Below are 72,089 nucleotides of genomic sequence, written 5' to 3' on the forward strand. Positions count from 1 at the left end.
CGCCACCGACCTATGCTTGTGGTGGGAGTGGACCTACTCCACCACCGCCTGTGGGATATCCACCACCACCGGCGGCAGGTTATCCACCGCAATCTGTGGGATATCCACCACAACCAGCAGCGGGAGGATATGGATATGGATATGGATATCCACCGGCGACTGTATATCCTCCACCACCCCAATATGGATATCCACCGCAGCAAGGTGGACATGGATATGGGTATCCACCGGTGCAACGACCGGCGAAGAAGAACAATAATTTGGGGTTAGGATTAGGGGCGGGTTTACTTGGTGGAGCACTTGGTGGAATGATTATCGGTGATGCAATCTCAGATGCTGGAGGTTATGATGGTGGATTTGGTGATGTTGGTGGATTTGATTTCTAATTCTTTTTTGATTTTGTTTTAATTAATTCAAGTATTGTTGTTTTATGAGTAGAAATTAGTTCATGTGAAAATTGTAGTATTATGAATTTTGATGACATAAATCAAGCAACGTTTTAACGTAATATTCAAGTTAGTTATTTTGGCTTTTCAAATTAAGTGTTTCATTGTGATACAATATTAATACGTGGAAGAAATTAAATTCTAAACTTATGAACAAGAAATAAAAGAGAGAAAAAAGACACCAATAAGATATTAATTAACAATAATAATTGTAAAAATTTAAATTATTCACATTTTAATTATGAATCCAGAATAGACATCAATTTTGTAAAGCTATACGCCTATACCAAGGGAATTCATCAAACATAAAGTGATTAAAGTCCATCCCTAAGATGAATGGAATCCTCGTGCAAACAATCTCATCAATATTGCTTACGATCAAGAGTTTCACTCTTTTCATTCATAACTAGACCTCAATATTTATTTTATTTTTTGAAAGGATTATACAAATTTTATAGTGTTAAGAGTTAATTATATTTTATCGCTATTTTTTTTTAAAATACAAAAAAAAATTAAATTTGATAGAATCTGGATAGTGATGTATGTATACGAAAATAGGAGAGAGTAGGAGTTTTTGTAATTTTTTCAAATGATATAAAATTTTAAAGAATATGGTAAAATAAGTTTGTATTTAAATAATTTTTTCTTATTTTTTAATCTCAATTTATGAGATACAAATAGAATTTGGAAAGTTAATAGATATTTGAAGTTGTTAATTATTGTGATTTATAACTTTTTAATTACATAATTTTCAATAATATATGTTACTCCTTTTGTTTCAATCAAATCTTTTATATGATTTTTAAATATTTCAAGTTGTTAATTATTATAATTTCTAGTATCTTTTTCGTAATTTTTAAATTATATATATTACTCCCTTTGTCTTAACTATGTGACAATAATAGAATTTCGAGAATCATTTATATTTTTATATGCCTTTAAATTTTAGTTATTAATTATTATTTTTTACAACATTTTTTTTTACATCATTTTAAATAATATAGGTTATTCTATTTGTACTAATTTATGTGGCACTAATACAACTTGGAGAATCAATCAATTTATATATATATATATATATATATATATATATATATAAAATTCGGATTTTTCCACAGCAATGCGGTGGCTCTTGAGATACCAGCCACGAACATTTAGCAAACATTAATACATTAATTTCATAAATAAAATGACTAAACAATCCTCAACTTAAATTTTATTGACAAATGGCTAACATGTTTGTACCATTTCCTAATCCCACTCTTCTAATATGGTAGAAATATATAACATCTAAATCTAAATAAGTTATTCTCAACTATTTATAATAGCTTATAAGTTAGTCATTACAAAATATATTTTTTAACGAAACAAGAATTTTTTTTAAACATGAGTATTTGAAGAATAGCTTCTTTGCATACATAAATCTCTCTCTTTCAAGTAAAGCCTTGTATTTTCACTTAATCACGTTTTTAATAAAATTCGATTTGCATTATTCTCTCTTTCTTGAAAGGAAATCATCCTTAAACCCAAACTTTATAAAATCATAGGAAAGACAAACCACAACAAAACCTCATAGCATGAGAATTAGTACAAGAGTTAAAAAATTCACCAATATATTAAGAATGCACAAACTTGTGATACAACGAAATATCAATTTGGAGAAAACCTGCTTGGCGGGTAAGTGGGTATCGACTCTCCGAAGACTCATTCTTTCCTCAGGGATGACTTCTTGCTATCAACTATTCTGGTGAATAATACATTCTCACATGTAGCACAAAATACTTGGCTATTCTTAAAGTCATAAAATAAGATCATAAAAGAACCAATGATTTGAAAATATGAAGTAGGGACAACAGGGTCGTCTCAATAGGTCTGGAGCCTAAAGCCAAATTTCATAAAGATGCCTTAGTTTTTTTAGCTAACATATATAAATTGAATAATTATAACATATTCAATGTAATCCTACAAATGAGGTCTGGAGAGGTAGGATATACGTGGACATTATGAAGTAACAATATAAACACTGTAAATTTTCAATGAAAAAAATATAATATAAAGTTAAAATAAATAAAACTTAACTCAAAAATTTGAAAAGTTTATATAATGATATCGAAAGAATGTTGCGCTGAATTTAATAAGTTGATATAATGATATTAAAATAGTGTTGATTAGTTTTAGTACTTGAAATTTGAAGAAGATACCAAAAAATAAATTTTATCTCTTTATAAACACATTAGTGATATATTTTGCATAATATAGAATGTTTGACCTTTTGAGAGACTCTTTCAATAATGAAAGAATAAAAATAATGAAAGAGGAAAAAAAATTAAATATAAGAATAATAATATTGCTTCATGATAATCATCATAATATAAATGAGGCAACAAAATAGATAGCTACATAAGAAACAATGCTGCAATTAGCTAACATTATTCAATTATGAATTATTACAGCAGTCCTTATATTGAATGAGGTAAAAAATTATTATATTTTCTACCCAAAAAGTTCTTTTTAAATTTATCAATACATGAGATTTTTTTAATAATATATATGCATATACATACATCGTTGGAAGAAAATGAGGGCCCCGAAAAATTGAGGTCTCAAGCGATTGCTTTAGTGGCCTTATGATCGAGACGGCCCTGAAGGACAACCACATTAGTTTAAGTACATGATCCTCTATTTTAAGAACAATGCCATTTTCAAGATGGCATGGCATTAGAACTAGCTCCAATAGTTTCAAAATGTCGCGGGGTCAAAACGAGCCCAAAGCCACATATTTTGAAAAAAGAAAACATCCAAACACCCCATCAAATTCCCTTTCCGCATAAGATATGCCCTAACACAAATACGGGCATTATCATATGTAAATAGATAATAAAGGGAAAAGACTTACACATTCACCTATGAACTTGTCTCGAAAAGTTAGTTACACGCTTAAATTATCATGACAATCTATTACACATCTATATTACTTAAAAGTAAATTTATTTACCCTCTAAGACGTATAACGCCACTCTCACAATGGGAGGTGTATCACACTCGTGCCACATCAATGTCATCTCACTGCCACATAAGATGCTATGTCTAATTTCAAAAAAAAAATCTATGTCATTCAATTGCTTCTTCCTCAATGAACACCACCATGACCACCATACTAGTACCAAATTCATATATTTCACTATCAAAAATCAAAAAAGTCGCCACAAATTTCACCACCTACGGTTAAACTCACCATAGAAATCACACTATCATCATCGTCCCCACAAAAATTATAAAGAATCACCACAAAATTTCAACACCCAAAAACAAACTTATCACCATCAAAAAGTACAAATTCACCACCAAAATCACCACCACAATTATTAATATCATTTTTTTCTTTACTACCGCCTTCAATTAAGGTGTCAAATGGGCCGGGTGGCCCAACTTTTGGCCCATTAAGGGCCTGACACGGTTGGGATCGGACAGGGTACCGGCCCACCCCAACATAAATTGGGCCGTTTTGGTGTAATTTTTGGCATGGACCGGTTAGATCGGCCTGTTAAGGAACCAGTAGCCGGCCCACCGGTCCACTGGCCCGTATAATTAAAAAATATATATTTTATTTTATGAAATAGCCGTTGGGACACTTTTCAGAAAGTGGCCGTTGGACCCAATGGCTATCCCAACGGCCATTTTCTGAAAATTGGCAAAAATGGGATTTTAAAAAAAAATTATTACTCAATTTTTTTTTCTACAAATACCTACAACATTTAATCATTTTTATCCCGCCAAAGATCGTCTAATTCTCTCGATTCTCTCTCAATTTCATAATTCTCTCTTAAAGTGATATCAATCTTTTATTATTTTTTGCAATTAACAACATCAAGTGGAAGTTTTCAACTTTCAAGTGTTCAACATTTCATCAATTTTACGATTCTTTATTTGATCTCGATAATTTGGTATAATCGTTCCTTCTCTTGCTTTTATTTAGTAAATTAATTCCAATATATTTAAATATTTAATTTTTTTATTTATAATTTTTATTAGTTTAATTTAAATAATGGATAGATTAAAAAATATAGCTAAAAGTGTTAAGAATTTGTGTTCCGACGGAGGTAGTGGTAGTAAGAAAAAAGTATTTTCGGTAGATGTAGTGCAAGTAGAAATTATTCTCGTATGCCTGAAGCATCACTTAGTGAATTTGGAGAAATAGGTATAGGTGCACATGATATGAATGAAAATGAATATCAAGAAACTTACGGTATAGAAGAACCAAACGAATTTGAAGTAGAAATAGAACAAGATAATAATGATGATGTGGATGTTACATCAACTAGTCCTGATGTAGATATATGTAATGCTCAATCTAGAACTGTTAATCTTCCTCCACGACCTGTAAAAGAAAGAAAAAAAACTAGTTTAGTATGACATTATTTTGAACGCATAGACGGAATAGCTAAAGTTCAATGTAAAGAATGTCAAAATATTTCGAGCATAAGACTGAGGGTAATAAAGGTGAAACGGGTCAATTGACTAGACATCTAGACAATGAGCATCCTGATTGGAAAGAACGAATAGAGGGTGCTACTAGGCCAGTTCAAAATAGAATAAATGCACGAACCGGAAAATTAACAAGGACGTATAATAAAATGAGAGACCGTGAAGAGATAACAAAAATGATAGTTGTGGGTTGTCTACCTTTTTCATTTACTTCTTTTGATACTTTTATTCATTGTATACAATCAATTTACAATCTCATGTTTAACGGTATTCCTAAAAGTACTTGTAGATCAGATATTTTTAGACTTCATGGACAATATGCATACTATTTACGTAGGTTATTAACAAATCTTTCATGTAAAGTTTCACTTACTTCTGATCTTGGTCGTGCAATAAATAAAAATAATTATTTAACTGTTACTTGTCATTGGATAGATAGTGATTTTATTATGCAAAAACGTATTTTAGCATTTCAATATGATGAAGACCGAAAATATAATGCACAATTTATTTCTGATTTTATATTAATGGTTACAAAATATTATGGTCTTCAACACAAAGTTTTATGTATTTCTTTTGATAATGCATCTAACAATATCGCTGCTATTAATTCTTTGAAAACTGAGCTTTCTCCCCCTTTAGAATATATTTTTCATATTAGATGTGCTTGTCATAGATATAATTTAATTGTAAAAGATGAACTTTATTTTTTTGATTCAACAATTGAAAAAATTAGGCACGCAATTGGTTTTGTTCAAGGAAATAATAGAAAATCTAGACTTAAAGAATTTAAAAGAAAATGCGAGAAAAATAATCTTAGACCAAGATTAATGACCGAAGAAATTGAGACTAGGTAGAATTCGACTTATGATTTTTTAAAGATTTATAATATTTATAAAGCCCCTATAACTACAACTTTTAATCAATATGCATATAAATTTTCCGAAGTCATGTTGGAAGAATCTGATTGGACTAAAATTAATGATGTTGTTGTATTTTTAGAAAAATTTTATTTGGCTACGCTTGAATTTTTCGATGCTTATTATCCTACTGTTTCTAATATTTTAGCTTATTTAGCCGAAATTTCTGTATTGCTTATTGAATATAAAAATAAAGATGATTACAAAGAAGGTGTCGTTGAAATGATAGAAAATTTTTAAAAATATTTTTTTTCCATTCCTTCTATTTATTTAATTGGTGCTATATTAAATCCGTATATAAAATTTAAAATTATGTCTGAATGTGTACCCCTTATATATACTTTTATAGAAATTGAAAAAGATGAAGTTCCTAGTATTTTTAAGGCGATGAGTGCTACAAATGATCATATTCAAACATTATATAATTATTATATCGTTTTACTTGATAATGTTACCCCTAGTCATACTGTTCTTCTATCTCGTCCTTCTAACGAGCCATCATCTTCTAAAACACAGGCACGTGGTATGCCTGCCCATGGTTTTTTCTAACTCATCTATTTGAAATAGAATACAACCTACATCACAACAGAGCATAAATCGAGATGAGCTTAATTATTATTTGAGACAAGCTTTAGAGACCTATGATAAAAATAGTGTCACTATACTAGAATGGTGGAAGAACAATCAAAAATAATATCCAGTACTGTCAACCATGGCTAGAGATGTGCTAAATATTTCAATGTCAACTGTTGCATTAGAGAGTGCATTTAGTCAAGGAAGGTAGCAGATCGAAGACAATCGACACTCTTTGGGAAACAATGTCATAAATGTTTTAGTTTGCCTCAGAAATTAGATTAGATCAGAGCGTAAAAATAAAGGAAGAGTAGAAGATACGAAAGAAGAAGAAGAACTTGAAGAAATAATGTTAATTGAAGATTCTTTGGCACAAGCTAGTCCAAATTAAGGAGTAGTTGATTTTGAAAATTATGAGTCACTTGCTGTTAATGTTAATATAGATGAATTGGAAAAAATGATTCAAAATATGTAGAAATTATAATTTATTATATACAACTAATTGTAAGTTTGTAACTTGTATGTTTTGAATTTCTTAATTCTTTCCCATATAAATTTTGTATGATTCAATTAAATAATTTTTTTTTTACTTTACATAATCATATATTGAAAATTAAATTTGTAGTTACTATAAGATTTCAATATAATGTAAGTATGTTATTATAATAGATAGTATATTGTGAGTATATTAGATATAGATTGTAAATATATATATAAAATATAATTAAGTATATCACTATAATAGATAATATATTATCAGTATATTTGGTATACTTTGTAAGTATATATATAATATATAATTAATTATATCACTATAATATATAGTATAATGTTAGTATATTTGATAATTATAGTATGTATATATAGTATAATGTAAATATATAATTATAATAGATAGTAGATTGGGGAAACTTACATAAATATACTATATTAAAAAAATATTTATCATTTATAGCAATAATATATTTTTACTGGACACTTATAATACATTTATAATACAGTTTTAATACAATTTTAATATATATTAGCGAGAATAATTTATAAAACTCATATGATACAAGTTTTATTCATGGATAATAGATTTATCACATACTTTAATACACTTATAATACATTGTGTCAATTTCTTACCAAACAAGTATAATATATTTTAAAACACTTATAATACAATTATATTGCATGCATAATTCACTTTTAATACATGACAGATATATCATAATATTGCAATGTATTGCTATAGATGATAATAAATAAAAAGTATCGCTAAAATCAATAATTATTTATTAAAAAATATTTTCTCCAATAATTTTTTCTAGTAGATTGTGAGTATATCACTATAATAGATAACATATTATAAGTATATTAGATATACATTATAAGTATATATAATATCATAAAAGTATATTATTATAATAGATGGTATAATATCAGTATATTATTATAATAGATAACATATTGTGAGTATATTAAATATACATTGTAAGCATATATAATATGATATAAGTATATTATTATAATAGATGGTATATTGTGAGTATATTACTATAATAGATAGTATATTGTGACTATATTAGATATACATTGTAAGTATATATATATATATATTATAATATAAGTATATGTATACTAATAGATAGTATATTGTGAGTATATTAGATATAAATTGTAAGTATATATATAAAATATATATAATTAAGTATATCACTATAATAGATAATATATTGTCAGTATATTTGGTATACTTTGTAAGTATATATATAATATATAATTAATTATATCACTATAATATATAGTATAATGTTATATTTGATATACATAGTACGTATATATAGTATAATGTAAGTATATAATTATAATAGATAGTAGATTGTGAGTATATCACTATAATAGATAGCATATTTTTTTTTTTTTAAAGGAACAGACCCTACACGAGGCTCCCACCTCTCGTGCACAGTCAGGGGTTGAGCATCACCCCCAAGCCTTAACATAAATAAACAAAGTAAAAATACATGAAGGGGACATAAAACCTTACCTCCGATCCTATGGTGGTTCATAAGTCGGCTAACCTATTAAGGTCGGCTAACTCATCCTCGATACAAAAAAGAGACTAACTATAACTAGAAAGCAATAAACCTATGAGAGGACTCCTCCCGGTACAAATCGACTAAGAAAGCATAAATGAGGGAGACTCTCCCCTTCCATGAGAAAAATTGAAAGTAACCTACACTAGTCCTATTCAACTATGCTACGTACCAGACATAGCTACATTGAAGAAGACCAAGTATATGAAACTTCTATCTCGCATGGGATGGGAAAATTCTTTTCATCTTTACCCTTTTTAGTCTTGTCATACCAAGTAAGTCCCAATGGAGGGTGCATCCACTTCAGGATCGAGTATATATCAGCTAAGGAGGATGAAATGAGATGAAGTATATTGAGTTGTAGCAACCAGCATCCTTGGAGTTGTTGTTGTTGTTGAGGAAGGCCTTGAAGAGATTTGTTGCATGCTGCAACTTGAAAGTGCAGTAGTTTTGAGTGTGGCAACTGTTATGGAGTTGAACTGGTGCTGCCTTGAACATAAGAGGGATCCTGTGATGCTGTGGTTGTTCAGCCCATCCAGTAGAGGAGCTTCTTTTGTGCCTATATTCAAGGAAATAAACCAACAAGGGTCTCCAAAGAGTTTGTCTGAAGTATGGCTGCTGCAGTATGTGAGGAGTGTTGGATGGTGCTGATGTGGTCCTAGCCTGCCATGCTTTAGTTCCTCTTCGTTTACATCTATGGACAAGCTGTTTTTGGATAGATAGCATATTGTGAGTATATTAGCTATACATTATAAGTATATATAATATAATATAAGTATATTATTATAATAGATGGTATATTGTGAGTATATCACTATAATAGATAGTATATTGTGAGTATATTAGATATACATTGTAAGTAAATATATTATAATATAAGTATATATGTACTAATAGATAGTATATTGTGAGTATATTAGATATAGATTGTAAGTATATATATAAAATATATACAATTAAGTATATCACTCTAATAGATAGTATATTGTGAGTATATTAGATATAGATTGTAAGTATATATATAAAATATATACAATTAAGTATATCACTCTAATAGATAGTATATTGTGAGTATATTAGATATAATAAATAATTAAGTATATCACTATAATAGATAGTGTATTGTGAGTATATAAATTGTTATAATTACTTCTAAATTAAATAGATAACGATATACTATATTCATGATTGACTCAAATTTTCTAATACATAAATGCTGCAAAAAAAACATTCAAGCCCAATGGGCCCAACCCGGCCCGACCCATTAGGACTGGACACTATACCCTGAATGGGTCATGGGCCGAGCTGTTTAAGATTTTTTCACTGTTGGGCCCGGACCAATAAGGGTATAAATTGGCTTGGCCCAGCCCGGTATCCAGTGGGCCAAAATATTAGTGGGCCTGTCTGACCTGGCCCGACCTACTTAACATGTAAACCTTCAATTCCCTCTCTTTTCCACCCGCCCCCCCCCCCACCTATCACCAACAAATCCGCCATTGTATTTTATTTTTAAACTCAATCATTAATTTTATCAACCACCAACAAAATCAAAGAGAAAAATAGAGTATAATGAAGATGGTGAAATCAATAAAGAATTAAATTTAATATGATGGGTGGGAAGGGAGGAGGATTCTCGTGGGGGGTGGGGTGGGGTGTATAAAAATTGGATATGAAAGGTGATGAAAAATTAAAAAAATGAAGAAGAAGACGTAGGTGGGGTATGAAGAAGAAGAAGAGATGTGGGGTGGAGGTGGGTGTAGGGTGGTGGTGGAAAAAAGGGTTTTTATTTATTTTTACTTTATTTTTTTATCAAACGCGCTTTATTTTTTTATTTATTGTTTTGCCACATCAGTTTTAGTGGGTAAATAACTCCACTTTTGAATAGTAAATGTGTGTAATAGATTGTGAAAATAGTTTAAGCGTATGACTGATTTTTTGGGACAAGTTTAGAAGTGAATTTATGCATTTTCCTAGATAATAAAAAAAGACGTCACACAAAATAATTTTTTCCAAAGTGTTCTCATATATAAGATCTCTATTGGATTCAAGAACAACATCGAACACATTATCAAAAATTGACATACTTAAAGAAGAAGTAATTAAATAAAAACAAGCTTCACATTCTCTATCAACCTCTCATAGTGGATTATCATACAATTATAGCCATCAAGAAGAGTTACATCATCATCATTTTTAATACCAGAAGTGATCTCATAAGATGGACAAACAAAAAGGTTAAATGGTGTTTGTGACAACTCTCTAATCACTTCACTCTATACATTTTTTTCTTTTTCAACTCTAGAGTTTGCCTCCATTCAATCCTTTGCTTCTCTCTATTTTTTCCTCTCATATTCATGAAATTTAGAATAAGTGTCATTGATGAGGATTTTCTAGAAAAAGCAAGTGGAAAGAGAGGTTTTCTTCTTTTGTCCATACACATACTTGTGTCATTCTCACTCTTTTGAAATCCAATGCTCTTTAAATATATTAACTCTCAAATATAACTGAGAAAATTCATGAAAAGAACATCACACCAAACCTCTTCATGTATTCACCACGTGAAAATGATATCTTCATGTTTTTATTCATCTAATACCTTCACGCTTTTAGTATAAGAAAATTTGCCTTTTTTGAAATTTTGTGATGTCACTCCAAGTTGAGTGATATATTTTATTTTATCTTTTAAAGCCCACTGTTATTTGCATGCGATATGCAATTGTGACCATCCAAAAGGATGTGTTATAAAATCTAAGTTCTAAGTGTTCTTGAAGATCACAGTTACAGAACAAAGAAGAGAAGAAGAGAAAGAGATTAGAGAGTATAGGATAGGAGAGGAGAGTGAATCTTGTATCCTTGTTAATTTCACTTAATGAAAGTAGATACAAGAACTGATATATGTACTCATGTAGACTTGATCACATACAATCAATACTTTAAACAAAATAACTAACCATCAGAATACTAACTAACTTAACTAATTTTTTTTGACTAATTGACTTAATACACTTCTTGAGACACTTTGCCCTTTATTCCTTTTGTCCTTCAACATTCTCCCTCAAGCACGAGCGAAAATATTCAGAATACCTAGCTTGGAGAACATATATTCATGCTGAACATTAGTGAGGCCTTTAGTTAAGATGTCTACAGATTATTCTTGAGTAGGGATGTATTTGATAACTACCATGCCCTGCATAATCGTTTCTCATATAAAATGACAATTTATCTCAATATTTTTTTTTTGTGATATACAAACTTGAACGCAATCTGTATAACTGCCCATCGTGTATTTTCATAGGCTTGTTAATTTTCAATCCCAACTCTTTCAATCATCCTATTAGCCAATTGAGTAGTTTCCATATTTCTATATTCAGACTCTGCAAAATTTCTTGATCTAGTTTTTTGCTTCTTTGATTTTCAAGTAATGAGAGAATTACCAAGTTTAATGAAATAACCTTTTACTGGTTTTCTTGACATAGGACAGGATGTCCAGCCAACATCATAATAAGCTCACATTGTTAGATCATCTTTGCTTGATGGTAGTACTTTTTTTCCTGGTTGTTTCAAGTACCTTACAATTTTTAGTGATGCTTCCATATGTAATTTTTTAGGATCTTGTAGAAATTGACTTAAGATTTGCATACTGTAAGCTATCTCAGGTATAGTCATAGTGAGATATAGAAGTTTACCTATCAATCTTTGGTATGAGCCTTGATCTATAGAAGGATCCTAAGTATTACTGATTCTCAAATGTTCATCATACTGTCCAGATGTGTTAGATTAACATTAATATCCGCAGATATTACAGTAGGCTTATCAATAACTAAGCTTGTTTCTAAAATTAAGTTCAAGCACATCTTTTCTTTGATGCATCAAAAAACCTTCTTTTAATCCTGCAAATTCTAAGCCGAAAAAATACTTTAACTCTCCCATGTCTTTCATTTTTAAGGCTTGTTGTAGTATTCCTTTAGTCTCCTTTATCAACTCTAAGTTGCTAGCTATAATGAGCATGTCATCCACATATACCAAGACAATTGTCAACTCTTTCTTTGTTTTCTTAGTAAATAGAGAATAATCAAATCGGCTCTGTTGGAACTGAGCCTTTAATAATGCTTCTGTCATCTTAATATTCCATTGACTTGGTAATTGTTTAGACCATACAAAGATTTTCTTAGCCTACATACTTTATTCTCCCCATGTCTATGAAATCCTTATGGGAGTTCTATGTATATCTAATTATTTAGATCCCTTTATAAGAAGGCATTATACACATCTATTTGATGTACATGCCACTTATTTACAACTGACAAAGTTAATGTAGTCCTTATGATATTCATCTTGATAACAAGAGAAAAGGTTTCTTGATAGTCTTGGATAAACATTTCTACCTCTCCTGTTGCCTTGTACTTAATCTTGAATATCCATTTGCATCCTATGGGAGCTTTCCCTTCTAGTAGAGTAACTATCCCTAGGTATAATTATTATTATTGTTCAATGCATAAATTTCAGTTTACATTGTTTCAATACACTTGGGATCTTCACTAGCTTCTTTGTAAGATACTGGTTTTATTTCAGCAGAAAATGCAGACAAGTAAGATAAGTAAGATTGATACTTAGATGATACCTGATCATAGGATATGAACTTGAAGATAGCATATGGAGTTTCTTGATAGATGTTAAGGGGAAAAAAAATCCTTCATTCAAATAGGAGGGTTTTTTCCTCTAGTTGCTCTTCTTGTAGGTTCAAGAATAGTGGATTGTCCTGAAGAACATTTTGACTTTTCTAAGTATTTTTTGTAATATGTTGATCTATTTTAGGTTGAGGTTGACTCTGACCTAGTGTAGGCGGATTTACATTGTTGAATCCATTTGATGGTGATTAATATATGTAAGAATCAAAAGAAGTTGTATGAAAAATTAGACCATTCTTTTGAGACTCTTGATAACAGACTAGTTCTAATGCGTGCACTCGTTAAAAATAGATCAAAATGAAGATAATAACAACGCATGCTAATTCATTGTGTGAGAAACACTTATACTTTGCCTACTTTATTATTCTTTCATGGTTCCCACAATCCTAGTTGTGGAGTTTAGCTACTCACGAGCGCAAGAAAAATATCATGAATTTATGTAAAATTAATGTAACAAATACTTACGATAATTAAATAATTAATATCTGAACAATGTATGAACAACGAATCAAGAAGAAAGTAATAATTTTTATCACGTCCAAAACCTTGAAAAGTTGTTCACAAAACTCAATTTTGCCTTCAAAGTACGTAATTTTTTTTTGTCATGACCCAAATTCGAATGTGATGACACTTATTCTTTTTCACCAGACAAGTCAGCCTAAATCCCAAACAGTTACGAAAGGATAATGTAGAATAGATATATATAAGTGGAAGTTTTAGTCAACTACAATACCCCAAGGACTGGTTGTCATATTTACAAGCCTATAATACAACATAAATGAAAGATAAGTACAAGTTTCAATGTCTTTGTTTCTCAAATAGAACAAAACATAACAAAGAAAGACAAGAGAGATCGCCAGCATCGAACAACTACCTCTCAAGTCTTCTAAAAAAATCTTCGGATGAAGAAAGGAAAACTAAATCACTGTCCGGGCTTGAAACCTACACGACTATAGATAACAATTAGGGAGTACCAAACAACATGATACTCAAAAAGCAAATAACTAAACACATGTAAAGCTTAATAGAAATAAATGCTCCTGTCACACCGTCCGAACCTCCATAACTATAACCTACAAGTAAAACAGCCCAATCTAACAGTTTATAACTCAGGTAGCGCGTAAGTCAATGGTACATCTCAACAATTCAGGTAGACAAGATAAGTATCAACAGGATCGCATGTATGTCAGTCATAATTACACAACAGTATGGACAATTCCTCAGATAATCAAACAAATACAATGCAATGCAATAAATGCCCATTGAGATAAACATGTATGTCCATGCATCCATCATGGCGTATGGAACGACGCTCGCTATTATTTAGTAACAACCACAATGTGTGGCAATCCCTTGAATGTCATATAATATCAACCAAGGAGTGTGACACGTCCCTCAAATCCTCTTTGTTTTTTTCTTACATTTATACATTAGTCAGAACTATTTTCCATTAGCATAATCATCAATTAGACTTCAATGCTAAGATTCAAAACCAATGCATATGAACATGCTCACGCAATGGATGAGAAAATGATGAAGTCCAATACAATACACAGTTCATGTCAAGAGAATTATGGTGTATTTCCCACATTGAGTCCAACAATATCAATTATTTCAAACACATTATTTCATCCATCAAATTTCCTATTTTATTATCATTTTAGTCGACCTTAGTAGTGTTCATGATTTATAATTAACCCAAACTTGAATTCCCATTACTTCCAAATGCACGTAGAAGGAAGTACAAGGTTCTACAAAGCTTAACGAAGGTTTAGAGCTTCACTTGTCTTAATTCGAGCACCAACTACTCCGAAACGTGGGTCTTCCCCTTTAGTCGACTCTCCGAATCAATAATATCTAATCCAATAATGATTCACAATCAAAAACCAAGTCTAATGACCCAAAAATACAAAATTCAGGAAAAAAGATCAAAATAGCTCAAAAATTCAATTCAAAAATGAGGTTTAAATCTGGAAATTTTTGGTTAAAAAGGATCCTCAAAATATTTGGAATCTATAGGTGTAAAACAATCCAAAAACAAAGTTAAAACTATCTCGAAATCACCATTTTATCAAAGCCCAAGTTCTTGAACAAAACCTCAATTTTTAAGAATTCAGAACACTGATTTTGATATCAACATCAAGATATAATCAATAGGTTATGAAGATTCTAGTTCAAAATAACTTACCCAAAGGTTTTCATGCAAAATCTCTTGAAATCACCGTTCCCCAATCTCCCTAAGTCCAAAAATCGTGAAAAATGGCCTAATTCCCAATTTTTAGGAAAAACACTGCTTAGGTAAAAATTGCTCTTCGCAATCGCGACCCTTATCCACGCGATGACGATCAGTATTACGAAGTCAACTCATTAATTGACCTTTCCGATTGCGAATGCCCCTATGATCACGATCTGTAGAAAAATACTACTACGCGATCATGATGACCATCCACGCGATCTCGATACACAAAAGTATTCTCCTTTGAAATTGCGTGAGTTGGTCCAGCAATCATGATGAACAATACACTTGCACCAGATATCAGAAAAAATCACACAAGTCACAAAGTTCCCGAATTGATCTTCAGAATTCATTCGGAATCCTGTCCACACAACCCATATATTCTACCATTCTAATTTCGGCGTTTTGGACTCAATAAAACTGTCTAAATTTGAATTCAAGGTCTCCTTGATCCAAAACTCGATAAGTCACAATGAAACTAGCTTTAAGCCTCAAAATGCGAAATCAAGCTCAGGACTTCATAAAAATTCAACCAAGACCACTCCTAGGCCTAAAATTATCCCCCGAATCTAACGGAGTCTTTAGAATTCTATTTCGAGTATCAAAAAAAATGCAAAATTCAAGAAAAAGGGTCAAAACGACTCAAAAATTTAATTCAGCAAATGGGGTTTAAATCTGAAAAATTTTGGTTAAAAAGGATCCTCAAAATATTTGGAATCTACTGGTGTATAACAATTCAAAAATAGAGTTAAACCATCTGGAAATCACCATTTTATCAAAGGACAAGTTCTTAAACAAGACCTCAATTTTTAGGAATTTAAAACACTGATTTTGATATTTAAATTGAGGTATAATCAATGGGTTACGAAGATTCTAGTTCAAAATAACTTACCCAAAGGTTTTCATGCAAAAATCTCTTGAAATCGCCTTTCCCCGAGCTCTCAAAGTCTGAAAATGGTGGAAAATGGGCTAATTTCTGACTCTTAGGAAGAACACCACTCAGGTAAAAACTGCTCTTCGCAATCACGACCCTAAGTCACACAATCGCGATAAGTATTACAAATTCAACTTATTATTGACCTTTGAAATCGCGACCCACGCCATCGCGATCATCTGAAAACTACTACTATGTGATCGCGATAGTCATCCACGCGATCACGATACACAAAAGTATTCTCTTTGGCAATTGCGTGAGTTGGTCCCGTAATCGCGATGAATAATACAGTTGCACCAAATATCAGCAAATTTATACAAGTCACAAAGTTTCCGAATTGACCCTCGAGATTCATTCAGATTCCCGTGCACACAATCCATATACGCTACCATACTAATTTCAACATTTCAGACATAATAGAACTATCAAAATTTGAATTCAAGTTCTCCTTGACCCGTAACCTGATAAGTCTCAATGAAACTAACTTTAAGCCTCAAAATATCAAATCAAGCTCGGGACCTCTAAAAATTCAACCAAGACTACTCCTAGGCCTAAAATCATCCCTCGAAACCAATGAAGTTTTTGAAATTCTATTCCGAGCATCAAAACTTCTAATGTTGACCAAATTCAACCCTATGATAAAAATTTTAAAATTTCCAACTTAGAACCTAAAATCCATGATATAACCCCGAACCTGATTCCGTCAACTCTCTATAATGACCTTGAGGGTCATTTTTTAAAAAAGATTGTTTGAAATTACCATTTTACCCCTATCATTAGTATTTCCGAGTATTATTTGATTGGATTGTGTAATTGAAAATGTCAAAATCTTAATGGTTTGTAAATTGTGCAAATTCTTGAGTTTTATAGAGTTAAAATGTGAAAAAGTAATTTTTTGTACCAACCGAAGTTAAGAGTCTTGGAACAGAATTTTGTCAATTCCAGGAGCTCCGGAAGATGAAAATTGGTCTAGGAGAGTTTACATAATTAGTTTTGGAGTTGTAACGAAGATTTGAGGTCTTGAATTGTGAATTTAACGAATTTTAGGCCAAAGTTTGACTTTGTCAACTTTCAGAGTTTTGATATTCAGAATGAAATTCTAATGACTTCGTTGAATTCGCGGGATGGTTTTTGCTCTAGAAGAAGTATTGGTTGAATTTTTAGAGGTTCCGAGCCCATTTTGATATTTTGAAGGTCTTAGTTGGTTTAGTTGCGATTTTTCGAGTTTTGGGTGAAGAGAACTTGAATTTGAATTCTGATGGTTCCATCAGCTCCGTAATGACCAAAATTAGGCTGAAAGCATTGTCGGCATGACTATCGAGGCAATCAATACGAGTTTCGGCCATTTGGCGCTTTTAACTTTGAAAGTTAGCCTATGGTTGACTTTGATCAACATTCTTAGAAACACACTCGGATGAAAATTCTGACAGCGCGATTAGTTTTGAAATATCAAGTTTGGTCTAAAGTGACCCTTTGTTTTCTTTTCGATGTGTTTGGTCTAATCCCGAGGCCCGTTGTAGAATTTGGCTTAAAATAACACTTTGATGTGGAGTCTACTTTTTATTAAAATGATCTCGTATGATAATTTTGAATGCACCATTGATTTTAAAATATTAAATTTAGTGGGGTAGCATATATGGTTTATTTTTATAGGGTTCTAAACGAATTCCGAAGGTCCGTTCGGAGACTTTAAATAATGCAAAAAAAAAAAACTAGTGCAAAAGTGCAGATTTTTCTCTCAACTTTGACCCTCATTTCTTGAGCTTTTCAAGTCAAAATCTGGCGATTCAAGAGACTCTCTTCAAGAGAATTTCATGGGGAGTCCATTGGTGAGCTCGGAATCTTGATTAGAATCTTCGTTGTGGGTAAGATTTGATGTTTTAGATGATGCCTCGATCATTTTGGGATTCAAATTTTTGTAAGCTTTGGAAGATGATTTGTTGGCCATCTTAGATCCGAATTTAGTGATTCAAGGCACTAAAATATGTAGTATTTTTTGTAGAAATCCAGTAGTGAGCTCAGAAACTTGATTAGGAGCTTCGTGTGAGGTAAATTTCCTAATCTAGCCACTGCTTTATCATTTTTGAGTTGGAATTTTAATGAATTTTGAGGATTGTTTCTAGGTTAGCTTAGCTCTATTTTTAATGATTCTTGGGTCTAAATTATGAGTTTTTCTGTAAGGAACATCGTGGTGAGATTATCTTTTACCAGTTTCTGCAATTATTATCTTCCAAAACATCTCTAAATCAATATTTCAAAGATAGGTTATGGGGTTTTCTTCCAAGTTAGTATTTCTATGATTTGGAACTCGATTGTTACTCAATTTTAATGAGATTTTCATCCACGAACTCTACTTGATGTGTAGAACATAATTTTTAAATAAAATTCCAGATTTGACCCTTTTCAAAAATAATTAATTTTTAAACCATTTTATCCGCGGTTCCTAAACCTTTCAATATGAGTGTCATTGAACTCCTTGTGATGTGTATGTTCCATTGTTGAAGTGGATTGTCATTCCAGGTGTTGAATTTGAGAGTTGCTTATCCGATGGAGGTTTTCGAGTGCAGTTTCGGCAATTGAGGTAGGTTTGACTATCCTTCTTTGAGACTGAGATGGGGTAATTAGTCATTCATATGTTATAGACTTTGGAATAAGATTGTAGTATGAGTTAAGAATGCTATATATATATATATATTGTGATGCCCGTGTGAGGGATTATTTATTTTTGTGTTGCCATGTGGGGGCTTATTTGTATTATATAGCCCGTGTAGGGGCCTTATTTGTTATCTTATTTGCTTTGATAGCATGTTATTCATGATTTACCTAGGAGAGAGGCTTGAGGGTATTATTTGACTTGTGATGCCCGCCTGAGAGGTTGAGTTGGGGGTTTTGAGCATGCATGAGTATTGAAATATTATTGAGAAAGTGGTGAACACTTAAATTGAAATATTTCCTTCCTATTTCTATTTATTGAGGGTAGTATCATGTATAGGTTAAGTTTTGAGAACTTTGAACCTTGTACTACATATTGAGTTAAATATTGCTTCCATGCCATGTGTGTTTTGATGCATTCATCCTCATTCATCATATCATGAAACATGAAAAAGGGCAGCCCGGTGCACTAAGGCTCCCGCTATGCGCAGGATTCGGGGAAGGGCCTGACCACAAGGGTCTATTGTACGCAGCCTTACCTTGCATTTCTGCCAGAGGCTGTTTACAAGGCTTGAACCCATGACCTCCTGGTCACATGGCAGCAACTTTACCAGTTACTCCAAGGCTCCCCTTCAATATCATGAAACATGAGAAGTTGAGAAATATGGAAATTGTTTTTGAGAAAGAAAATGAAGCACCTTTAAAACTTTGTATCTTGAGTCCCTGACTGAGGCAGTTTTACGGCAGGGTAGTGGATGTATTGTGATACCTTGATCACGAGGAGATGGCAAGGATAATGAGATATTATGATTGAGGTATATAGTTTGCTAGACCCCCATGTGTCCTGCTTGGTAGTACAGCTCGACAGGTGTATACGACAGGCTGTGCGACAGTCTTGGTTCCACCGTACCACCACATCATTGCATCATCATATTGCATTGTATTGCATTGATATCTATACTGCTTGAATTATGTGGTTAATTGTGATTATGAGTTGTTATTATGGGTTTACTTTACTCGCGCCATTATATATAAACTGGCGGCATCGATGTCGAAGTGGGACTTTTCTATATGCAGGTGGAAGCGTTCCTTAGTTTATTTCATAGGTTTGATTAATTCCTTATACTCAGTCGGCTAAAACCTACTGAGTACATGTGAATTGTACTTACCCCTACTTCTGTGTTTCTTTTTGATGTACATACTAGTCAGGGTACCTCACGTGGCAGCTAATATTCTAGCGGATTGTGTATTCTCAGATTAGTGGTGAGGTCCCGGAATTCGGATCGTCACTACTCTATCTTTATTTCTCAGTATTTTGTATCATTCAGAGACCTATGTTGTATCTTCAGACTCGAACCTTGTATTAGATGCTCTTTATACTTATGAGACTAGGTTTTTGGATAATTTCTTCATTGTCTTTCTTTTCATTTAAATTGTGGCATGACTTTCCTTTGGGAGTCTCGTATGAGTTTTACTTTTAGGCTTACACATCAGGTTGAGTTTTGGGATGTGTGCCATCATGACCTCGATTTTTAGATCGTGACACTCTCCTAGAACAAAATCCACATTTCGAAGCTGATGGAATTGATGAAATTCCATTCCAAGAGTCTTCGAAACTTTGAATGACACTTAAATATCACTATTTGACAACTTAAGCCTTCAAAACTCAAAACTTTCCAAAAATCTAAAAATTTCAAGGAATTTCACAAAACCAATTTCGAATACTAATTAAACATGACTTGGGGTAATTACCAGAGGGATAAAATGGTTATTTTGTAAAAATAGTAAAAATGACCTTTAGGGTCATTATAAAATTCTAACATGGGCTATTTGTAAACATAAAACAAGTCCTAAACAAACTAGGAAAACTTAAGTCAGCATGTGTTCAAGCTTGCCTTTCACATCCCAACTGATGTTCACAATCTGTATAGGTGCCCATGAACTTTGACTTAGTTTCACACAAGTTCTGATCATCTCCCCTCCACGAGTATCTTCACAAGCGTATAAGTATTCATGGCTTGTGGAGGGTCTCATATAGATCCCTTCATATTTTCCTTCTCTTTCTTTCATGGACAAGTTCATGAGCCATATAAACTTTCACGGCTTGTATAGGATCTCGTGTCAATTTCCTTTGCCTTTTTCTTGATCTTCTCAACACCTTTTTCACGTGGACTTCCCTAGCTTGAATTTCTCAACTTATTATTCTCAAAGTGCATCGACTTAATTTTCCTACCATCAACACAAAAATACATCATATCTACAAACACATGCTTAGAACTCACGATAATTCATTGTTTTGAGCGTTGAAAGTGTCACAAATTCGTATCACATCATCCCCTCAAGAATCCATCTTTGGCTCAAGAGAGATACCTCGGACATGACCTCTAACCAGTGCTTCTCTTTGGGCACGACCTTTTTCCCTCGCACGAACTCTACCTCTACCCCTAGTTGAGGTCTCAACAACAAGCTCTAGGACCGCCTCCCCTTCTCTACTAGCAACATTAGCTCTCTTCCTAGCCACCTAACAAAAGGACATGCGATTACTCAATACTTGAGGAAGTAACCACGCATGATGAGAATGAATAAATAAAAAGAAGTTTCCTACAGTTTTCATCGCTTCTCAAAGATAAGCAACAAATATTTCTGCACCGATCCTCGATACTTTACTAGACTGAGCTTGTACACATATGATACCTATGAACTTGGCTCTGATACCAATTTATCACGATCCAAAAATTGAGTGTGATGGCACCTGTCTTATTCCACCTTGACAGATAAGCCTAAATACCCCTCAACAAGAGTAAATGCGGAATTAAAAAGAAAAAAAGAAAACAAGTAATTAAGAAACATTACACAAAAATCCAACACCATATATATAAAAATATTCCAAAACCTAGTGTCACGTGTACAAACAACTAATTAATAATACAAATTTAAAAGAAATACAAGTTGGAATGATATCTATAATAGATCAAGGACATAAAGTAAGAGTATGTGACACCTATTGAAGCAATTAACAACTACCTCACGTACTCCAAGATGTAAACCTCGCACTCTGATGCGAGTAGATATCAGAACGTACTGGGCTCATGACCTACACAAGTGTAGAAAAGAAATGGAGTGAGTACCAAAACATTAACAGTACTGAACAAGCTTCCCTAGCTGAACTTAAGAAAGTAGTGACGAGCACCCTAAATCCTAACACACCATCCAAACCTCCAAATAATACAACCTGCACAGAGAGTTCAACAACCATTCCATCCTAGCAGATACAATAGACAATTAAGGATAACACAATAGAAGTAATCAATGCATAAGCAACACCATCTAGTTCTCAACAATATCAATAACAGGGAAAATAGGGAATTTCATGTAGCACTTACAAGAGGAATCAACCATCAAGATAATAGATCACTTATAGACATCAATAAATGATAATGAGGCTCAATTACAATGAAAATGTCATAGAAAGTGATGCATGTTTGTCATATCGATACACACCCGCCGCATAAGTAATACGGGACCTATGGCGTCTTTGTTAGGTCCATGTACCCACCGGAATCATTTTCCATTGCTCTAGTAACATTCACTGAAACTATTTTTTCCATCGACATAACACAACACTCGTCGGAATCATTTTCCATCGGCATAACGCTCGCTGAAACTATATTTCATCGGTATAACACTCACCAAAATTATTTTCCATCAACATAATTGGGATACAAATCTTGTCACAGAGTTTCAACACATAACAAGTACACAAGATTAAATACACAATGAGAGGATGACAATTTCCATTCAATGAATCTGTCGTGCCACTCATGGTTATAACACCAACAAGGAAATCATAATAGTCATCCAAATCACACATAGCATCATATACAATAGTGATTCAATGCATATAATTTAACCCAATATGCTTGACTCTAGCGTTCAGGTGGATACTCGTCACTTTATCCATATACACACCCTCATTATTCCTCATTACTTCCAATCACAAAGAATCAACACATAAAGTCAAATCACTTTGTAAAGGAGTCAAAAAGGTGTACTTTCCTTAAAGTAAACAAATCAACTTGGGATTTGGGCCTTTTTTTTACGTCGAGCCTCTGAATACACACAATTTATACACATATAGAGTTCCCATAAGAAAACATCAACAATGATACCCATTTTGTTATTTTTGAAAATCGGGTCAAATCGATCCAAAAAGAAGTCAAATTCGTTGGCTAAGTATAATTCTAAAATTTTTATAGAAAAACATGTAACCCAAAGGTTTGTGAACCCACGCATGAAATCGTATCGAGAAACGAGTTGGAATCAAGCCTAGAACTCCAATTTTTCTCAATACTCAAGTTCATTAAAAACTGCTCAAATTTTGAATTCAAAAACAATGATTTGATGATAAAATCATGGGATAATAAGTGGATAATGAAGGATTGGAGTCAAAATCACTTACCCAAATATTTATTCTTGAAAAACCTCTTTGAAATCACCTATACCAAGCTCTTACGGTTCAAAAATTGAGGAATGAGGATGTATTCCCGATTTGACAAATGAAAAGTCTGCTTAGAATTTTACTCTTCACAGAGCGGTTCATATCCCGCGACCACAAAGACCAGATCGCCCAACTCCTCTCTAACGCGGACCAGTCCCCTCGAACGCGAAGACTGACCATTAGGATCCTTCATGAATGCGGACATCACCTCGCAATCGCGAAGTTCAACAACTTAATCCTCCATGAAAGTGGACAAGGCACCACAAATGCAGAGGAGGGAAGCAGATAGCAACAACAGTAAAATACCAAGACTCAAAATCTCCTAAAAGGAGCCTCGGGATTTGTTCAAAACTCCGTACACACAAATTATATAAGCTACCGTACTAAATTCGATGTTCTGGACTTAATGAAAAAATCGAAACATGGATTTGAGTTCTGCTTGACCCGATACCCGTTAAGGCCCCTTCTAACTAATTCTCACCTAAAAAGATCGAAATGCCCTCAAACCTCCGAAAAATAAACCAAGCTTCAATGGAATCGATAAAATTCCAATTTGAGCATTCGAACTCCGAATGATAACTAAAGTCAAACTTTGACCTTAACTTGAACCAAAGTCACAATTCAAGGGTCCAAATCACCATCAAAATCTTGAAACTGAAAACAACCATACTCCTGGACAAAATTCCGCATTCCAAAGCTGATTGAATTGAAGAAATTCCATTCCGTGACTCGTAACTCTGGATGACGATTAAAATCACTTATTTCAATTCAAAAGCCTATTAAAATCTCTAAAACTTTCAAAAATCTCAACTTTTCGATCTAATTTCAATTTTAACCTCATATAATAATCAAACATGATCTGGAGCAACTATCGAGAAGAGTAAAATAATAATTTTTTAAAAAATTTTCAAAAATAATTTTCAGGATCATTACAATACGTGCAGTTCAGCGGTTGAGCCCCACGGACCGCTGTGTCCAACTCTGCTGTTTTTATGTCTTGAGATTTTGCTAGGTGCAACACAATACAGTTCGTTACAAAATTGGTATAATTTTTGCATTTTTTCGTAAATGACATATTTATAACAATTTAAACATAATATATAGTTATGCATGATTAATAATTAAATGAGGTCCCACTAAATCAGAGATTTCCTAATTATTTCTTTTCTCAACGTAAATTAATTCTCTTTTCTATTCTTATTTATGAATAATTGATTTTATTAGAAAATTAATTAATCTAAATATTTTTATTTATGAATAATTGATTTTATTAGAAAATTAATTAATCTAAACTATGCATATTATTGATATATTTATTTACTTAAAAAGTAAACATAAACATTAGTTGAAATATTATATTATACTTAACATATATTGCTACTACGTCATAAATTTGTTGTATTATTAGAAATATACAATTTACGTACATACAATATTTAATATATAATTAATATACATACTGCTATAATAACATTATAATTCCAGTATTATTTTATAATATTTAATATACTGTCAATATAGGTTTATTGCATATACTGTTGACATGAAAACACATAAGTATCACCATACAAATTGCATGTTAAGACAATGTGTATTATTTAAATTTGAATTGCAAAAAGAATAAAGCTAGTATTTTGCCAATAGAAAAACAAAAATGAAAAAAGGTAACAGGTAAGGGAAGGAACAACTGTCCAGGCCACATAGATCCACACCCCTAATATTTAGATAGTTAAAAGGGCTCCAATTAATGACAATTGTTTCATCCATTTTTTTTTATGAATTAATTTAGACAAAAAAGGGAATTTGTTTAAATTTAAATTTTGGCTAAATACGTAATTATTTTCTGGCCACAACTATTATTTTGAGAATAATGTTAAAAATTTGTATTGTAATTTTTAAATGGGAAACAAATAGAAATTCCACGAGTTTAAGAGTTATTATTTAGATACACCCTAATTTGCAATATTATGAATTGTACGTGATTTTGGTGTGTCCAAATACATGTATTTCGGGATACATTGGGTCAAAATTAGGTGTAATTTGTTCTAGATACACTATATCCATGTGGATTCGCCCATGTATTTGGGATACATAGACAAATCTCGCTTGCCTCCATCCCGTCTCGCTCACCACTCTCCTATGTATCTAATATGCCTCAAATCTCGCTCGCCACTCTTTTATGTATTTGATATCCTAGATACATGCGAATCACACAGATACATATAGATACTTGTATCTAGTGTATATTCAGTGTGATTCACATGTATCTGATTTACATGACTATCTCACTCGCCTCCCTCCCCATCTCGCTCACTCCCCTTTCTATTTTTAGTGTATCTGGTAGAAAAATATACATGTATCTAGGTGTATTTTTTTCAATATATGTTATGAAACTCTTAATTAATGATAAGATACATAGTTATTTAAAAATATAGATAGAATTAAGGGACCCCTAAAATTAATATATATGATATGGATGTATGTCTAATAAGATGGTTTCCTTTTTAGGAAGACCGTATATAATTACATAAAGCGATCATAACTCCACTATAAATCATTTAATGAGCCCATGGACTAGAGAAATGGGCTAAGATTCTATGCAATGTTTGCTTTCTTCTTGAATTTGGATAGACTAGAAAGAGAATGGGAAATTAGCCATAATGACCACGGTCATGTTAGTAATAAAAAATGGCCCAATTATAATTAAATTATGAGCAACTTTCATAAACATCTTAGTATATGTGTTAATTATTCAATGTATTCATAGTTTCGATAATTATATATCTTGTTCAAGTTAGGTATATACACTTTATCTAGCGAATGTATTTTGCCTATTTTTTCTTTAATTGACTTCTCTCGTTGTATTTGTGTATCCAGTATCAAATTTGTACAGATGTATTTAGTGTTTTTGTGTATATCAATTCATCCCGTGTATCTAATATCATCCAGTATAAAAATTGAATTGATGTATTCCGTGCATATGCTATAGTTATCGATTGATTCTGAAACGACATTGATGTATTCAACATATTTATGCATAAATACATCTATCTGGCATCAATTTTATGATGTATTCAGTGTATGAAAAATCAACCAAATCAACCAGTAAGCACCCTTTAAATCTTGGTCAAAGTTTAAGATTCTTGATTTTTTCTTTCTTATTTTATGAATCAAAATAAGTAAAATAGATCACCAAAATGGTCCAAAGCCCAGATGGTTACTGCCTTAAAAAAGGTAAGAAAGAGGAAGCGCGAGAGAGAAAGGGGGGAGAGAGCAGAAAAAGGGGGAGAGCGAGAGAAAGAGGGAGAGAGCGAAGGGGAGAGAGGGAGAGAAAAGAGAGGAGAGCTGAGTAATTATGTAATTATTTTAAAATATAGTGAGATTTAGTAGATATAGTAAGAATGTTTGTCTAATTAGGTAGTTTTTGTCAAATTATTAAGAATAGTCATTCGATCATTTTAACTTATTAAAATTAGCCCAAGCTTTGATCTCTACTCTTATTTTTCTCTTTCCCTCCCATAAGATTTTATTTTTGAAATATTTATTCCGGCAAATTTGTTATCCCATTAAATTAATATTCGAATCAATGGTGATTTTTTCCTCTTTCAATATTTGATTTAGTGTATAATAGCGTGAATACATTGTTTATACAATACATATATATTATATATACATTATATAACAATGCATATATATATATATATATTATTTAATGTTTATACACTTCGTAAGGGTGTTGGTGATTTAGTGACAAATTTTCATGTTAATGGGTCTATAAAAGTCAGTGATGATGTGTTCCTTTTTCCCTTTTTTGGTGAATTTCATACGCCCCATTTTCCACCCCGTAAATTCAGGATTAAAGGTGTCAAAATGGGTTGGTTCAATCCAATCCAATCCAATCCAATTCTAAAGGGCTAGCGAGTTAAATGGTTAGGATAAATTGACCTTTTTAACTAAAGTACCTATAATAGCAGTTTAATCCAGCCGTAAGCGGACTATGGATTGAGACGGGTTGATCTTTCAATCAAAAGATGGACAATATTGGCCTCATAGAAAGAAAATCGAACATTGATGAACACAACACCAATACGTCAAAAATTCACATATCAATGAATTGCACACACTTTAATGGAATACTTACAAAACAACAAAATAGGCAAGATAAAACAGTCAACATTTATATGATTCATCATAACAACATATATACATAATCATTTTTTTCATAAACTAGACAAGAGAGGAGAAACGAAAAATTAGGCATAAACACAAAAATAAAAGAGGTCAAAGATTCATAGTTATAATAATTTTGATTGCCTAGTTGTTGAAGATTTGAAAAAATAAACACTAATTTAAATATATATAATAAATATTTTTAAAATTCACGACCCATGAACTGATCTTTAACGCTTGTGGGTTGAGCCTATGACGCTGACGGACCAAATGAGGCTGGGCTAAAAAGCCTCATTTCTAAATAGGCTGAAAATTTTTAGCCTAACTTCACTTAATTCAAGAAATGGATTAGTTGGCCAGGCTTCACGGGCCAAACCTATTTTGATAACTCTATTCAAGACACATTGAGGACTCAACTTCATGAGGTAAGTAATTACTTTTAAAATAAAGGAAAATTTAAGCCACAAAATTTAAGTAAATAAAGAAAACTTTTTCATCTTGTGGTCCTAAATTAAAGTTATGTCAAATGTATCAAAATATCCTTTAATCTTGTGGCTTTAAATATGTCAAATGGAAAGTTGAAATTAAAGTTTTATCAAAAAAGAAAAGGGGTCATTCTTTTTGAAATAGATTGAAAAGAAAAGGAGGTCATTCTTTCTGAAACGGAGGGAGTATTAGTTAATTGGTTAACATAACTATAATTTAGCTAATTTAAAATTCGTCACCAACATTTAGTGTTAATTATGATCCAAGTTTTTATAATTCACACGTTTGTATAATTCAAAATTTGTATGATATAATTTGTTTAACTTTTGTATAATGTAATTTTGTATAATATAATTTGTATAATGTTTAAAGTTTAGATGTTTGTGTTTGTTTAAATTAGTTGTTTCGAATTTATACAAAAATTGCTCAATTTTCCTCGAATTATACAAACAAGACAATTTAAACTATAATTACAGCTCATAAAATGCAAACTATAAGTAAGAAGTCTAATTAAGTTTATTAAAGTGATTATTTATGAAATTTTTCAAAAAATAAAACGGCTAAAATTCGACTTTTGAGATAGAAAGCGCAAAGATAGTTGACCAAGAAACTTTCGTTGGGCAGTATATATTTGTATAAGAATCCCAATACATAATTGGTCTTTTCAAATTTTTTGGAGAAATATGCTACAAAAGAATCACAGAACAATTTTATTTTGTATGTGCAATCCCTTAAATTGTAATTTACCAAAAAAATATTATCAGACTTTGCCGTGGAGTTTTGAACTACCAAATCCTCTATTCAATCCTTTTCCTTTTCTTGTTGCTAGATATCTCATTTGTACAATTACCACTTGAAATTTCGTTTGCTTCAACTATATATATATATATATATATATATATATATATATATATATATAGCAGTGAATAAGAAATCTTCCTTACGCCTACAAGCAAGAGTCTCCTTCTTCCAGGAATGAAGAATTTTTGAAAAAATAGATTTATACATATCATGCAATTATTAATTTAAATAACGTCAAACATATAATATCTCCTTTGTTGTAATTGATATGAAAATATTTGATTGAACATAAAATTTAATAAAAATATTATTATTTTTAAAATTTGTGGTCTAAATAAGTCATAATTTTTTTAAAAAATGTCACGTCTATTGGATGGAGAAAATATAAATTTATGTGTGCAAAAATATAAATGAGTTAATTTCCTAAATAATCATTTAAGTTTTTGAAATTGCCCACAAAAATTATCTTTATTTCTTTTAAAATAATAATATAACTCAAACTATCACTATTTTCCAAAACAAAAATGTTTAACACCTCAAAAGTCTCTCTCATTAATGACATATCATGTCAAAACCCCACATTTTTTAAAATAAAAGACTTAGGTATTGTATAGAGTGTGGAGGATGAAGAATAATCTATATTTTGAATTATTATATATATTAGTAGTTGTTAATGCCCGTGGAATGTTTTGCTGCATTTGTGCTTCATCCTCCCTGAACAATTACTTTTGGCTAAATATATTGAGTCTCATTATTGTAGTTGTGTGGTTGTGCTATCTGGACATTCACTTTTAATGACATAACATATGCATGTCAAGTATGAGAGAATGAGACTTTTGACGTGTTTAGCATTTTTTTTAAAATTAAAATACTAATAATTCAGTAATTGAATAGTCTTTAAAGAAATAAAAATAAAATTTTTATAGGCAATTTTCAAAACTTTAGTGATCATCCAAGGAAATAGCTCGAACATAAATGAAAAGAACTTGTAGTGTCAAATATAGCTTTTATTAGTACAATATAACCCTTTTAAAATAGGTAAAGAATTTGTTGTGGAAGAAATCAAGAAATATCCATTTTACCTTTATTTTACGTAACATAATTCTCATCTCCACTCTGTTATGACACAATCAAGGGGGTCATTATCAATATATTAGAGAATGTAATGGATATGACAATTCCGGATTGTTTTCGTGTGTAATGAAATATAGAATAGATACTTAATTTCAATTTTCTTACCACTTTATTCTAAAATTTTATATACATATAGTTGGCCTGATTCCATCAATTTTTCATGACATATTTTAGGGGAATAAACCTAACGCCCTAGAAAAAAATAATAATGGTTTAGCCTTTAACCTATCTTATTCCCTTATATAGCCAAACATACATTACTTTGCAAGGAAAATCTTAAATAAGTTTATTGGAAAAATACCAATTTGTTGAAGCTAGCCCTCACTTTTTGTATATCCAATGAGATTTATATTGTATAAATTAAAATAATATTGTGGAGAATAGATTCAAATTTGTAAGAGGGACCATAATTGATAAATTAATATGAATGATACCATTCTTCAATCAAGATAGACTACTGATGCTTAACAATGCCACTTTATTAGAGAAATTCCATTTGATAACTAAAATAGCATAATTGTCCAAAAAAATAAAGTGCAAGTATTGGGGATCATAAAATTCTCTATACAAATTCAAAAAGCAATTAGCTTGTGAATCAAGCCTTCTAATATGTGATTAGAGTATGTAATCATCATCTTTATACCCAAGAATCATTTAGCTGACGAAAATAATATAAATGTTCGTTCATTGCAAGAAACCATGAAAATTTATTGAACATTTCTTGTTCTTTATTTTTCATACTCACTACTTGCACTACCTTTTTAAAAGACAAAGTTTTACCAACTTTGCTTGCATGTAGTTTTCCGAAGGGTACCAAAATCTATCTTTTTTTGATAAAGATGGATTGGTCCTTTTGCTTAGCATGAAAAAGATAAACTTTAAACAAAACTTGAAGGCACAACCGTGACATTTATTGTGCAAGAATATTGTCTAGTTTCACATTGTAGGGCTTAGGGTTTTGGCTTTTCTTTTTGATGGGAGAGGGTGTTCTTCACATGGGTGTTCCGGAATATATATATGTAAAAGTGACACCTATTTGCTCGTGGAGAAAAATGTTACTCCCTCAATTTCAATTTTTTTATCTGATTTTAATTTGATACGGAGTTTAAATATGTTAAAAAACTATATGCACAACAGAAGCATATCAGAATCATACTGCTTATATGAATAATAGACAACATATACGTTTATGCTAGAACACATACGATCATGCTAGAACACATAAACTTGCTGAAATTTAATTCGATAAATACCTCTTGAAGCGTGAGCATATACCTTCAAGTGAACCCACAAGTTAGACTGCAGTCTACAGTCTTCTACAGTGATCCCAAGTTCACAGCCGAACTCTCTCAATACTTGGGTGGACAAGTATCGTATAGAAAACTTATTCCTTTTTTAGGTTAGAAGAACCCTACTTATAGAGATCTCTTCCCAGTCCAAAAAGAAGAAGAAAAACATCCGATCTTTTCTTAGAACAAGAAAGACACATTATTTCTCATCTTTTCCCTAAAAAATAAAATTTTGAGTTCTAGTTAAATATGAGCACTGTAGGGACCACATAATTAATTACTGAGGCTTCCTATTATATAAATAATTTCAAATAATTAATTTGAATTATTTTTACCATAATAAATTACAAATCATTTCACTAGAAATTCGTAATTGCACTCCTCCATTTATATTTCAAAATTTCCCATTAAATACTTATGTAATTCCCATGTTAAGATTACAAATACTAATCAATAAATTAAATTATTGATGAATTCAATTCAATGATTAATTTCCTTTAGAGCACTGCTTAACTTATTTCATGTGTCGGATTCATAAATCCACTTGCAAGGTTTGACTCAATAAAAACTTATAAGCTTCTCAAAAAGGCATATCATCAATCTCTATATCGAGACATGGATTTCATCAACTAACTTATTATTTCACCAATTTATATTATTATCATCCAATCTACCAGACATATTGACTCATCTTAGAATCTGACCTTTTAATAAATCAAAACGATAATTAATATATACAGATCATAATAGTTATATCAGGATTGAGAATATAAGTACATTTAACAGTTTAGAGAATATGTTTTTGTCAGTTAGTCTAAAACAACTATCTCTACTCGGTCTGTGTTCAATACACACAAAATACACTAGCACAAGAAGTTTGAACTACATTGCTCCTATAATCAAGATAAATTATATATAATCTTGTGCTTCAATCATACCGATGACTTGTCCAATTTCCATCTTAGATTGTGAATATAAATACTTTATACTTATAAGAACCGGTGATTTAGTCCTCTGCGTGTAAACTAAAATTCTGTACCCTAAATCATCTACAATATAAGTAAATGGACACATAAACAAATATATGATCTATTAAAATTTTTATTAAAATTGAATAAACAATTATTCTATAATAAATACTATATCTAAACTCATGATTAAGAGTATATATTCCATGGTTAATAGTATATATCCCAACAAAAGAAAGTATCTGAAACTAAAAATTATGTAGAATGTATCAAATGTTACTTAATCTTATGGACTTAAACATGTTATATGGAAAAGAAAAGAGACATTTTTCTTGGAAACAGGCTTAAAAAGAAATTAATAAGACAAATAAATTGAAACGGATGAAGAACGTCATTATTATTAAAGCAAAGGATGCCTTTTAAAGGAGGTAATTGGTAGGGATATTTTTGTTTTCTTGAACAAACATTGTATATAGATCCTGCATTGCATGAAGGACCATAAATAAAAGAAGCAAGAGAGAGTGACATGGCGCAGACTAGAGTGGCACCACATATATAGTAGGCGTATCTATATATAAAATAAAGAATCAAAGGATCTCCAAGGTGGCAATATTGAGAGGTTTGAAATAAAAATTAACTCATGCAATCTGGTTCCACATGCAATTTGTACCTTTCACGTGTACACTGCCTATGATAATAGTGCTTTCGAGGAATAATAAGACACTTCTCGCTTGTTCTTCTGATTCGAGTCCTAGAAAGTTTATTCAATTCATGCCAAATGGACTGTTGGTATTGACTCATCCAAGTCGATTTATTCTAAATATTAGAGTTGAGATCGACAGTTTCTATTATATGTTTTGTTTTATCCTATTCAAGGAATTTTTAGAAATTACTCCTGGTATGGAGAGCATGCCTCTAAGCCATTAGCCATCTCACATGATGTGTGAACCAAATAACATCTAAGGAAAAATTGACAATGTTCTTATTATTTTCATGAAAATCTTGATCTTCCACGTCTACGAAAATGAGATCCAACTATAAGGATAGAGTCCAAGGCTATGAAGAATTTAGAAGGGAAGCCATGATTTGAAACTTCTAGATTCAAAATTATCACAATCTAATTTATCTAAATCGTGATGACGCTTAAACTCCAATCTCGTAGGCGAACCAATTCAACATAAATGATAAAACTAATTTTCATAATTAAGAACCCAAAATTTAAAATCTATAGCAGTCATAAGTCTGTCTGGGCAGTCCGGTGCATTAAAGCTCCCGCTATGCGCAGGGTTCAAGGAAGGGCCCGACCACAAGGATCTATTGTACGCAGCCTTACCTTGCATTTCTACCAGAGGCTGTTTCCAAGGCTTGAACCCGTGACCTCCTGGTGAAGTGATAAGATAGAATTCATAATGTCATAAATGCGGAAAAAAATATGTATAACCCCACAAAAGCTGGCGTAAGTCAAGAGCTACATCCAATCATTATTCAGTATGTAGAAGGCTCGAGGGTCGTAGTTTAACTACTTTAAGACCCTTACCACCCAAAAGTGAGTACAAGTCATGAATCACATCCAGAATCTATAAATGGAACTATCCCTAACTCATATCATATATCGTTTTGCTTACATTAAGCCATTTCAAGAGAAGGAATGGATAGGCCTCACGTGTAATACGTTTCATCACGTACAAGACTTACAAGACAATAACTTAACTATTGCAGGAGTTCTAATATCAAGAAGTGAAGAAGAAGTACGAATCATGCTCGGGGTTCTAAGAATGGAATTGTCCCCACATTTCATACACCAATCACTTATAGTTAAGACATGCCAAGAGAGAAGAAGAGTTAAGCTTTACATACTCATCACTTCCTAACGTATGGAAGGCTTGAGAAGCCCTAGTTCAATTACTGTAAGAGTGCTTTTATTAAGAAGTAAATAAGGAACGTGAATTACGCTTGGCATTTATGAGTAGATTTACCCTCAAGCTCATATCATTCTTTACTTAACTTGAATACATGCCAAAAGAAAGGAAGAGATAAGCTTTACATACACTGCTTTTCAACACGTAGAAGACTTGAAAGGAAACTACTCAAATATTGCATGAGTTTTCATCAAGAGTGGATAAGAATTATGAATCATACTCGGGGTTCTATGAATGGAATTACCCCCCCCACATTTCATATATCCATCACTTATGGCTAAAACATGCCAAGAGAAAAGAAGGATAGCTTTACATACCTGTAGTAGCTCGATTGTAGTCCAGCTTGTTTTGTTTCTCCTTCAACCTATTTAACACGAGAATATACTAAGATTAATGACCTTCAAATTTCCAGATCCTAAATTCATATTCAAGTATCCATAGGACTCATTCCCTTATTTATTTCCCTCGACTAGCTTATTACTAGTTCCGAAGTTAGCGGAAATCGGGCAGCATCTCCCCTATAACTGGCCCTATCCAAACTTCCAATATTAAACTCTAACCTTAGCAGCCATACTCACAACGACAACCAGCAACTACGCATAATCACATCACTATAATATTATGCAATACAAGTTCCAACCAACTCGCCCAAAACTATAGTACCAAAATAAGGTTTTTACTCTTAATTTCGTGAAACCTTTAACCACATGTAACAGAGGGATATGTCGATGAAACCAGAAGATCCCACACACCTTTTGGAGTGTTTTCAGCCCTGAAAATCACAATAAAACCATCTCCAACTGCAGCACCACAATCGCAACAATACTACACAAATTCAGCTCAACTAGAACGGCTCCAATTTAGTTTGTTTCTAATGCCAAGCATACTTATATATTTTTCCTACTTCCAACTTCATTTAACACATGTAATACACTCCATAACAACATTATTAACTCCACTTTGAAAGGGAAGACCTTACCTTGTCCGAAACTTGCCAAAATTCGCCTCGGAAGTCCTCTTAACGTGCTGAAACTTAGGGGACTGTTTGTGTCACTTTTTTGCTGCCCCAAATGGAAGTTTTTCGTTATTAAACACCGTTATATCACCATAGGATACCTTAAATAATTAATTCATGGAACGAAATCGGGACTTACCTTTTTTTTAAAGCAAACCCGTAGCCCTCCTCTCTTGCTCTTCAACGTTTCCTCTCAACTCTCTTATTTTTCTAAGTTGTAAAGATGAAAAAATGGAGTCTTAGTCATCCATACATATATATACACCCTTTTGGGGGATGAAACGTGTCATCCCCTAAGGGAGAAACGTGTCACAACCTTAGGCAGCCACATCACCTGATGCGACCAATCACATGCTGCCACATGGCAGTGTGAGACCCCCCTCAAGTAGGTGTGTCACCTACTTGGTCCAAGTAGGTGCATCACCTACTTAGTCCAAGTAGGTGCATCACCTACTTAGTCCAAGTAGGTGCATCACCTGCTTACTTCCGAGTAGGTGCTACGCATCCTTCCGCCTCTTCCGTAGGTTCGTAATCTCGTCTTACTTTAGGAGCCTATGCAATCCTTGATATGGAAGCTCAACATATACTCCAGTAGCTTAAGTGTGTAAGACATCCAAGTTGATAGCTTACGCAAGTAAGTCGAGTCCCACGACTTGTTATTTTATCCCCCAACTCGTTTCAAATCCTTATAGACCTATTTCCAACCTTCACTCTTATGGGGCATCACGTCCTCCCTTTCTTAGAGTTATCTTCTAATGTTATGGATAACCTGGGTCATAGGACAACTTTTAATAAGATTAAGAAGACGTTCTGAAGCACAAATGGCCGGCCCTCGGAAACCATTGCTGGCCCTAAGTGAACCACTTGGTCTGATCACTCATTCAATCCCTCAGCGAAAAACTCGACTCAATAGATAATTAACTCAAGTGGGCATTTAAAATGTCTTCATCAATAGATAAATAATAGATTTAAATACTTAAAGTGTAGTGCAACTGAACTTTATAAACTCAATAATAATATTTGGTTTTTTTTGTAATAGACTCTAAAAGAAACTATCTAACTAGACTCACACTCGGTCCATGAAGCCTCTAACTAAATACTAGAAAGGATTCAAGACAAGTCCAAGGCTACCTCAAATGACTATCAAAAGAATGACAAATAAAGGAATAAAATGAAGTCCTCCGAATGCAAGAAGGTCTCACCAAAATCTGAACTAGATCTAGTCTTCAATGATGCATGTGTTGAGGACTTCTATCACCTGTATCCGCTTTATCAAATAATACAGCCCAAATGGCATTAGTACATGGAATGTATGAGTATGTAAAATTACTGGAAGGAAAAAAATCAACAATACTCAATCTCATGCAACTTAACTCAAGAGACTTACTCTAAAATGAATCAACTCAATAAAGCATGAAGTAAAGTAAAACAATGCTTTAAATAATATGCAATAAGAGACAAAACTCAATATATGAAAGTATGATAGTTCATTCTTTGGGAGGTTCTCTAACCGACAACCATTACTTATGTGCTAGTGATGATACAACACTTAAGAACTGTCATTGCCGAAGCCATCCAATACTTTGCCAGAGTAAAGTATGCTCAACTCGGTGTATCCAATATAAGTCAAAGTCTATCGTTTTGGGACTTGAGAGGCATGACTCTATCTTATGCTAGCTACGTAGTTTATGGGGTTTGAATTACCTCTTATATTATCTAAATCGATGCTCAATACTACTTCCAAAATATTTTATTATGCTCAACTCAAGGAATGCATTTAAATCATACTTTAACTCTTCAACTCAACCTCAAAATAGACGATTTAATGTAATAATGCTCAACTTATTTATACTCAAAATGCTCGTGCTAATACAATAGTTAAGATATTCCTCAAACTCACCTCAAGCTCAACTCTTTCTCAATCAAAGGCGAAAATAGTTATTCTTTAAACTCAAAATAGTGCATAACAAAATTAACATGAAATATTCATAAATCATTCTTTTACAAACTCCTTCAATGCATAAAATACAATTGAAATCTCAATTAGGGTTCATGTGAATGCAAACACGAATCCCTAGTCTCAAGAAGACTCAACTTAAGTAACTCATCATGGAATATAGTAATATGCAAGAACACAATGAAATTTTATATGCAATCTCAATAGGGATTATCATTAACTTGAGAGCTCAATTCATTGAACCTTGAAACTCAACTCAACTTGAAGTGCTGGAGATGTAGAGCACGTGGATGAACTCAATCCATATTATTAGTAGCCTTACATACCTGAAAATTGAAGAAATGATTGAAACTTAGAAACCTCGCCTGAAAACCTTGAACCCTAGCTCTTTCTCTTCTCCAATCCTTGCTCTCAAAATAATCTAAGTATTTCTGAGGGTATAGACATATAGGGTACTGTTAAGGGACTCCAAGTAGTCCCAAAATGTTGAGCTTTTTGTTTGGAAAGGGTGGGGAAAGACCAAACTACTCTTCATTAAGACTGATCTTGGCCGTCTATATGTCATGCTATGACTCGTAGAAACTTCTACGGGTCGTAGAAGACCAGTCGTAGAACTGGACTAAAATCTACACTCTACTCTACGACTCAGATCTATGAGTCATAGAAAGAGTTACGGGTCATAAGGACCCCTCATCTTGGCAACTTCCAAAATACTGAAAACCTGAGTCTCTGAATCTCTTCAATGAGTCATTTCTATGAGTGGTAGTCATTCCTACACAATCGTTACAAAAGTACTGAGGCTTCTATTTTTCAGAAATTAGGCAATGATTCTACGACTTGTCAAATTTCTTACGAGTCATAAGGTCAATTCATAGGGAGGCTTCTTAGACTCAAAATTTCACCATGTGTTGGAAGGGTCTACGAGTCGTACCTATGACTTGTAGAGCTCTCTACCAATTGTAGAGGAAACTCGTGGTCCACTAGGTCAGTTCTTTTTCTAATTTTTTCTCATAGTCCTAGAGCTCAGTCTAGGCTAGAAAATACAAGGGTGTTACAAGATCTCCCCCTTGGGATCATTCATCCTCGAATGAAAACCAAGATAAGGGTTTAACTCAAGGCACGAACACAATCAAGAACTCAAATACTTAGACACTCAAATAATCAACTACTCAGACTCAACAATGCTCGTCATATACTCATACTCGGAATGAACATCAACTAAAGGATAAATAGAAAAAATATTACCATCAATATCATCATTAGGAGAAACGAAAAGATGAGGGTATCTATCCTTCATATTCTCTTTGGCTTTTCATGTAGCCTCTTCAACAAACTAATTTCTCCTCATAAGTCAAACCTTCTTAAGCATAGAGATGTGAAACACATGATGAATAACTCCTAACTCTGATGGCAACTGTAACTCATAGGCTATATTACTAACCCTTTTCACAATCTAATTAGGAGAAATGTATCGTAGACTAAGCTTTTCTTTTTTCCCAAATATCATCACACCCTTCATAGGTGAAACCTTCAAGTATACCTAATCATGCACTTCGAACTCCAAATATCTCCTTCTAACATCAGTGTAGGATTTTTGGTGAATCTGAGCAGTCCTCAACCTCTCTTGGATGGTTTACACTTTCTCCATGACCTGGTGAATTAAGTCTGGTCCAATAAACTCAGCTTTACCAACTTCAAACAAACCAATTGGTGATCTACATCTCCTCCCATATAGAGCTTTATAAGGAGCCATCTGGATGCCCGAATCAAAGGTATTATGGTATGTAAACTCAATAAGAGGTAAATGATCATCCCAATTACCTTTGAAGTCGATGACATAGGCTCTCAACATATCCTCCAAAGTCTGAATTGTACACTCTGCCTAGCCATTTGTCTGTATATGGAAAGCGGTGCTAAATTTCACCCTTGAACCCAAAACGTTTTGGAACAACTTCCAAAACTGAGCAGTGAACTGAGCTCCCCTATCTGAGATGATAGACAAAGGAACCTCATAAAGTCTAACAATCTCTTGAAAATACAACCTGGCATAATCCTCTGCGGTGTCTGTAGTTTTAACTGGTAAAAAATGGGAAAGTTTGGTCATCTTATCCACAATTATCTGTGAGATTACGGTAAACTTATTATGAAGTCCATATTTATCATCTCGCACTTCTATTCTAGAATTTTAATATTCTGAGCCGCTCCACAAGGACTTTGGTGCTTAACTTTGATTTATTGGCAGTTAGGGCACTTAGACACAAACTATGCTATATCTCTTTATTCCACTCCATCAATGTACATCTATTAAGTCATGGTGCATCTTTGTAGACCCTGGATGGATGGAATACCTGGAGCTATTGGCCTTCGGCATGATTCTTTCTCGAATGCCATCAATACTTGGATCACACAATCTCTCTTGATACTTCAATACTCCACCTCCCCTTTGGAAAAATCCATTAACTTCCTCTTGTGGACATCATCTTTCAATTGGAGGAGAATGGGATCTTGATCTTGCTTTTCTTTCACCTCTGCAACTAAAGATGATTCAGCCCCATTCCAAACAATGGTATCATCATCACTAGAGTCAATAAGTTGAACTCCCAAACATGTAAAACTATGCACCTCTTTAGCCAACTTTTCTTTCCTTATTTCACGTGGGCAGTGCTCCCCATAGATAACCTGCTAAGAGTATCATCAACAATATTAAATTTACCTGGGTGATAGAGAATGCTCATATCATAGTCCTTGAGCAGCTCAAGCCATATCATCTGCCTCAGGTTCATCTCTTTTAGAGTAAACTCATATTCTAGGCTCTTATGATTTGTGAACACATCAATATACACGCCATAGATGTAATGACGACAAATCTTGAGAGAGAACACTGCGACTGCCAACTCAAGGTTATGAGTTGGGTAGTTTCTCTTATGAATCTTAAGCTGTCTGGAAGTATACACAATAACCTTGCCCTTGTGCATCAATACATAACCCAATCCAACTCTGGATGCATCATAATAGATTACAAAGCTATTTGTTCCCTCGAGTAGGGATAACACTTAAGCACTAGTCAACCTTGTTTTCAACTCTTGGAAACTCTTCTCACAAGCATCTGACCATTAAAACTTAGCCTTATTTTGAGTAGCTTAGTCAATGGCGAGGATATGGATGAGAATCCTTCAATAAATCTCCTGTAATAACCAGCTAAACCCAAGAAGCTTTTTATGTCCATCGGGGATGTGGGTCTTGGACATTTCTTAACCACTTCAATCTTCTATGAGTCAACTTGGATACCTTTCTCAGAATTAATATGGCCTAAGAATGCTACAGATGCAAGCCAAAACTCACACTTGAGAAAATTTAGCATATAACTTATTTTCCTTGAGAGTTTGGAGGACAATTTTGAGATGATTAGCATATTCCTCTTCACTCCTCGAATAGATCAGTATGTCATCTATAAATACTCTTACAAACATTTCCAAATACTGCTTCAACACTCAATTTATCAAGTCCATAAATACTGCAGGAGCATTAGTCAAACCAAAAGATATATCAAGAAACTCAAAGTGACCATACCTGGTCCGAAAAGTGGTCTTTGAGATATCACATTCTCTCACTTTCAATTGATAATTGCCTGATATAAGGTCTATCTTTGAGAAATAAGTGGCACCCTGAAGTTCGTCAAACAAATCATCAATCTTGGGAATAAGATACTTATTCTTAATGGTGACCTTGTTCAACTGATAATAATCAATGCACATTCTCAATGACTCATCTTTATTTCATACGAATAGGACAAAAGCGCCCCAATGTAAGATATTCGGCCTAATAAATCCCTTATCTAGGAGATCTTTTAGCCGCTCTTTCCATTTTTTCAACTCGGTAGGAGCCATTTTATATGGTGGAATAGAGATATACTGCGTATTAGGAAGGATATCAATCCCAAAGTTGATCTCCCTATCAGGAGGGAACTTGGGCAGATCATCAGGGAAAACCTCAGGAAATTCATTGATGTCGGGAACAGATTCAAGGGATGGAGTCTCCACACTATCATCTCTAACTCAAACTACATGGTAGATACAACCCTTGGAGATTAAATTTTTGGCTCTAAGGTATGATATGAACTTACCATTAGGTACTGCTGGACTACCCATCCAATACTTTGCTAGAGTAAAGGATGCTCAACTCAGTGGATCCAAAATCAATCAAAGTCCACAATTTTGGAACTTGAGAGGCATGACCTCTATTCTACGCTGGCTATATAATTTTGGGGTTTGAGTTACCTCTACTCTTGCCCAAATCGATTCTCAATACTACTCCCAAAATATTTTATTATACTCATATAATGAATAAAATAGTCAATTAACTCATTTAGTCTCTTTTGGACTTAGCTCAAAACTCAACTCATGTCAACTCAAGGAATGCATTTAAAGCATAATTTAACTCTTCAACTTAACCTCTAAATAGATGTTTTAATGTAATAATGCTCAACTCGTTTACACTCTAAATTCTCATGCTAAAACAATAGTTAAGAGATTCCTCAAAATCACCTCATGCTCAACTCTTTCTCAATCAAAGGCAAAAATAGTTATTCTTTAAACTCAAAATAGTGCATAACAAAATTAACACGAAACATTCATAAATCATTCTTTTACAAACTCCTTCAATTCATAGAATACAATTAAAATCTCAATTAGGGTTCATGTAAATGCAAACACGAGTCCCCGCTCTCAACAAGACTCAACTCAAGTAAAACATCAAGGAATATAGTAATATATGCAAGAACACAATGAAAGTTTATATACAGTCTCAATAGGGATTATAATTAAATCGAAAATTCAATTCATAGAACCTCGAAACTCAACTCAACTCGAAGAGCTGGAGATGTAGAGCATGTGGATGAACTCAATCCATGTTATGGGTAGACTTACATACTTAACAATTGAAGGAACGATTGAAACTTGGAAACCTCACCTGAAAACCTTGAACCCTAGATCTTTCTCTTCTCCAATCCTTACTCTCAAAATAATCTAAGTGTTTTTGAGGGGATAGATATATAGGGTACTGTTAAGGGACTCCAACTAGTCCCAAAAATTCAAGGGTTTGGTTTGGAATGGGTGGGGAAAGACCAAACTACCCTTCATTAAACTGATCTTGGCCATCTACTGGTCGTGCTATGACTCGTAGAAACTTTTACTAGTCATAGAAGACCAGTCGTAGAACTGGACTGAAATATGCACCTTACTCTATGAATTAGGTCTACGTGTCATAGATAAATTTACGGGTTGTAAGGACCCCTCGTCCTAGCAACTTCTAAAACTCTCAAAATCTGAGTCTCTTAATCTTTTCTATGACTCATTTCTACGAGTCATAGTCATTCCTATGATTCATCTTGTTGAATTGTAATGATTCTTCCTGTTGAATTATAACAAAAGTACTGAGGCTTATATTTTTGAAAACTGAAGCAATGACTCTATGACTCATTTCTACGAGTCTTCAAATTTTGTACGAGTCTTAAGGTCAATTAGTAGGGAGGCTTGACAGACCTAAAATTTTAGTAAGTGTTGGAATGGTCTACGATTCATCCCTACGACTCATAGATCTCACTACGAATCATAGAGGACACTCGTGGTCCATTGGGTCAGTTCCTTTTCTCAATTTTTTTCATGGTCCTCGAACTCAGTCTAGACTAGAATAACATGGGGTATTATAATATATATATATATATATATATGATGTTTTAATGATTAACAAACATAAAAAACATGATGTAAAAACCAGGTACTAAACATGTCAAAAATAAATATTAATAATGTTTATGAAGAAATGAACAAACCTGGTCCTTCATAGTAGAGTGGAGAAGACTGTTGATCAGGCACAAAGTTGTTCCAAGTGCATAACAAATTTTTTTAAAAATTGGGATTAAAACTAATCACATGCATAAAGAAAATAGAAATTAAGATAATAAAATTATCATATTTACACATATGAAAAGAGATTTGAAAATTGGAGAAAAACAAGGGAGGCCAATGAATGAAAAATAAATCAAGTCAAACTTTGATCAGGTAGCTGGATTCATGAATTAATTCTAGTTTGAGTTGGAGAAGAAGAACATAGTCATTTCTAATCCTATATAAAAATCGAAATTGATTCTATTATTATCACACTATTTGACATAGATTAAGATTTATTTTGAGTAAATATTATTTATTGTAAGAAAGGTTTTGTGAGAGTCACTTGGCAATGAAGGAGAACATGTTCCTAAGAAAATTATTCACTACAGTCTGTATTCAACCACATGTTCATTTTGAGTTCTAGAACTCCTTCTTAAAAGAACATCTCTGTAGTGTTGAAGTATGATTTATGACTTATGGAGATGAGTGTCATGGTTCTCAAGGTGATGTATTTTGGTGAAATAATTCTAAAATTTAAAGTTTGATTAAATCAACAAAATGGATAAATGAGTTTGAAATTGAGTTTTTATGGTTTCATAAGATATGAATGATGATTTGTGACTTGGTTGGATAATTGATACAAATATAGAGTGATTAGACACTCGAGTTGCATTCTCATAAAATATAAAGTTAAGAGATGACCTCCATCGAATAATTGGCCAAATGATCCCTAATTAATGATTTGAAGTTCCGTCAGATTTGTATGGTGATTTTGGACTCCATCGCAAGTTTTGGTTAAATTTCAATGAGTTTTGGATGTGATTAGATAGTGTAGCCCTCATATTTGATATTTTGATATCATTTTGAACATATTTGGTACCACATGATGCAATTGAGCATCAAATTGTGCTTTGATCAAACCATTAGATCATTGTATCATCTCTTCACTCAGAATCCACTTTTCTAGACCCACATGATAATAAAATATGATTCATTAAGTGTATTATGTGTGAAATATCATATGAAAACATAATAAAATGCTATAGATAGAGAATACATGAACAATGCATGTAAAATGCCTTTCAACTAGTTCATCACTTTAGTTTATTAATAATAAGGAGTTATAAATATCAATCAATTTAACAAGACATATATCAACTAAAACCCAATTAATTAAGTACTCATTACTTTTGGATATCATAAATTGATTGTAACATCTCAAAAGTTGGAAAGTTGATTTAGAAAGAAAGTTGCAGAAAAATTTACTATTGCAAGTTTGTACGAGGCTAAGGACGGTCCGTATTTGGTTCTACGGTCCATAGATAGATGTCATAAATGATTTCCTAAAAGCATAGAATTTTTCAAGTCTCAAATAACCTTTTACGAGCCAATAGTATGGACCGTGGATGGGCCCGTAGATCGTGCCATTAGACTTTAGGAAAAAATTATTCAAAGAAATTTGAATGAGATGTTATATAGACCGTGTAATGTTTCATGATCCATAGACCTGCCCGTGGTTGGGAAGATCAGAAAGTTGGATTTCAGTACTTGAATAGGGCACAGGGTGTTTACTGGATCGTAGAACATATTACGGGACATAGATTCGCCGGTACAAAGAAACTTCAAAACTTACACATTTCAGTACATGAGTTCTATGGATGATTGTATGGGTTGTATAAATAGTCCTAAAAGAGTTCTGTGGTTCAATGATCATAAACTCAGGGAAACTACCTAGCTTTCTATGGACCGTATGAGTTTCAATGGTCCGTAGATGCATCCGTAGAACCTGCCCGACAATTTGTTTTCTCAGGGTTAATCGGATATTTTTCCACTCTTTTAATATCTAAAGTATAATATTTCTAGATAACTTCTACGCCCTGTAACTATTTTTACCCTTCCAATTTCTCCCCATTCACTCTTATTCTCTCAAAACCCCATAGGCTTTCAAGTCTTCTTCACTAAGGTTTCCTCAAGGTGATTCTAGGGTTCTTCAATCTTCAAGAATCCCCTTCAAATTTCAAGGCTAAAGTTCATCAAGATATGTGGGAACTTCATCAATGGGTTCGTCTTCACCCATTGAGTTCCAAAGAAACCTGGATTTCTCAATGTATGTTTTTCCTAAATTATAGTATTTTAATGATTCTTCCATGGGTTCAATTAATTTTAACTGTACATGTCATATTGATCTTATTATGCATGATTTGATCATAATTTAATATTTTCAATGATTTTTACATGAACCCATGCCCTATGAGTATTTTAATTATGAAATCAAGCTTTGAGATTATGCATATATTATGAATTAAAAAGAGCATGATTTTAGGTTGCTTCTAATTGAAGTATTCTTATTATGAAAGGTTATTATGATTTAGCCACTTCCAATTGAAGTGCGACTTTGCTATTAAAAGACTATCATGATATAGATGATTTCAACCAAATGTCTCTTATGAATTGATTATGTTATGAAATCATGATATTTTATAAGAGCTATTCTTATGATTATGAGTCTTCAGGAATGATTTAGTATTACTAGATTTTTATCATTTCAGCGGCCAAGAATATGAGTATGATATGACTATGCATATTTTCTGTTGGGAGTTAACATAACACCGAGTTGGACAAGTGGCAATTACCCAAGTCCCAGAACTATGTGCCCCCATTGAATTGTCCCGAATGGACATTAGCTAGTGGATCCACCTAAGCTTAAGAACATGGTCCTTACCATGAAAAGTAGGACACTCTCTTTTCGGTATGGGAGCAGTATACTGAACTCCATGTTATAGCTCACATGGTTTATGTCGGTGAATGGTAACTCCTGCAAAAGAATCTGATATGATTTTTAGAATATTGCATTGGCTTTATCTATTATTTTTGAACTCAACTTATCAGATTTTGATATGTTTTATGTGGTCATACATTATTATGTTTTTAGACTTATCATACTTCTATGTTATATTCATCCATCTTTCCTCATACTCAGTATATTTGACTCTACCAATCGTATAATTTTGCGTACATTGTCTCATAATATAGGTTCTAACACATATCCTCCAGGCTGCGATTAGTGTTGGATTCTATCAGCTTGCTTATTTCCTGGTGAGTCCTCATGTTTTTAGGATATGCCTCTTATGACTACTTCTTTAGACTTTACTTTATATTCATTTTCAGATTTTAGAGTTAACTAGGGACATGTCCTAGAAACTCACCTATGTTAGTAGAGGCTTTCAGACATAAGAGTTAGACTATTCATGGTTTTATTCTACTTTCATGATTATTTCAGTTCAGTATTGTAAGACCCTAGAAGTTGAAAAGACGGGAAAACTAGGATCAAAAGATGAATTTCCAAAAAACTCAGCTTTTGGCATAAGTGGCCTTCACGAGACCCATTTTGAGCCTTGAAAAGGACCACGGGTTGTGAAGGGCCATTGTGGTCCATGCACTATCCATTGGGTTTGAGAGGTAAGGACCATAAGGGGCCACACGAGCTGTAGTGCAAACCACAGATTGTAATGGCCTCCATAATGAACCTCTCCCGCAGACCCTGCACCGCGCCCGTGGTTCATGGACCGTAGAGACCTCCATAGACCATGAAGGTCTCCGTGGAGGAATTTCTGAAACTCTTCACTGCAACCCCAGAATTTCTACACCAAGTCAATCACCACAGATGACAACCACGGGCTGTGGTGTGTCTTGTTGTAACACCCCTTTTTCAAGAGCTTTTTCTAATAGTTCAAGTCTAATTCCACAGACACCACCACGGGCAGTGGTGAGGTTCACAAATCGTGGTGGGTCCTCCATGCAACCCCCAATTTTTAAATTTAATAAGGGTTACTTTTGTCTTTTCCCTATATCTTATTAATGAATATGGACGGTGTTAGGGACTAAATTCCTACCTATTAACTACTTTAAAGTCTTCTAACGCTCTCATTCTCTCCATAATCCCTAAATCACAAAACCTTCTCTCCCAAGTTCTCTTTAAGTTCTTCTTCTTCCACAAGCAATTCAAGTGAATTTCTTCAAAGTCAAGTTTTCATTCTCTTCAATTTAAGGCTCATCGAAATCAAGGTATGTGGGACTTCATCCATGGGTACCTTTCACCCATGGAATATCAAAAATTTCTTCTCAATTCTTATTATAATTTCTTCAATTAAAAGCTCTAATTGCATGATTTTTATTGGGTCTTCTTAATTATGACATTCTTCAATGCTATTAGCCTAATTATGCATAATTCACATCATATTGCATGATTTCAAGTTGAATTTCAATAACCCATGCTATGTGCTTGTTTCAAGTATGATTTTGAGATATAATCATGATTTTCAAATTATACTCTATGAAAGCTTTATGCTATGAATTAAAGATGTTTTATGCAAAGAAGTTCATGAATGATGATTCTATAATGTTTCAAGCAAAGTTAAGGATAGGGCAAGTTAAGTACCTCAAGATGTTATGATCAAAGATATATAATGATGGAAGGCCTACACCCACATTGTATGAGTTATATGCTAGATGAGCTAATCCTATAATTTTACTATGGTGATGTTAGATGAACTAGTTTTATGATGTTTTATACATATGGATTGATAGATAGTTACTATCTTTCCCTATAATGTTTATGATCATGTTTTATGAGTTCCGTTGGAATATTGACTAAACACCAAGAGGAATTTTAGGTGGGGTTTGGTCTAGTAATGCAGTTAGTTACCCAAGGGAATCCTAGTAGTAACCTTTAGTCTCAAACTACTTTGCCCGCATAGGTGCGAAGTTAGTGGATCCACATAGTGCAGTTAAAGAGTTACTTAATAAAGTATACCTTGGCAAGGTAGCCTCCCCTGTCTTTATGCAAGAGTCATCAGATTCCATGTATTAACTTGTATGGTCTTATACGTTGGTTAAAGGTCCTATCTCATACAGTTTCAGTTAAGTTATAAGTTTTTATGATGACTATGAGATTCTTTTTATGCATTCACCAATGAGATAAATATTTTAATAACTTTACACATGTTTTAAAGATATTGGTCTTGCATCCCATGATTCATATTGATTATGTATGATATTTATTTTTCATGCATATTCTCACTTACTTAGTTCATTTCATGTACTAGCACATACTTTTTGCCTACATTATATCATAATATAGGGACCGATGATCACATTCATCCTCCTCCCATTCGTGGCTAGAGTTAGCAGTTTTATACTATTGGTGAGTCCTCACATTGTAAAGATAAGACATTTTTTTCGTATGTATTTATGAATTCTTTTATCGTTCTTATTGGGTGAGTTGGGAGATTGTCTTACATCTCCATCTAGTATTAGAGGTATGTTAGAGGTCATTGAAGTCTATGTTTTCTCTTATTTCCACATCTTGAGACGTATGATCTATTTGAGATTTTTGGCTTCCATATTTTTATTTAGTTTGATTGCTTATTACCTTATTTATGCTCTTGAATGTTATGCTAAGAGGCTTAGTTAAGTTCCTTCAAAATTATAATTACCGTGTTACGACTAGGTACAAGGTCGGTTCATGATAAACTTGGTATAATATCATAAGGTTTATATAACCTAGGGAGTCTAACTTGCCACATTGAGTAGAGTCTTGTTCGTCGGCGTGAAGCACGCCACATTTATGAATAAGAGGCAATAAGGCATCTTAGGAAGCACTTCACTTCTTTTATGATCTCATCGTTCTATAGAGTTGAAATGTTTCCTCCTCAAACGCTTTCTCTTTCCGATTATAGAATCATGCCTCCACGAAGAGCTCCCATCTAAAGGAATATTGAAGAGGATCCACAAGATCCAAATTCTCATTTGAATGATCGACTAATTCAGATTTTTGAGCCACTTTTTAAATGCTATCCCAAGCCATGACTACTCAAGTGAATCGAGGGGTAGATGCTCCTCAAGTTGTGATAACTTTGGCTTCAAAGGTTAGAGACTTCACATGGATGAACCCTTCCGAGTTTTATGAATCCAAGGTTGATGAGGATCTTTAAGACTTTGTTGATGAATTGTACAAGTTTGTTGAGATTATGGGAGTGTCTTCGGAGGAGAAGGCGGAATTGGCGACCTACCAACTCAAAGGTGTCTCTCAAGTTTGGTACGACCAATGAAAAACCTAAAGGGTGGAAGAAGGTTCCATAGGTTGGGAAAGAGTTCAAATTTGCATTTCTTGATCACTTCTTCCCATTTGAGTTAAGGAAGGTGAAGGTGTTGGAATTCACAAACCTCAAGAAAGGAAATATGAGTGTGAGGGAGTATGCCCTTAAGTTAACAAAATTGTCCAAGTATACTCCATCCTTGGTAGCTGACTCTCATGCTCGAATGAGCAAGTTTATTTCTTGTGTGTCATACTTGGTTATGAAAGAGTGCTGAACCGCTATGCTCATCAAGGAGATGGATATCTCTAGGCTCATGAACTATGCCGAGAAAATTGAAGGAGAAAATCTTAAGAAGAGGAATGCAAGGGAGTCCAAGCGGGCTCATTTTGAAAGTGGGTTTTCTCACAACAATTCTGGTGGTGGAAATGGTCATTTTCAACAAAGCCAAAAGTTTCAATGACAAGGTTCTTCAAACACTCCATCTCTAAAATTTGAGAAGGACAAGGTGCCAAATCTTAAGGCACAAGGTGGAGCTTCGGGTGGTCAAGTTATCCCTCCATGAAAGAAGTGTGGGAAAAACCATAAATGAGAGTGCTTAGTCGAATTGGATATTTGTTTCAAGTGTTGAAAGCCCGGTCATCATGCTAGGGAGTGTAGGGGTGGGGCTAGGCCCCAAGTTCAGACTTAGGCTACCGGTCGTCCAGATTAGCGTGCTACTACTTCGGGTGGCGGTTAGCGCCAAAATAGATTTTATTCCCTTCAGACTCATAAAGAGTTAGAGGATTCCCCCTAACATTGTGATAGGTATGTTGAATGTCTTTGACTTTGATGTTTATGCATTATTAGATCTGGTTGCTACTCTATAATTTGTTACTTCTTATCTTGCTATGAAGTTCATTGTTAGTCTCGAGATCTTGCTAGAGCCTTTTTTGGCCTATACTCCGATTGGTGATTCAGTTATGGCTAAAAGAGTTAATAGAAATTGTCCAATTTTAGTTTTTCATAAATTCACCTCCGTAGATCTAGTAGAGCTTGATATGAACAATTTTGATGATATTCTCGGTATAGATTCGCTTCATGCATGTTATGTCACCATATGTTATATTGTGTGGTTAAATTTCAGTTTCCTAATGAGCCAGTCCTAGAATTAAAAGGTAGTAATTCTGTGTTTAAGGGTCAATTCATATCATTCCTTAAATCTGATAAAATAATTTTTAAAGGTTGCATCTATCATCTAGTTCAGGTTAGAGATACTAACTCTGAAACTCCTACTCTTGAGTCAGTTTCAGTTGTAAATAAATTTTCAGAAGTTTTCCCGATGATCTCCCATGTATTTCTCCTAAAATGGAAATAGACTTTGGTATCGATCTCTTTTCCGATACTCAGCCTATCTCTATTTCTCCTTATTGCATGGCTCTGAAAGAGTTAAGGATCAGTTGAAGGATTTGCTAGATAAGGGTTTCATTAGATCGAGTATCTCTCCATGGGGTGCTCCGATTCTCTTTGTCAGAAAGAAGGATGGTTCTCTTCGTATGTGTATTGATTACCAGCAATTGAACAAGGTCACAATTAAGAATAAGTATCTCATTCCAAGGATTGATGACTTGTTCGACCACCTTCAAGGAGCAAACTACCTTTCAAAAATTAATCTCCGATTGGCTTATCATCTACTCTGAGTAAGGGAGTGTGACATTTCGAAGATAGCCTTTAAAACTCGGTGTGGCCACTTTGAATTTTTGATTATGTCTTTTGGACTAATGAATGCCCCTACAGCTTTTATGGATTTGATGAGCAGGGTGTTCAAGCAATACTTGGATATATTTGTAATTGTCTTCATTGATGATATTTTGATCTACTCTCGGAGTGAGAAAGAGCATGCCAATCATTTTAGGATTGTGTAGAAAATTCTCAAGGATAGTCAGTTGTATGCAAAGTTTAGTAAGTGTGAATTTTGGTTAAGGTCAGTTGTGTTTCTTGTCCCATTGTCTTTGGTGAAGGAATTATGGTTGATCCAAAGAAGTCCGAGGCAGTTAAGAATTGTCCTAGACCGTTGACTCCTTCCGATATTTGAAGTTTCTTGAACTTAGCCGGTTTGGAAAATTAGCCCTACGGATACCCTTTTACAGGTCGTCAAAGTAATGATGAGTCATCTAAATGACTCGTCCTGCAGGTCTAAAAAACCTGCAAATATACTAGTCTTTAAAGTTTTGTGATGGGTGGTCTTTACGACCCGTCTCAGCTTCTATGAGCTATCCTGTCAAGTCATCACTTTGTCCTTAGGAAACTTTAAACAAGGCCACTGAAATATGGTTGACGAGGGGTTTCTACGACCCGTCTTCCTGAGGATGACTCATCCTTGAAAAGTCATAGAACCTCTCCTAAGGGAAACTTTAGATTTTTCTCTAAGGGTCACTCTATGAGTTGCAGGCCCTATGAGTCGTATAAGTATTCATTCACATGGATGGGTCCAAAATTTCGAGACCTTTCTCCTTAGTTCTAACTTTCCAACTTACGGAGTCTTACAATATCTCCCCCTTGGAAATATTCATCCTCGAATAGGATTAGCTTACCATAGGAAGGACATGGAAAGAGGACTATCAACCCAACATGAATATGATTATATCTTCAAATGCATGGAAAATGAAAACTTCAACTTAACATGAAATCATAACTTTTAAAAATCAACTTTTTCATGAACATGCTTGCATATGAATGACATAGGAGGATCTGAATGCGTAAGAGTTCAACTAGATTGAATGAGAACACTAAGTACTTTATGCTTGAGTAGAGGGAAAGAGGTACATGGTATTGTTTCATCATATACGCCTCTGCCTCCCAAGTAACACTTTCTACTTGTTGATTCCTCCAAAGCACTTTGACGGACACAACTTCTTTGTTTTTTAACTTCTTAACTTACCGATCTAAAATTTCCACCAGAACTTCTTTATAAGTCAAATTCTCCTCAACACTAAATCTTTTAGCGGCATAATAGAGTTTCGATCACCCACGAACTTCCTTAACATCGACACATAAAATACCGGGTGAACCATAGCTAACTCAAGTAGTAAATCTAACTCATAAGCCATCTTGCCAACATGTCTCAAATATCTTGTGAGGTCCAACGTATCTAGAACTCAATTTTCCTTTCTTGCCAAAATGCATTACAGCTTTCATGGGTGAAACCAATAGACCCAATCATCTACCTCAAATTCTAGCTCTCCTCTCCTAACATCGGAATAGGACTTTTGATGACTTTGAGATATCTTCAACCTTTACCTTATAAGTCTTACCTTCTACATAACATCGATAACCAAATCTGGACCAATGAAGACCATCTCACCTACTTCAAACCATCCCATAGGGAATCTATATCTCCTCTCGTACAATGCTTCGAAAGGATCCATTTGGATGCTAGAGTGATAACTATTGTAATAGGAAAACTTAATCAATGGTAAATGTTCATCCCAACTCCCTTTAAAATCAATAACACATTCCCTTAACATATCTTCTAGAGTTTGGATCAGTCTTTCAGCTTGGCGTCGATTTGAGGATGAAAAATGGTACTTAGCTTAACCTTTGTATCGAGATACTTTTGAAATGACTTTCAAAAATATAAAGTGAATTATGTAACTTGATTCGATATTATGGACAAGGGTACACCGTGAAGTGGTACTAACTCACGAACATACAATTTAGCATAATCTTCAGCACCATAGAAAGTCTTGACCGATAGAAAATAAGCCGACTTGGTCATCTGATCTACAACAACCCAAACGGAATCATGTTGCTTCTTAGTATGAGGGAAACCTGTTACAAAATCCATATTCACATCTTCCCACTTTCAAGTAGGAATCTCAATGACTTAGGCTAGACCTCTCAGTCTTTGATTCTCAACTTTGACTTGTTTGTAGTTTGGACAAACGGAATCATGTTGCTTCTACATCTTTGTTCATGCCATTCCACCAATATACTTCTCTCAAGTCATTATACATCTTGGTGGAACCCGGATGAATCGAGTATTGGGAACTATAGGCCTAATTCCATATCAAATCTCTTAACCCATCAACATTAGGTACACACAAACAACCTTGGTAACGTAGCAGACTATCTCCCCTTTGAGAGAAAGCCTCAATTGCATTTTTGGCATCCGACTTTATTAACTTGACCAATATCGGATCTTGGTCCTGCTTGTCCTTAACATCCACTACAAGAGATAATTCCAAACCATTATGAACAAGAACACCTCCATTATTAGAATCAACCGAATGCACACCTAAACGTGCCAACCTATGAACATCTTTAATCAATTCTTTCTTTTCTTCTTCAACATGTGTCATACTACTCATGGACAATCTACTTAGTGCATTAGCAACCACATTTGCCTTACCCGAATGATACAACACACTCATATCATAATCCTTCAACAACTCAAGCCATTTTCTTTCTTAAAGGTTCAAATCTTTTTGCTTAAACACATATTGTAAACTCTTGTGGTTGGTGAACACATCCATATGGACACCATAAAGATAGTGTCTCCATATTTTCAAAGCAAACACAATTGCCGCTAGCTCAAGATCATGAATTGGATAGTTTCATTCATGCACCTTAAGTTGCCGAGAAGCATAGGATATTACCTTACCATGTTGCATCAATACAAAACCAAGATCAATCCTTGAATCATCATAATATACCATGAAACCATCGGACCCTTCTGGCAAGGTCAAGATAAGAGCGGTAGTGAGATGATTTTTCAATTCTTGGTAACTCTTTTCACATGCTTCTGACCATTGGAAATTCACCTTCTTATGAGTCAACTTGGTAAAAGGTGATGAGATTGGTGAAAAACCTTCCACAAATCTCCTATAGTATCCGGCTAAGCTCAAGAAACTCCTAATATCTGAAGGAGATAATGGTGTAGGCCAATTTCTAGACGCTTTGGTCTTCTTAGAATCAACCATAATCCCTTCACTGGACACAATGTGACCAAGAAAAGACACCTCCTTTAACCAAAACTCATATTTGTTGAACTTTGAAAATAGTTGTTTGTCTCTTAGTATTTATAACACAATCCTCAGGTGATTTGCATGCTCCTCCTCATTTTGAGAGTAAACAAAAATATCGTCGATGAATACAATCAAAAACATATCTAGGTATTGCTTGAAAACCTTATTTATTAGGTCCATGAAAGCAGCGGGAGCATTGGTCAAACCAAACAACATGACTAGAAACTCATAATGGCCATACCTTGTCCGAAATGCCATTTTGGGAATGTCACACTCCCTTACCCTTAATTTGTGATAACTGAAACGAAGGTCTATTTTGGAGAAGTAACTCGCCCCTTGAAATTGATAAAACAAGTCATCTATTCTTAGAATTAGGTACTTACTCTTGATGGTTACCTAATTCAATTGCCGGTAATCAAGGCACATATGTAGTGAACCATCCTTCTTTCTAACAAACAATATGGGAGCATCCCATGGAGAAATACTTGGCCTAATAAAACCCTTGTCTAGCAAGTCCTTCAATTGATCTTTCAACTCCTTTAACTCCATCGGAGCCATCTGATAAAAAAGAATAGAAATAGGTTGAGTATCCAAAAGAAGGTCTATACCAAAAACAATCTCCCTTTCGAGAGGAACACCAGGTAAATCATTGAGAAACACATCCAGAAACTCATTTATAATAGGGATCGACTCTAAGATAGGGGTTTTAGAATTCTCATTCCTAACCCTCGCAAGATGATAAATACAACCCTTAGAAATCATCTTCCGAGCTTTAAGGAATGAAATGAATTGACCTTTAAATACAGAGTTACTACCTTTTCATTCTAGGACCAACTCATTTGGGAATTGGAACATAACCACTCGGTTCTACAATCAACAAAAGAATAGCATGCATATAGTCAATCCATACCAAGGATGATATCAAAATCGGTCATCTTAAGCTCAACTAGATCACATAAGGTAACTTTATGGAAGACTATAACCGAATAAATTCTATAGACTCTTTTAACCACAACAACTACCTATGGGAGTATAAATGGGGAAAGGCTCTAACAATGTCTCAAGACTAACATCAAATCTCATATCCACATAAGATGAAAAAAAAGATAGATTTGCACCAGGATCTAGCAAATCATAAACATCATAGTGAAAAACCTGTAATATACCAGTAACAACATCGGGCGTCTCCTCCACCTCTTGCCTACCATGGATTTCATAGAACCTATTATTGCATTGACCACCCTTTGGTTACACTTGGCTACCTTGAGCAACTTGGCCTTGAGGATGAACATCTTCACCTTTGTGGTTCCTACCATACTTCTTGCATGCGGGAGTAACTTGGCCAATGGGAGAACCTCCTTGAGGTTTAGGGTTAGGCACCCTATCTTTTTCAAACCTTGGAGTAATAGCATTAGAAGACCCTTGGCCGGAGTATTTTGAAGAAAAAGAGGACGTCCACCACTTCCGGAATTAGCATGAGAGAATTCACTATCATCGATCCTTGGCCTCTTAGACTCTCTATTCTTCAACTTTAGCTTCTAACTTTCTACTTGCTCCTCATAGGTCATGATTCTAGATATATCCATCTCGCGAATTAGCATAGCCATTTTGCATTCCGTTGCAACCATGTCCGACACACCCAATACAAACTTGTTAATATAAGCTATTGAGTCAGCAACCATGAATAGAACATATTTTGACAATTGAGAAAACTTGAAGGCATACTCCCTCACACTCATGCCATCTTGCTTAAGGTTGATGAACTCTTGCACCTTGGACTCTCTCAACTCCAATGGGAAAAAACAATCAAGAAACACTCCCTTGAACTCATCCCAAGTCATGGGTTCCACCTCTCTAGATCTCTCACCTTTCCATTGATCAAATAAAATTTTAGCAACACCCCTCAATTAGTACGTAGCCAACTCTGCCATTTCAATCAGGCTAATCCCCATGATCTCAACAATCTTATGAATTCTATCAACAAACTCTTATGGATCCTTATCAACTTTATAATCCCAAAACTCCGGAGGATTCATCCTCATGAAATGACCAACGCTTGTTGCTGCCATAGTAGCATTAGGATTCATGGGAGAAACTACCTCAAGATTTACTTGAGCCGTAGCGGCTTGAGTAAGTACTTGAAAAACCTTTGGAACTCAGCATTTGAAACTTGATCATTCATAGGGTCATTCGGAGTTTGTTTTTCCTCTTCAACCATGTTCCTTCTAGTGGGGGGGTATCTTCGTGGAGGCATATTCTGAAAATTTTAAAGAGCAAGCGGTAGAGGAAAAAGACTTAACCACTCTACTGCATGGTATAGATCCTAAAAGAAACAAGACTTTTCCTAAGATGTTTTGTAGCCTCCTATCCATGGATGTGGTGCACTTTACACCAATGAATAAGACTCTACTTAACGCAACATGTTAGACTCCTTAGGACTCTTCTAAACATTTTGCTCTATTACCAAATAAGTCATGACCCGACCTAGGTCCTAGTCATAACACGGTGATCGGGATGCGAGGGACCCCAACCATAAACCATCTTAGCATTCATAGCATGCATAAGGTAAAAAAAAATATAAATATAAATGGAAGTAATCCATAAGTGGGGATTGGAACTAAGGGAAATCAACACAATAGATGTCAAAAGGGACTACACCATACAATGTCTAAACATGCCTTTAGTATAACCCTTCCTAGGTAGAATGAGGACTCAACAACTCCTTGCCAATTTATAGAAAACTCTAGCCACGAGCGGAGTAGTCGAGAGTGTTGTCTGGCCATATATTATAAATATGTGTTAGTACGTTTGAATGTACTAAGTATGTGAGGTATGCATGAACAAGTAAAAGAATGTATCAATATGTCATAGGATGCATGACCAATCATAATGAACATGGGTATAGCTTAAAAGCAATTTAAAACATATGAAACTCATGGTCAATGCATATCATAAAACTTAAACTTTCAACTCATAACTTGATATCTTAAAGCTTAACTTGAACTTATGTGGGATAAGACCGTTAACTGACAACTAAAACCATGTGAGCTACTACATGGAATCCACTGACTCTGCATTGAGACAGGTCGATGGCTCTAGAATTGAAATAGGAGAGGATAATTGCTAGGGAATACTACAAGGATAACTCAACTCAACTGGCTATGTGGATCCACTAGCTAGGCTATGAAGGCAACATACGTGGTTAACGTAGTTTGGGACGTTAGGATACTACTAGGATTCCCTTGGATTACCAACTGCGTTATCTGATCAAACCCCACTTAGAAGTCCTCTTGGTGCTTAGTCAATATCCCAGCGGAATGTCATAAAAACATAATCATAACATAGTAGGGAAAGATAGTAACTGTCTATCAATCCATCTTTAAAACATTTAGGAATAGCTCATCTAACTTGGTGATTCATAAGAATCTATAACTTCGATGAGAATTGTCTTTATCACCATCTCAAAATATCTAACGATCTTAACTCTGATCATTATCTCAATCTTTAACTTTAAAATCATAATCTCAGTTGTAACTAATTGAAAACTATTTTTATAAATCATTTAACTCATGATTAACTCATCAAATCATCTTTAAGTCATAATCATAGCTTGAAAATATAGATTCATGCATGGGAATCTATAATTCAATTTGAAATCATGCAATTCATATAAAAACATACATATAAAGATCATTGATAATATTAAAAAACAAAATCAAATCATCCCAATGCAATTCATCAAAACTAGGTCTTATAATCAATTGTAAATTGAATGAAAACTTGAGAAATCTTTGGGACTTCATGGATGAAAAGAACCCATGAATAAATTCCCACATACCTTGCTTGAAATCACTTAGAATTAAGAAGAAACCTTGAAGAAATCTGGAAAGCCTAAATTGAATTTGGAGAGAAACCTTGAGAGACCTTATGAGTTCTTGCCTTAGAAATTTTGAGAGAATGAATTGAATAAGAGAGATTTAAAAGAATACAATATTTATAGACTTTGAACTTGGCCATAAAAGTGTCTAGGTTCATTGAACCGAACTTTAGAAAAGACAGAGTTGCCCTTAATTAAATCTGGAAAATTGGCCCTACGGGCACCCTTCTATGGGTCATCAAAGTAACGACGATTCATCTAAATGACTTTTCTGTCAAGCCTGAAAAACATGCAGACATACTAGTCTCTGAAGTTTTGTGACGGGTGGTTTTTGTGACCCTTCTCAACTTCTACGAGCCGTCCTATCAAGTCGTCATTCTGGCCTTAGGGAAACTTTGAACAAGGCCTCTGAACTCTTGTTGACGAGGGGTTTCTATGACCCATCTTCTTGGGGACGACTCATCCTGGAAGTTTGTAAAACCTCTCTTGAGGGCAACTTCAGCTTTTGCTTGAAGGTTCACTCTACGACTCACCTCTATGAGCCGTAAAAGGCCCTACAAGCCATAAAAGGACTCGTTCACATGGATGGGTCCAAAATTTTAAGATATTTCTCATTGGTTCCAACTTTCCAACTTATGGGGTCTCACACACGGACACCACCATGGGTCGTGGTGCAGTTCACTGACTGTGCTGGGTCCTCTGTGCAGCCTTAGTTTTCAAATTTAATGAGGGTTATTTTAGACTTTTCCTTATATCTCATTAAAGAATGTCGATGGTTTTAGGGACTAAATTCATACCTGTTAACTTCCCTAAAGTATTCTAACCCTCTCATTCTCTCCATAATCCCTAAATCACAAAACCTTCTCTCCCAAGTTTTCTCTCTAATATCTTGTTCTTCCACAAGCAATCCAATGGAATTTCTTCAAGGTCAAGCTTTCATTCTCTTCAATTTAGGGCTCATCAAGGTAAAGATATATGGGACTTCATCCATGGGTACCTTTCTACCATGGAATCCTAAAGATTTCTTTTCACTTCAATGCTATTAGTCTAATTATGCATAATTCACAGCATATGCATGATTTCAAGTTGAATTTCAATGACTCGTGATATATTCTAGTTTCAAGTATGATTTTGAGATATGATCATAATTTTCAAATTATATTCTATGAAAGCTTTATGTCATGAATTAAAGATGTTTTATGCAAAGAAGTTCATGAATGATGATTCTATGATATTTCAAGCAAAGTTAAAAATAGGGCAAGTTAAGTAGCTAAAGATGTTATGATCAAAGATATGTAATGATGAAAGGCCTACACCCACATTGCATGAGTTATATGATGGATGAGCTAGTCCTATGATTTTACTATGATGATGTTAGATGGGCTATTTTTATGATGTTTTATAAAGATGGATTGATAGGTAGTTACTATCTTTCCCTATAATATTTATAATCATGTTTTATGAGTTCCGTTGGAATATTGACTAAGCATGAGAGGAATTTTAGGTAGGGTTCGGTTCGGTAAAGCAGTTAATTATCTAAGGTAATCCTAGTAGCAACCTTAAGTTCCAAACTATATTGTCCTCGTAGGTTTACATATACCAATATGGCAAAGCTAGTGGATCCACATAGCTCAGTTAAAAAGTTACTTAATGGAGTATGCCCTAGCAAGGTAGCCTCTCGTGTCTCGATGCAGGAGTCATCATATTCGATATATTAGCTTGCATGGTCTTATATGTCAGTTAAAGGTCCTATCCGACACAGTTTCAGTTAAGTTATAAGTTTCTTATGATAACTCTGAGATTCTTTTTGATGCACTGACCAATGAGATAAATGTTTTAATATTTTTATAACGTTACACATGTTTTAAAGATATTGGTTTTGCATCCCATGATTCATATTGATTATGTCCTATGTTTATTTTTCATGCATATTATCACATACTTAGTTCATTCCATATACTAACACATACTTTTTTCCTACATTGTATTATAATATAGGGACCGACGATCATGTTCATTCTCTTCCCGCTCGTGGCTAGTGTTAGCACTTTCATACTGTTAGTGAGTCCTCACATTCTGAGGATGAGACATTTTGTTCTTCTAACTTTATTACTTCTTTTATATTTCTTATTGGGTGAGTTGGGAGATTGTCTCACGCCCCTATCTAGTATTAGACGCAAGCTAGAGGTTCATTGAAGTTTATGTTGTCTCTTATTTACTCATCTTGAGACGTATAATCTATTTGACAGTTTTGGCTTTCGTATTTTGATTAGTTTTATTGTGTATTACCCTATGTATTCTCTTAAATGTTATGCTAAGAGGCCTGGTTGGGGTCCTTTGGGATTCTAATCATCGTACTACGACTAGGCACTAGGTCGGATCGTGACAAGTGTGTTGTCTTTATGTCATGTGGTTTATCTTAGGGTTTTTCGAGACTCTTGGTACCAGTTCACGTCTAGGGGTAGGTCGTGACATCAATTGATATCAATATGTCTTTTACCATATTTGCATCATTATCAACATAAGTTCTTATCAACTCACTTATATGGACCCTCTTTGCCTGTTTTCCTCAATTTAAGTTTGAAGCATAACTTATCAAATTGTGGCCTTTCTTTTTGTCAAAGAATCTGAAAGATTCCAATTATTTTAACTACGTAATCTATGAGAGTATACAAGTTTGTAGATATTTGAATTTCTATACTTCCACTCCCGATCCAAAAGTCAACCTACAGCCCTAAGGTTATAACTATTATTTTTCTTCAAACAAGTTTACCCATAATACGAGAGTCTCAAATCTCAAATTTCATTAAGAACTGAGTCCAAATTGACCTCTAAATTGAAGAAATAGAATTTGTAACTGTAGCACGAAAATTCCCAATATTCAATAGCCCCAAAAGATTTTAAAGGTAAATAAATGATGAAATAGTGGGAAAATACCAAATTAGAAGTTTGAATCTTATCCTTAGTCCAAACCATGAGATTTCTTCTTAACATCGCTCTAAAATTTAATCAAAACCATGAGATTTCCCCTTAACATCGCCCAAAAATGAGGTTCTATGGTCCTAAATTCATGCAATGATAAATTAAGTCAAAATAGGGAAATAAAAGACCCTTGTACAGGTATAAAAAGTGGAAAAGCATCACGTCTACAGTGTTGACAAAGAGGAAACCCAATCACGCCTACAGTGAACTGTGCACGAGAACATATCCTGGCCCGGGACTCAGGGAAAGAAGTGTTACAATATACACGAGTAGAGTAGTGAGTAACTATATGCAATTTAAATCATTATCAGAGACTCGACAAAATAAGAAAGTTAAGCTTTTATTTGAGAACCTGAGTAACGGTGTAGTCATCTCGAGTGTCCCTTAAATTGCCATTATGGGTTGTCTCAAAAGTAATCTCGGAGGCCCTGGACATATATTAACATAGGGCCAAATCATTTATGGAATCAGAAACACTTATTACCTTATAGTCCTTAGGTTGTAGAGCCTGTACATTTGTTACCTCTTTAACGTATAAAAGTTTCCAGGGAAAGTAGTTCAACTACTATAGGAGTTTAATATTCAGAAGTAATTAAGAGATGTTTAAGAATGGAGTTACCTCGGAGTTCAGATCAGATTCAACTTATAACTAAGACAAGGACATGCCCCACAAGAAGAAAGAGAATAAACTCTGTATAGTCTGTACTTTCCTTTAGGTGATCTTCATATACATATTTCATACCCGGACCTTCATGGGGCTCGGTGAACCACTATGGCATCGTAATCTCATTTTCGTATCAAATACATCTCAATGGAAATGAGAGATAGCTTCCCATACATTACAATCTGACACATAGAAGCCCTACTAGGCAATACTTAATCTTCACAAGAACTCTAATACTGAACAGTGAATAGGGGTTATGAGGCGTACTCGGAATTATGGGAATGGAATTATCCCCGCACTTCATATACAATTCACTTAAGGCTAAACATTGCCAAAAGGAAAGAAAGATAGCTGTACGAACTTATACCAAAACATGCCAAGAGAAAGCTTTACATACCTTGTCTGAATTATTCCTTATCCTGCTTGCCCCGCCGTCCTTTGAACCTATTCAACATGAAAGTAGTATGAATATCAATGCCTTTTACTTTCCATCACTCTAGGTTACATCTTAGTATTAACGGAATCTATTTCCTTAGTCGTTTCCCCCGACTAGTTCTCTTATTCGCTAAGGCGTTGACGAAAATTGGGCAGCCCCTCCTCTATAATGTGCCCTATCCGAATTTCCAATTATGTCCCTAAGACCTACAGCCAACCAACAACAACAACCTGCAGCAATTCACACCAACAATATACAACATAAACTCCAAACGACTTATTCAAAAATACGGTAGCACAATAGGGCGTCTAGCCTTTATTTTGTAACGCCTTTCATTATACGCAACGAGGTGTCGTGTGGATTCAACCAGAAGAACCCTAACCCACATTAGAACATATTTAGGCCCTGCAACAACACATCACACCCCTGAAGAAGCACCTCACACGAACAACACTATCCTTCGACGTCAATTTAACTATAGCAATTCCAATTTAGTGTATTTCGAACGTCGAGCATTTCTACAACATTATTAAACTTCCAGCAGCAGACAAGGGGTGTAATACACTATATAACAATACCATAAACTCCAATTTAAAAGGAAAGGCCTTACCTTACGTTAAACTTGTCAAACTCGCCAAAACTATCAAAACGCGAAATTTGGACAGCCCACTGCCTTATATTGTCGCTTAGTTTCGGAGGGGTAATTGAAGGAAACAAGATTTGTGGCCTCAATGAAAGTTATATACATGTGTATCAAGGTCGCAAAAAATTTTGAATTACCCGTACATCAATTATGTACGAAAATATATTACCAAAATACTTACAGTTGTCCGTGTAGAATTTCCAAAACCAAATCTGAGCAGTACCTCCTCTACACTTCATCACCCTTTTTCGAGCTGCTAAAAGTAAAACTGGATTTTGGGGTCTACATAAAAGTTATAGAACTATGAAATACCTTTCCAAAACATATTGAATAACCCGAAACTAAGCTATACACAAGAAGTTATACCAATATTACTAATCACTTTCCCTTCCAAAAACGGGTTTGCTTAATTAGTTCTTAACATTTTCTCCTTCAACTTTCTCTTATTTTTTTCCAAGTGTAAACTGTAACCATGGTTCCGTAGGCATCCTAATACACATGTATACACCCCCACATGATTGAAAAACATTGTAGATAATTAATTCACGGAGGAAAAATCGAAGAACTCACCTTTAATTCTTCAAAAACGTGGCTGCCTTGTTCCTTTTGGTTCTTCACGTTTTTCCTCTTATTTGGCTGATGTTTTTGGATGGAAAATGAGTTAAGAGTCAGCCAACATGTATATATACACCTCCTTAGGAGGTGACATGTGGAAGTCCTCTAGGGTGACACGTGGCAGCCCTCTAGGGTGACACGTGGCAGCCTCCTAGGGTGCCACCTCGTCTAAGCTTCCAACACAAAACTGCCACGTGGCAGCGTGGGTCCATCCCTAGTAGGTAGTCACCTGCTTGCTTGTCACCTGCCTGCTTGTCACCTGCTTGCTTGTCACCTAATTGCTTGTCACCTGCTTGCTTCACTTTCGTAAGTTCGGAAACTAGTTTTTGCTCCCTCTCGTAGGTTCGTAATCTCGTCTTATTTTAAGAGCCTATGTAACCCATGCTACACAATCTTGGTATGTAATCCAATAGCTTAAGTATGTAAGACTTCTAACTTAGTAGTTTACGTAGATAAGTTGAGTCCTACGACTCGTTACTTGGCCTCCAACTCCTTCCGACTTCTCTTGACCCTATTTCCAATCTTCCCTACCACGGGGTGTCCCATTCTCCCTTCTTAGAGTTGTTCAATAAGGTCGTAACTTAAGTAGCTCACATACTAGCTTCTAAGTAACTTAAGGAACATTCCGAGTTCAAAGATGTGGGGTGTAACATCCTTCCCCCCTTTAGAACATTCGTCCCCGAATGTTAAATGCAACCTTCTGTAAGACTTTATATAAATTATAGAGGGGTTCCTTTCCTTTATGCTATCACATACATTCCCATCTATATTATTAACATACGAGTGCTCAAGAGTTGGAGTTACCTGTAGACATCGGTTACAGGTGCAAATACTTGTATTCCATGTTCTCTTCAGTTCCCCGATCATCCTCTTTCTGGTTTTGGATTTTCCACCGTAACTTGATGGAAGGTACGTCTTTAGTCTACAATCTTCTAGTTTGCCGATCCAGGATGGTGGTAGGATTTTCCTCATAGGATTCCATCTACTGGACCTCATTTATGGAATATACCCTGGGTGACTCGTCAGTATCTAATGGACTGGGTGTATAGTTTCCAACTGAGGTGGTAAGCTTAACTTACCAGCCACGTTGCCTACCTTATGAGTAACTTAATACCGTCTAACATATTCTGGGTCAAGTTCCTTTTCTAGGTGACCCTATGATGAACATCCAATCATCAACTTGAACTCTATATGTCGACGTCGATTATCTGTATATCATTCCTGCCGACTCTGGGCTTTTAGTCAATAGGTTGCTTAATCATGTCGAGGCCATTAGAATACTGTAGTAGTAATTATTATTGTAGGCAACTTGATAAGTGATGGATAATCATTCCGGCTACCTTCGAAGTTAATCTCCCGGCTTGTGACATATCTTCTAGCGTCTAATAGTGCGCTCAGTCTGTTTAGTAGCTCGAGGGAGAAATGCAGTACTAAGACCTGTCTGTGCTCCTGACCTCTTCTTGGACTGATCTCAAGGCATTAATTATAATTGAAGTCCCTTTATCTGGATATTAGAGGAGGAAACCTCACGGAACCTTACCATTCTCCATGTTCTATAACTCCCTCTAATTTCAGCAGCATAGGTGCTCTTGATTGGAAGCAAATGGGCTGATTCATTAGCCTAATCACAACAACTCATATAGCACCCTACTCTTACCGAGTATAAAATGGGTGCGTAATGACGTGGATAATTTGGGAACCATTAGCCTCGTATAGTCTTTCTCGACTCCTTTCCGAACTTTAACTGGCATTTGATCTTTTGGGTCCTTCTTCCCCTCTTTTTCCAATCCTTAGGGTTGGCTACCGAATAATGTTGCAGTCCCCCCATATAACGGCGCTTGTAGTCGTTCTGTGCTTTGTCTAACATGATCTGGTGTAATTCCAAAAGAGGTTTGGCATAGAAGCTCGCTATCCTGTAGTAACCAGCTAGTTCAGTCAGTTTTACTTAAACCTTTTCACAATTTCCCTTACCCCCGCTTATAATCCTCTAGACACATTATCTTGTGTCATTCTTTACCTTTACAAGAATACGAGAGGGTACAAGAAGCATCCTAGTGTTACCTCGCCAGTCCTCATGTCTTACCCTGCCTTTCCTCTCTTCCTACACTCGAGGTCGGGGTAGATCTTTGGTCCAATCGTGGCCATGTCTTACTTCACCCGTAGTACTAATTCCATCTCGGTAGTTTGGCTTAACTTATCTTTGCACCTCTTGGTAGTTAGTTGCAACTTGGGCTCCTTCGCTTGGGATAATAGCTGTGGGGACTCCGTAAGGTCCTACCACGTTTTTTTTACTCTACAATTTTACACCTTCTCGGCGGATTAGGTAACCTTTGATCGAAGGAGTAGGGACTAATATCGTTATTCCACAAGTAACATTCCCTCCAGAATCATCTGGCGCTGGAGTGCAAATAAGTTTTATAGTCCTGGTCATATTGTGGGATTTTCGACCTTGGGCACTGCTTCCTGTCATTTGTAAATTACATCCGCTAGTACCCTTACCTTTGGGTTTTGCTTTTTCGCCCTCAGAGTTGGCTACCAAGTGGTGTCGAAATTCCCTCGCCCACTGTCCTATATAGCCATTCTGCGGTTTTCCTCTCATTAACTAGTTCTATGTTGATGAGCTGTGGCATTCAAGTGTGTCGTCAGTTAGCAAATAGCTAATCCTTCTTGTTTTTCTTAAGACCTTGTTACGATTTTCTTTACCATATCTTATAATACTCCGGGTACATAATCTCATCTCGTTTCTCTGTTACTAGTCAGATGCTTCTGTCTCGCGTGATCATACCAGCACTAACGTATTAAGTTCTATCAGAATTTTGAAGTTAAGCGTGCTGGGCGAGAGTAATATTGGGATGGGTGACCTCCCTGGGAAGTCTTCGTGTCGTGTTTCACTGTAATCCTTTCCACGATGTGCGGGCACTCAATTTAGCCCAAGATTTACCTCAGCGTGGTCTCGCGAGTCTTTATGTTTTGTCTTGTCCCTTTCTCTGTTGTCTTACAACCAGTATCAGTGTAGGCCTTTAGTTCCGCTATGACCATGTCCCTTTTTGGTCAATTTGGGTTAAGTTCTCCTACTGTATTCCCCCCTTTCTGTACGCACCTATTCATTAGGGTGGGCTACTGAGTAGCGCTAAAGTTCGTTCATATAGTGACCCTTGGAGCCGCTTTGAGTCTTATCTATTATTAGCTGGCATAGCTTTAAAGGAATTTGACATATAAGCTTCCCTATCCTCGATTCACTTTGTGTTCGTTCTCATTTTCTACTACAGAAGGCTTTTTATTCCTTTTTCTTTGATTATTTATCTATCGCAACATCATTTGCGACTAACTCTATACCCAACATTTTGGCTTTTGGTCTAGCATGTTGTCATTATCCTTCGTAATGTCTCTTAAGTTGGTTGATATCCTTTCATGGTTACACTCTTTTGTTTTTATCCGCAGCTGCCTTCTAGTGTTATGTCAGTCAGGGTCTCGTCAAAATCTTCCTAACGCTGCCTTATGTAGCATTCTGTCTTCCATCCAATTATTGGTAGCTTCCGGACCTTTCTAACTTGGTTCGGTAAGATATCTTGTTGATGTTTAGACGTCCATCTTAAATATATTCCCATATCGATTGCCTTCATCTTACTTTTGCCATTTTCTCATTAACTTCCCCCCTTTAGAGGGTACTCATACTTTCCTTTGTTTGTACTTGTAGTTGTTTCAATTCCAACTAGGCAGTGCTAATATTTCGACGATAAGGTTTTCTTGGAGTAGTGGTTTTGTCCCAACCTATATCCTTTGCTTGATGGGGTGAATAGAAGTTGCGTCATTTGTTCCTTAAGTTTTCCATCCTCGTCCCTTAAGGGTTCCACTATTTTTGGGGCGACGTTGTGTACATGCGTTATTTTTTTGTATCGTAAGTCCCATGCTCTTACTGCGTTCTCAACGCAGGCCTTTAACTTAGCCAACGCGTACTATGTGCGTCTGACTAGTGGTTCCACTTTATCCCTGTGTACTTGTATCACACTGTTCAATTCATACTTAAATATCCCCCTTTTTGTTCGTACATATATTGAGTTCCCGACATCTCTTTGAGGTGCTTCTGTTAGAATTTCTTTCCCCAATTAGTTAGTGGAGAATTATGAACTGTTATCATAACTCATTTTCCAACCATTGTTGGAAGAAATCAGAACCTCTTAAACATCACAATATTTCTTTTAATACTTGACCTACCTGGTCTCCTTCTGAGTTTATCCTCGAGTTGTGAACAATTCATCCAATTTACAATAGGAGTTGAGGGCTTGGTATTTTTTTCAAAAAGAGTAAAACTCATTCGCGGGACATCTTATCCTTCATCTTGAGCCCTCTGTTTATCTTCCTACAATACAAATACGGCTAGAGATACCATAATCCGAACTTTCTACTTAACTAAGCTTTTGTTCCTCTGACATAAAATTTTTCAAGTGAAAAGGGTGCCCCTTATCGGCAACCTGAAGGATACCTCTTAAAGCTTTAGTTGAACACATTAGGGGTACTTGGTATCAACTTCTCAAACATCTCAAAAATCTATGTTTCATTTCCTTTTCCCCATTCTGGGAAAATTTCGGCAGAGTTTCCTCTACACTTCTTACTATCCCACAACCTGCACGCAGAAAATACTAACAATGCCTCACAGGGACAACACACATATATATATATATATATATATATATTCATATCATATCACAGCCGCACAGGTCTTTCAATGTCATCTCATATCGCAGCCACACAGGGCTTTCAACGTCAACAATAATATAAAAATACTGGACTTACCTCATATGTCCAACTTCAAACTGCATCTGTTGCACTTTCTGTCTGCTTTCCTTTCAGGTTTCAACTTTATATTTCAATACCTTACTCGAAGGATATCTTCCGTGGCTTTACTTTACTTACCTGCATGCTTCGTAACTTTCCATGTCGTCAATTACCTCCTTCTATAAGTGTCGTCCTTCTGTTAAGATCCAAGGTTAGTATAGGGAATTTTCCTATGACTCGGATCTAAATCACGATCTTAGATGTAGAAGAAAAGTAACATCCTAAATGTCCTATAGCTTCCTGTTTATAGATGTGGCGCGCAACACATCGATAACCAAGACTCTATTAGACACGGTCTGCAGACACTCCGAGGATGAACTGCTTTGATACCACTTCTGTCACGACGCAACCCCGTAGGTTGCGACTAGGGTCCGACCTGGACCCCCCGTACACATATCTATCAGCTGTGGTCACATTGAACTATAAATAAAACAATATCATGTAACAGAGCCCCACTGGGCGATAACATTTACATATACCTGTAGCCTTTGTTGTTTGTATCACAACATGACAGGGCACGCAAGCCGACAAGGCTGCCATAACATAACAACATGTACAATATATCATATAGACCTAGCTAAACCAAACTGACATATACAACCCACATATACATGTCTGCAGACCTCTAAACATATAAATGACAACATATGGTAGGACAGGGCCCCCGCCGCACCCCTGAATGGATGAAATAATTTTTATACATCCGTGAATAGTATCAAAAACTAGGCCCGGATACAATGGAGCCTCTTCCAACTAAGCTGCATGGAATCCTAAGCTCACGGACTCCCAAAATCTATATCTGTACCTGCGGGCATGAACGCAACCCCCCGAGAAAGGGGGTTAGTACGATATATGTACTGGGTATGTAAAACATAATATAATACAACTGGAAGCATATCTAAGATAGAGAAACAGGGGATAAGATATCAATTCAGAAACCTGTACCTGTACTTTGTGAATTACAAAAACATGCATGTTCGAGTCATATCATATAGCCGGCCCTTTCGGGGGTCCGATGAATCACCTCTGTAAAACCATCATGGCCCCAGTGCCATCACCACCTTATTACAATACATCATCATATATCTATACACGTATCCTGGCCCTCTATTGAGGGACTCAGGGAATAATGCAGTGAACTATGCACGAGAACATATCCTAGCCTGGGACTCAGGGAAAGAAGTGTTACAATATACACGAGTAGAGTAGTGAGTAACTATATGCAATTTAAATCATTATCAGAGACTCGACAGAATAAGAAAGTTAAGCTTTTATTTGAGAACTCGAGTAACGGTGTAATCATCTCGAGTGTCCCTTAAATGCCATTATGGGTTGTCTCAAAAGTAATCTCGGAGGCCCTGGACATGTATTAACATAGGGCCAAATCATTTATGGAATCAGAAACACTTATTACCTTATAGTCCTTAAGTTGTAGAGCCTGTACATTTGTTACCTCTTTAACGTATAAAAGTTTCCAGAAGAAAGAGAATAAGCTCTATCCATATAACAATACCATAAACTCCAATTTAAAAGGAAAGGTCTTACCTTACGTTAAACTTGTCAAACTCGCCAAAACTATCCAAAATGTGAAATCTGGACAGCCCACTGTCTTATATTGTCGCTTAGTTTCGGAGGGGTAATTGAGGGAAATAGGATTTGTGTCCTCAATGAAAGTTATATACATATGTATCAAGGTCGCAAAAAATTTTGAATTACCCCTACAACAATTTTGTACGAAAATATATAACCGAAACACCAACAGCAGTCCGTGTAAGATTTCCAAAACCAAAATCTGGGCAGTACCTCGTCTACACTTCATCACCCTTTTTCGAGATGATAAAAGTAAAACTGGATTTTGGAGTCTAAATGAAAGTTATAGAACTATGCAATAAATTTCCAAAACATATTGAATCACCCGAAACAAATCTATACACAAGAAGTTATACCAATATTACTAATCACTGTCCCTTCAAAAAATGGGTTTGTTAACTAGCGTTTTCTCTTTAAGTTTCTCTTAGTTTTCCAAGTATAGAACTGAAAATATAGTTCCGTAAGCATCGTAATATACATATATACACCTCCACGTATTTTAGGAACGTTGTATATAATTAATTCACGGAGAGAAAATTGAGAAACTTACCTTTAAACTTCAAATGCCATGGCTGCCTCCCTATCTCTCTTTCTCACGTTTTTTTCTCTATGTTGCCTGATGTTCTTTTGATGAACAACTGAAGTATATGATATATATCAACATGTATATGTGGATTTAGGGTGTGACACGTGTCATCCCTAAGAGGTGACACGTGTCCAGCCCCTATTGGGCCACCGCACCTACATGTTCAAGGAGGGGCTGCCACGTGGCAGTGGGGCCCACCTCCCCCAAGCACGTGGGTCTCCTACTTGACCCCAAGCAGGTGGATCACCTGCCTGCTTAGGTGCTTCCACGTGTCACCCTCCCATTGGCTGCCCCGCGATTTTTTTTTCTTTTCTTCGTGGGTTCGTAATCTCGTCTAACTTTAAGAGCCTATGAAATCCTTGCTACGCAAGGTTGGTATGTAATCAAGTAACTCACGTATTTACAACTTCTAACTTAGTAGTTTACGTAGATAAGTCGAGTCCTACGACTCGTTACTTGGCCTCTAACTCCTTCCGACTTCTCTTGACCCTATTTCCAATCTTCCCTACCACGGGGTGTCCCATTCTCCCTTCCTTAGAGCCGTTTGATAGTGTCGTAGCGTATCCGGCTAACATGATAATGTCCAAGGAACTTCTGAGACATTCCGAGTTTAAAAAGGGTGGGGTGTAACATCCTTCCCCCCTTTAGAATATTCGTCCCTGAATGTTAGATAAAACTTCTCTTAGCACCTTATACAAATCGTAGGAAGATTCTTTGCTATTTTCTTAACACGTACTTCCATACCAATACTTCATATACTTGTTTCAGGAATCAGGGTTACCTGTAAATATCGGTTACAGGTGCAAATACTTGTATTTCATATTCTCTTCAGTTCCCCGATCATCCTCTTTCTGGTTATGATTTTTCTATCATATATTGCTGGAAAGCACGTCTTTAGTCTACAATCTTCCAGTTCGCCAATCTAAGATGGCGGTAGTTTTTTTTTCCTCACAGGATTCCATCTCCTGGACCTCATTTATGGAATATACCCTGGGGTCCGACCTGGACCCCTCGTACACATATCTATCAGCTGTGGTCACATTGAACTGTAAATAAAACAATATCATGTAACAGAGCCCCACTGGGCGATAACATTTACATATACTTGTAGCCCTTTTTTTTATATCACAACATGACAGGGCACACAAGCCGACAAGGCTGCCATAACATAACAACATGTACAATATATCATATAGACCTAGCTGAACCAAACTGACATATACAACCCACATATACATGTCTGCAGACCTCTAAACATATAAATGACAACATATGGTGGGACAGGGCCCCCGCCGTACCCCTGAATGGATGAAATAATTTTTATACATCCGTGGACAGTATCAAAAACTAGGCCCCGATACAATGGAGCCTCTTCCAACTGAGATGCATGGAATCCTAAGCTGACGGACTCCCAAAATTTATATCTGTACCTGCGGGCATGAATGCAGCCCCCCGAGAAAGGGGGTCAGTACGATATATGTACTGGGTATGTAAAACATAATATAATACAACTGGAAGCATATCTAAGATAGAGAAACAGGGGATACGATATCAATTTAGAAACCTGTACCTGTACTTTGTGAATTACAAAAACATGCATATTCGAGTCATATCATATAG

The 72,089-nt window shown here is 34.8% G+C and overlaps 1 protein-coding gene across 1 annotated transcript in view; it reads left to right on the plus strand.

Annotated features, from left to right (window-relative positions):
- LOC129887288 (protein SRC2-like) overlaps positions 1–515 on the plus strand; it is a 1,243-nt gene extending 728 nt beyond the window's left edge. The window contains exon 1 of the mRNA XM_055962330.1: positions 1–515. This exon is cut by the window's left edge and continues 728 nt beyond it. Coding sequence (XP_055818305.1) covers positions 1–386 — 386 coding nt within the window. The 3' untranslated portion in view covers positions 387–515.
- The last annotated feature ends 71,574 nt before the right edge of the window (positions 516–72,089 follow it).

The sequence above is a fragment of the Solanum dulcamara genome, chromosome 4 (assembly GCF_947179165.1).
Source record: "Solanum dulcamara chromosome 4, daSolDulc1.2, whole genome shotgun sequence".
In the NCBI taxonomy this organism is placed as follows: domain Eukaryota; kingdom Viridiplantae; phylum Streptophyta; class Magnoliopsida; order Solanales; family Solanaceae; genus Solanum; species Solanum dulcamara.